Source organism: Hyperoodon ampullatus (genome assembly GCF_949752795.1).
Source record: "Hyperoodon ampullatus genome assembly, chromosome: 17".
NCBI classification, from domain to species: Eukaryota; Metazoa; Chordata; class Mammalia; order Artiodactyla; family Ziphiidae; genus Hyperoodon; species Hyperoodon ampullatus.
The window spans coordinates 75,536,069-75,605,796 of record NC_136930.1 but is presented as its reverse complement, the minus strand read 5'-3'; the positions used below and the strand labels follow the sequence as shown (position 1 = coordinate 75,605,796).

The 69,728-nt window shown below is 55.2% G+C and overlaps 1 protein-coding gene and 1 pseudogene across 2 annotated transcripts; one reads left to right on the top strand and one right to left on the bottom strand.

Moving 5' to 3' along the window:
• Positions 1-23,487: 23,487 nt before the first annotated feature.
• On the bottom strand, positions 23,488-24,332 carry LOC307065510 (small ribosomal subunit protein eS1-like; annotated as a pseudogene). The gene has a single exon. The product of its transcript is annotated as a small ribosomal subunit protein eS1-like (transcript).
• Positions 24,333-37,796: 13,464 nt separating this feature from the next.
• On the top strand, positions 37,797-68,943 carry SLC45A4 (solute carrier family 45 member 4; the record flags this gene model as incomplete). The annotated part of the gene is made up of 7 exons (XM_079722271.1): positions 37,797-38,040; positions 61,519-61,707; positions 63,052-63,231; positions 63,825-64,858; positions 65,606-65,705; positions 66,777-66,988; positions 68,581-68,943. The coding sequence occupies 7 exons, from the start codon at positions 37,797-37,799 to the stop codon at positions 68,941-68,943; spliced, it is 2,322 nt and encodes a 773-aa protein (XP_079578397.1).
• Positions 68,944-69,728: the final 785 nt, after the last annotated feature.

The following is a 69,728-nucleotide window of genomic DNA, read 5'->3' as shown; positions in this document are numbered from 1 at the left end:
AAAAGGGAGCAAACTGTTGTGAACAGTTTTTACATGTGCATCTTCGTTTCTTCCTGAGCTCCTATGTTTGCTCCACTTTCCCTCACGGAATTTACTGAAGGCCACGCACTTTGATACTTGAAAGCCTTTTATCCATCATTGTTCACACTTCTCTGTCACCAGAGTACACATAAACCGCAATTTAAAACATTTCTGTGATCGTGAGGCTGTGTTAATCCAGAAGAATTTTTTGTCACTGTAAATATTGTCAGTGCAACAGTGGTCACAGAAGCAGAAATGTATCGTTGTTCTTGATAATTACTGGATGTACAAAATAAAAACATTGGCAGAGCGTGTCTTAAAGAGCTGGCTGGGTGTGTGGGGGGAGGGTCCCTTTAAGGTGCCTCAGTTAAAGGGATTCCCCACCTGTCCTTGATGCCAGGTACACCCCACCACAGGGGCTGAGGGAGGGGGAGTGTGAAGGTGACCTTGGTGGAGGGGGCGGGGCTGGGACTTCACCACCGGCCATGTCACAGGCAGTTCAGCGCGGAGGAACTGTGAACTCAGACTCTCCAAGTCGCCCACACCTGAGGACCCTGAGGACGCCTTTGCGTTTGCACACTTGCCTTAAGGTGCTGCTCTGTCACCTTCCTGTGCTCGGTGCACGGAGGGGTAGCGTATCTGCCACTACTTCACTAGATGGCGGCGTCCATGCTGGTCCATGTGTACTTGAATATCTGATTGCATGTTTCCTAGATGGACTGTGTTAAGGGGCAGAAGACAATACAGCTCATAAGCGTGCGCATTTTGGTTAGCGGCAATGCATTTTTATTTGGTTGGGTTAAAATTTAAGCCTATGGAATAGTGCTTTGAGTTAAAGAGGTTTTCGTTGGCCCTGCGGGGATCCTGTCAGCTTTCTCTGCCCGGCTCCCTTCTCTGGCTGCAGTGAGTGTGTCTGCAGGGAGGAGAGCGTGCTCTTCGCTGGTCTCCAGGGCGAGCGCCCCTGGGCTGGGGGAGGGCCCCTGGGGGTACGGAGGAGCCCGACAGGTCGGGGTTTGTCGACGTGGGGCCTCTCTCCCTGAGAAGCGGGTGAGGTTGCTGTGAGTTCCCAAACCTTCCTCAGAGCTGCTTGGAAGTCCTGGGCTGGTGTTCTCTTAGCTAAGCTGGAGATGCTCTCAAAGCATGGACACTTACTGTGTTTAGCCTAAAAGCCAATTGAAATTGGATAGGAAAGTAAGTTTAGTAATTAAACAACAACAGATTGCTCTGCCTTCACGCCCTGAAACAGGAAGTGCTTTGGCTCAGGGCTGTAGAAGAGCGGTGTTGGGGGATAGCCTGTGACCTACGAGAGATCCTGAGGAGCCAGGGGTCTCTGCTAATGCACGTGGTGGGGAGGAGGGCGAGGCTGCTCGCCCAGCTCTGTGGACTTTGCTCATGGGGGTCAGCTTGAAGCCCTGCCACCTTTTGTCCTCAGATCCGGCCGTTAGCCGTCCACTTAGGAATGCTTCACGTTGAATGTGGACAACATGGGTCCTCAGACTGTGAAGCAGAGCCTTTGTTTCTAGAGATAAGTGAAGGTGGGGTCACGTTCCAGGGATCCTGGGGTGTATCCAGGTAGTGAGGAGATGGGCCAGGCCGTGCAGCCTCACCCGCCCTGTGGAGGCGGGGGGGCGGGGGGGTGAGAAGCCTCCATTGAGCTCTGCGCACAAATCCCAGTTTACACTTTCTTGGCATTTTGGGCCTTGATGCTAAAATCAAGGATTAAGGCCCTTACAGCAAGGCTTAGAGACAGGCCTGGGCTGCTCACGGGAGATCAGGGTGCCCAAGTGACCCTGCACAGCAGGGTTCCGTATGCATGCGCTGGGGGAACTGGGATACTAGAGTCACCATTAGTGGCTTTTTCGTATCACTTACGTAAAACTGTCGCATTAAAAGCTTGGTGGACAAAAAACCTCCCCATCAGGCCCTCTGCTGGTTGTATGTAGCTGGGCCTTCCGGGGGCCTCCAGCGCTGCTTCTCTGTCATTCCGGGTGCCCACCGAGGGCAGCTGTGATTTGGTGCTGGGAAGGATTGTGGGGTTGAGGCTGCCCTTTTCTTGGATTTGCCAGACGGTGGGCTAGGTTCTCAGCGAGCCTAGTGGGACAGGGCAGCTGAGACAAAGCTCAGGGCTGTCTGAAACATGTCTAGCTAGCTCATCCTTGAATTATTCAGATGTTGAAAGTGTTCTTAATTCTTAAGAGGACCCGGAGGGGCCCTGTGCCTTATTCTGCAGCAGAAATGTCATAGAGCCCGGGGCTGTGCCATCCCTGGCTTGGTGACGTTGGCCCAGAAGCCGCCCACGGCTCGGAGTTAGAACCAGGGGAGCATAATGCATATTTGTTCCTGGCACTTAGCAGGCCCGGAGAAGTAACATGTGGAGGGCGGGGTCCTGTGCAGAGCCCTCGGCTCATTCTCTAACAACCCGGCCAGGTCTGTGCTGCATTTTAGAGAGGAAAAGGAGGCACAGAGAGGTCACGTGACTCGCCTGAAGCCACACAGTAAGCGGCTGAGCCTTGGAGCTCAACCATGGGGGTGCTGGGCCTGAGGTCTTGGGTCTCCTCCGTAGCACCGTGAGCCCTGGGGGTGCGGGACGCCTCCACCCAGATGAATATCCGTGTTTCTGAAGTTTGGGGATCATGGTTTTCTCTTCAGTGCTGTGACTACGTGTGGAAAATATCAGTACATTTCCACAGAATGAAATATTTAACACTCCACAAATGCGAAATAAAATTGGGACCATTTTTTCAACAAGTGAACAAGCCGGTGGCAGTCACACTAACGCAGCAGACGGAAGGCTTGTGCGGCGTCCTGGAGGTGCAGGTAGACGAGGCACCCTGGCCAGGGCTCAGGGACGGGCAGTGTCACCGGCGAGCTATCAGTCCTTGGTTAATTCCTGACCGTTTGAGCAACTTCTGCGGAGAGGCTGTGCGCCGATAAGAAGAGCCCTGTGGCTAAGAGCCCTGTGGAAGGTGGCAGTTTGTGGTTGTGAAGTTCAGATAGACCTTTGATTCAGTCTCGAGGGGCTGGGAGAGCCTGGAAGCCCAGTGAGTGCAGGCCGTGCCGTCTGCCTGGCTACCATATGGTTTGGGGAGAGGTTAACAGTTTTAATATGGACTTCCTCCATACTAAGGAGGCCCCCTCAGAACCTGTCCATCCAGGGATTTATTCCTGTCTGCACAGCTGGGCCTGGGCTTGGAGCCCTGCGGACGTGAGGCCCGCCCCCCACACAGCACCACCTGCCCCACTGCCAGATGGGCTCCCGGGAGGGCTGCAGGAATGTTCCTGCCCCTCTGCCGACCTGTTCGCTTTTGGTGGGGGTCCTGGGTGCACTTGACCCAGGTAGGGGCGGGGGCACCTGTAGCAGTCATACTTTCTAAATCGCCACGTGGATTGTACAGGGAAGAATCCGCATTCTTAGCGAGGCCACCATGTGAGCTGAGCCTGGGGGGCTCTTGTTATTAGCTCTGATGAACGGGTCACCTGGTGGCACTGGTGTGCCGGGGCATCACCCATCCTCTCTGAGTGTTTATGGGGTCCTCATGGCCCCCAGGATCCCCCCAGGCATCTTTGTCAGGCACCTGTGAGTATGGACGGTGGGCCGGGTTCTGTGCGAGGTGCCACCCAGATTCCGAGTTAACTTCTGAATTTGCTGGTCACTCTGCACGGGGGGGCTGGTATCCCCGGTGTATAGATGAGAAAACTGAGGCCCAGAGGCCTTAAGGAGTCCATCTGAAATTCTGTCTCGGGATTGAATGCCTCTGTTAGAAAATCTGCTAGGGACAGTGGGAGATGCAAAAGCAGTTTTAGCCTAAGCAGAGAGGTGACAGCTGAAGAATAATACACAAACGAGTGATGACTGTGCTGGCCGGACACACAAGATAATTATTATCATCCTCAGGTGAGCCTATTCAGGGAGGGCTTCTTGGAAGTGGAGGCTCTTATAGCTGGCTCAGGAAGAAATAAAGCCTGACTGTCGGGGCCTGAGGACGCAGTTGCTGCTTTGGATGGTGGAGATGAGTTGCCCCTTCAATGACATCTATTTTAATAAGTGACGACCCCGCCTGGGTTACCACAGTGATGTGGCCGGGGAAGAGGCACCACCAAGCTTGGATGGTGCTGCCCTCACCGGATCCTGACCGCCTGGACTGCTGGGAGGGGCAAGGCCTCTGCACCAGAGCGAGGGAACGGGGCAAGACGTGCTGCTGGCCGGCATGGAGTCCTTGAACTTCTCAGATCCATTCCTCTGTGCCGCAAGTGGCATCTGTGGGGCCCCGCTGTGCCCTGCCCGCTGCGGTTCGGCTGATGGGAAGGAGCTGCCTTCAGCACGTGCCCATCGAAGCACATGGATTATTCACTTTTTTTTTTTTTAAAGACCTTATTCCTTTTTTTTTTTTTAAATTTATTTATTTTTGCTGTGTTGGGTCTTCGTTTCTGTGGGAGGGCTTTCTCTAGTTGTGGCAAGCGGGGGCTACTCTTCATCGCCGTGCGTGGGCCTCTCACTATCGTGGCCTCTCTTGTTGGGGAGCACAGGCTCCAGACGTGCAGGCTCAGTACTTGTGGCTCACGGGCCTAGTTGCTCCGTGGTATGTGGGATCCTCCCCGACCAGGGCTCAAACCCGTGTCCCCTGCATTAGCAGGCAGATTCTCAACCACTGCGCCACCAGGGAAGCCCGAAGCACATGGATTAGACGTGGCTTAAGTGCGTTTGCTAATGGATTGACCAGGCCCCCTGCCCCGGTCAGTGCGTTTCCTTCCCCACTCACCCAGATGCTCTCCTGGCCTGGTTTCCGGTGTCCCCTCCTCAGGGTCCCCGTGTTCTTGCTACGGCCGGGGCTCCTGGGCAGCTCAGGAGATGAGACTGAAGTTGCATCTGCTTGGTGAAGCCTGCACACCCCCCAGGTCCCCGAGGGAAGGTGGCTGCTCCAGACCAGCTTCTCTGCCACGGAACCCATCGCAGGGGGTAGCAGGTGGGGGGGACGAGAAGGGGCTCCGTCCGACCTGGCATCTGCTGAGTGCTGGGCAGCATTCACGCACAGCTTCAGATAACATTTAAACTTAAAACAGCCCTTGATGAGTTGTTATCCCCATTTCTTTTTATTGACTGATTGATTGATTGCCGTGTTGGGTCTTCGCTGCTCCGCGCGCAGGTTTTCTCTGGTTGTGGTGAGTGGAACCTACTCTTCGTTGCAGTGCGCGGGCTTCTCATTGTGGTGGCTTCTCTCGTTGCGGACCACGGGCTCTAGGTGGACCACGGGCTCTAGGTGCGTGGGCTTCGGTAGTTGTGGCACACGGGCTCAGTAGTTGTGGCTCATGGGCTCTAGAGCGCAGACTCAGTGGTTGTGGCGCACGGGCTTAGTTGCTCCGCGGCATGTGGGATCTTCCTGGACCAGGGCTCGAACCCATGTCCCCTGCATTGGCAGGCGGATTCTCAACCACTGCGCCACCAGGGAAGTGAGATATTCTTATCTTTAATGATGGGATCGAGGGACTGGCCACGGCTCATCTAACTGGAAATTGGTGACTCAGGGAATTCTGGCCGAGCACCAGCCTTGGGTGGTACCTGCCAGTTGATTGCCGTGAGGAGGCTGAGGCCCGAGGCAGTGAGGCACCGGGTCCTGCAGAGACTGGACCCCTCAGCCTCCCTTAGGACTCTGGGACTCGGATGCCCTACTTAACCTCTGTGAGCCTCAGGGCCCCTGCCCAGAAACAGGCATGATCGTCATGGACTAATGGGGCTCAGGATGTCCGTAAGCCCTGGAGCACCCAAGGGCCCTCTGTGGCCAATCCACGCTCCCTGGTTGCTCCCGGGTGCTGCTGTCCAAGTGCTGTCTCCCCGCTCACTTGTGTGGCTCACTCGCACTCCGACCTGTGGCCCCGGCACAACCAGAGGCTTCTCTCCTGGGTGTTGTGTGGTGGCCCAGGCCTGCTTCGCTCCCTGGGATGCCAGCCCCTTTGCCAGCAGAAGACAGACTTCTAGGCTTGGTGGCCCCCCTGAAGCCCATGTGCGAGGCCTCAGCGTGGAGCCTGCGGGCCTGTGCCCTGCTCTGCGGGGTGACCTGGGTCCCTACCCACCCCTTACCCTACTCATGCTCCTCCCCTGTGAACCGGGCTGCCGGGGGCACCCTGGAGGATTAAGCCAGGGAGGCCTGGGTATGGCCCGGCCCCTGGGAGGTGCTCAGCAAACAGCTGGCCAGCCTGGGGGAGTAGCTGGCATCCTGCGGATGCCTGGGTGTCCTTGGAGTCTTTGGAGCAGGTCCACACAGGGCCCTGGAGTGGCCCCTCCTCTCCAGGCTGACCTGTCCGCCTCTCACCCAGGGCCTTGGGGGCAGTCCTGTTCACCTCGCCGTGTGGTGTCTCTTGAGGTCGTGGCTGGTGCTGGCTCACGTTCAGCAAGCTCCCACGTTAGCGCAAGTCCAGGTGCCCTATGCACAGTGAGGCCAAACAGACTGAAACGTCGGAGTCTGGAGCAGAGAAAGGTTTATTGCAGGCCATGCCAGGAGAACAGGTGGCTCACGCCTTAAAAACCCCGAGCTCCCCAATTCAGCAAAGCATTTTTCTTTTTTTAAATTTAATTTTATTTATTTTTTTGTCTGTGTTGCGTCTTCATTGCCGCGCGCAGGCTTTCTCTAGTTGTGGCGAGCGGGGGCTACTCTTTGTTGTGGTGCGCGGGCTTCTCACTGCAGTGGCTTCTCTTGTTGCGGAGCACTAGGTGCGTGGGTGGGCTTCGGTAGTTGTAGCACGTGGGCTCAGTAGTTGCGGCTCGCGGGCTCTAGAGCGCAGGCTCAGTCATTGTGGCATACGGGCTTAGTTGCTCCGTGGCATGTGGGATCTTCCCGGATCAGGACTCGAACCCGTGTCCCCTGCATCGGCAGGCGGACCCTCGGGCTCAGGGTCTTCCTGGTCAGAGTCTGGCCTGGACGGTTCTTATTTTTGCCACAATCTGGTCTTAAGCCCCAAACCAGGATTTCTCAACCTTTTTGCAAACCATTCATTCTCACTTTTTCTTCTGCAGATTTTCACCTCAGGAAGATCCTGTCTAGGTTTACATGTATTTTTTTAAATTGCAAGACTGTTTCATGCCTGCAGCACAGTGTTCATTTCCCAGCATAACTGCCTCCCCACCCCTGGAAGCCAGAGGGAGCATATGTGGCCGTCGGCAGCGGTGCCTTTGTGGTTCCATCCTGTACTTTGCAGAGTGCCGTGCGTTTATTCCACGTTGTGGGTGTGATATAAGTAAATTGCCGTTTTTACAGTGAATTGCTAATTTGCATTAAATAGGGCCTACATGTCCAGTTTATGTGGCGTTGCCTTTAGGTTCTGTTTTCCTCGCCACTGACCCGAGTGGCTGCATGTACGTGTGTGAACCCAGTTCTGATGAGTCACGTGTACCTTGGGCCCTTAGGGCACGCAGGCCTCAGAATCTGCTTGCACTTCCTAGTTACTGTCTTGCAGCTGAGGGTCAGTTTCAAGGCTGATGGGTTTTGTCTTGATTTGATAACAGATTGACCAAGAACTTCAGAATCCCTCCTTCATACTTGCGTGGAGGTCGCGGGATTTGCCGTTGCCAGCTTCCGTGCCCCGGGGTGACCGCATGTGTGTCAGTGTCGTGGAGGGGTACTCTGGCTGTATCGTTCTCATCCTGCTGGTGGCAGGAAGCAGGTGGCCTCCACAGGCAGAGCCAGGAGAGTTAGGACCATACAAAGGGGTGGGCAGGGCTCCGGGACCACAGCAGCCCCTCTGGAAGCCACCCCTGGGCTGAGGGGCACTGGGAGCAGCAGCGACCAGAGCCATGCGAGGGAAGGGGTCTGTAGGAGACAGGGTGGCCTTCCACAGGGGGCCCTGGTCAACCAGTGGTGACCCATCGGGATGGGAGCCTGGGAGCCCAGTGCCCTTGACTTTCCTGCTCTGCCCCGGGCAGAACACGCCTGCATGTGGGACCAGCCTCCTGCCGCCTGGCATGGGAGCTGACAGCTGTGGGTTTTATGGTAAGTTGGGGTCTTAGCAGTGTCGCTGAGAAACCCAGGCCCCCGAGTGGGCTTGCGGGGTTCAGGCCCCTTGTGCACAGGCCACTTTTCTCCTTTCCCGGGGCTGCAGATGGGCTCCGTTGTGTGCAGGGCAGCTTTGGAGCATCTTGAGGGCAGCTTGAGCCCCGTGATGCACATGCGCTGCGGGTACAGTGAGGGGCTGGAAGAGGGAGGAGAGCCTGGGCTGGATCGCGGTCTGAACCCCGTGGTCCCAGCGCCTGGTGGACGGCTGTGGTACCGGGCACCAAGGGAAGAGCAGGACTGTTCCCTGGGTCTGAGGGAGATGGGCAATGCCCAGACCCCACGTTTAAGTGCAGATCAGATTAAGGTACTATCTGGAGTCCGGCTCGTGTTTGGTTATGAAATGTGAGACCAGTGTTTTGCTGACCTGTTTTTTCTCACTTGTGCCTCCCCAGCTCGCCCTGTCCTGAGTTACTTTTCAAAATGAATGAGCTAATACAATATACAGAAGTTTCAAAACAAGCTCATTATCGCCCTGGTGAACCAAGTAAATAACACTTAGCCAGGACTCCAGTCCAGACATCAGGGCCTGCCAGGCTGACTTTAGTTCATTTGACAGAATGACAGTCGTTTTACTTTCAGTGGTTTGTATTTTTGTCTCTTCCTTTAGGATCAATTGTAGAAATTGTGGTTTGATCTTTACCTTCTGATGTCACCGTGTGTGTGTGTGTGTGTGTGTGTGTGTGTGTGCGCGCGCGCTCCAGAAAATTCTCAGCTCTGCAGTAATCTGGGCTGGCCCTTGTCGGTTTTCCTAAATTTAGAATTGATCTTTCTACTTTTCTTTGTTTCTCCCGGCCTTTTTTGTTTGTTTGTTTGAACCTAAATTGCTCAACTAAATTCTAAGGGAGATTACAAAAGGAAGGACTGACTTTAAAAACCCATGAAAAGATGATGTATCAGCCGTATCGCAGCAAGAGTCCCCTGAGCAGCTGAGTGACTCTACTTCCTTCCTCCTTCCCTCCACCTGGTTGGGGTCTTGGATTCCTTTGAGACTCTGCTGAAAGCTGTGGACCTCTTTCTCTCAAAAATGCAAAGAGACACTGTCTTTTGTGTGTGTTAGGGAGGATTCATGGGTCTCCTGACACCCCCGAGTGTGGTCGCCCGGGCCCCGGTGGAGGGCCCTGCATGGTGGGCTGCCTGGTCGGTCACATGGAGCGGCTGGCGCCCCCCGATTGGCAGTGCCAGAGATCAGCCCCGAGGGCGGTGGCTCGAGGTGTTTCCCGGCCGCTGTGACTGGGCTGCGGGGCGACGGCCCACTGCACTCGGGGTCCGTCCGTGGCACTGGAGAGTCTGGAAGCCGTGGTCCGAGCGCCAGCTGGAGCGGCTGTGGGGTGCTGTCACGACGGTGACACTGGGGTGCTCCAGTTCACTTTGGGGAATGTAGCGTAGTTAAAATTAGCAGCAAGAGCCTCCCGAGAGTCAAGGTTGTCCAAGAGAACTGAGCAATGTCACACCGGGTGGCGGGTGGAATTCCCAGCCCGAGCTAAGCCGAGGTGGAAGGGTCAGGCTCACAGCTGCCACTCGCGGGACCTTGGTGTTAGTGCCGAGAAGTCCTCAAGGGGGGCGCTGGGTTAGACCTCTGTCTGCGCTGCCCCTCATGTGGTTAATCCCGGAGGAGGATGTGGCCGTGGCTAGGAGAGCGGGCCGCCCCGCACTTGCGGGTTGCCCGTCCACGGATATGGAGGGCCGACCACACCATGCAGTTTTATAGTGTAAGGGACTCGAGTACCCGTGGGGAGTCCTGGAACCAGTCCCTCATGGGTACCGCGAGACGGCTGTATTCATTTACATAAGGTGTAACATTATAGTACAATATACTCTCATATGTGTGTGTATTATGTTATAGCAAGTTATCTGTTATGACATTATTTAACTGTATAGTATAACGTACTGTACATAATACACATATGTATGTAATGTGTATAGCAGAGTCTAATATCGTAATGTGTATTTTTTTTTAAGTTTTGCTCTTTTTTTTTTTTTTTGGCTGCGTTGGGTCTTCGTTGCTGCGCGTGGGCTTTCTCTAGTTGTGGCGAGCGGGGGCTACTCTTCGTTGTGGTGCGCGGGCTTCTCATTGCGGCGGCTTCTCTTGTTGCGGAGCACGGGCTCTAGGTGCGCAGGCTTCAGTAGTTGTGGTGCGCGGGATCAGTAGTTGTGGCTCGCGGGCTCTAGAGCGCAGGCTCGGTATTTGTGGCACACAGGCTTAGCTGCTCCGCGGCATGTGGTATCTTCCTGGGCCACGGCTCGAACCCATGTCCCCTGCACTGGCAGGCGGATTCTTAACCACTGTGCCACCAGGAATGTGTATTTTATTTCAAGTTCTTTGGGGAGATGTCTAGGATTCCAGTCCCCCACCAGCTCCTTTTCATCGATAACGTGAGGGACAGCGTGTTTCTTAGGTCTGAAGCTGCAGTGCCAGGCTCCCCTTGGTGCCCCTGTGTCCTGGGCCTGCTTTGCCCTGAGTCTGTTTGCCTGGCAGAGCAGGAGGGCCTGGGGTTTCCTCTGGCCTTCAGCACCGGCCTCCTCCGGGCCCCCTCTGCAGAGCCCAGAGCCACCCGGGACCACCCCCCACCCCCGTCTCTGCCACTGGGACACTTAGTTTTTCTCGAGACAGGACGTGTGATCCTTTCCAGCCCACCTCCTCTAAGTGGGGCAGAACCCAGCGTCCCACCCGCTTATCAGATCACCTCTGCATCCTCTTCAGAAAAGGACGCACAGCAGTTCCTGATAATTCTCAGCAATCTCTTAGCCCATCTGCAGCCCTAAAGATTAGAATGATGGGAAGCCACAAGTCAAATCACATCTTTGTGACTTTATGCTTCACTCTAATGGTTGTTATTATGTGTGAAAGGTGAAGTAAAGGTTGTTTTAAACTAAGACTTTTGATCAGGCCAGGTTTTAATTTCTTCCTTGAAAGGAGCAAGCACAGCCCTCGCTTGCTCCCCACCTCTGCGCCGTTTCACGCCGCGTTTCCAAAGTGTGCCGCGGTTCTAGATGCCCGTGTCCAGCTGCCTGCCTGACCTCTTCGTTTGGAGGAGGAGGATTCCCACGAAGAAGCAAGACCAGGATGGGGCTCTCGCCCCTCCCCTCTGACGCCTGCTGTCTCCCCCAGCCCATCAGCAACACTGCTGATTGGCTCATAACAGCACTGGGAGGTGGCGCTGCTGGCAGGGCTGCTGTGCCTGTGTGCCCACCACTTAGCATCCTTATGGACAGGTGACCTCTAGTGCCTCAGTTTTCTCGTCTGTAAATTGGGGCTAAGAATAGTATTCACTGCGTTGAACTGTTGTCCGGATGGAGTTGAGTGCACATATAGAGAACACCTGCAATAGTCATTGGCGCCTAGGAAGTACTTGCAGAGTTTCAGCTGCAGTTTTGCACCCGCACGAAGCAGTTGAAGACCCGGTATCTGGAGAGGCTTGCCGGCTCCCGAGAGGAAGGGATGAGATCGCATGGGAACTTGGGCCTTCCGGGGGCCATCCACTGCTGGGTTGGGTGTTGGAGCACGTGCCTTGGTGCAGGAGCAGAGCCAGCACTCCTGGGCGCAGGGACATCGGGCCGAGCTGGTGCTGGAGGAGGCCGGCAGGGGGACCGGCAGCTGGGCTGCGCAGCATGCTTGGCTCCGCGTCCTGGCAGCGGCCGTGGAATAGGGCGGGCTGTGAACAGAGTGAGGTTCTGGTTCCCTGGGTGGGAGCTGGTTCCCCAGTGCCGGGTCGGACTAGCTTGGGGTCGGGGCGAGGGAGTGGCCGGCCTGTACGCACAAGTTGTGATCCGGTTGGGAGAGTTGGAATTCTGGGAGCTGGGAGGGGCCTGGGCCTGCACGGGGTGGGGCAGCACAAGAGCCCAGGGGCCCATGGCTTGCCCCACCATGGGACCCTTAGGGCACTCGTCTGCTGCTGCCCGGCTGAGCCTCCAGCCCAGCGGCCGATGGCCCAGCTGCGCCTGCTGCAGCCCTTGGAGGGTGGTGTGATGGGAGGTGGCGCAGTGAGCCTTTTACGGCCTGAAGTCTTTTCTTGATAGACTTATCAGATGCCCCAAAGAAAAAACCTCTTTAACCAAATACATAATTTTCCTACTTGTAGTTAACTGCCTGTAATTGGCTGTTCAGCCAGCTCGGCCATCCTGGCCTTGGGAATGTTCCATGTTCCTTGGGAGGAATTTGGAAATCCAGATGTACCATGCAGGGTTAACAAGGGGGCCAGCCCCGGGGTGGTCAGGGGGCTCAGGGGGCTTGGAGGGCCTTGGAGGAGGGAGGCCGGGGAGGGTGTCCCCAGCTCTCCTAACACTGTTTGATGGTGGCTCATTGGTGAAAACACCCATGACACACCCAGGTGACCACACCTGTCTGGCCGTCAGGGCAGCTGAGTCATGATGCTGTAAACTGTATCCCCAAGGGAAGGTTTGTAGCTGTGGTTATATCTTCTCCTTGTTAAAATTAGTCTTGAGGGGAGAGTGAGGTGTGCTGAGTTTGTAGCTTGTCTATTACGGGCTTCCTGCAGGCCTTTCCCCTGTGATGACAGTGCTCTCTCCATGTGTGGTTTTAAGCGGGATCCGAGCTCATGGAAGTGGGAGAGGAGGGACGGTGCTTGCGGCCTGGAGAGGACAGTGGCTTCCTCCTCAGCTCGGGCAGTGGTCTTGGGACCTGGTTTGCAGCTTTGCTGTTCTGGCATTCTTAGTGTAGGGTGATGGATACTGAAGGCGGAGCCCTACAGCATCACGAGGAGCGCCCCGCCCCCTGCAGCTGGCGGGGGAGGTACCTCGGTGGCGCTGGCCGCTCGCAGGTGTGAGCAGTTTGCAAAGGGCAGTGACTTCTGTTTTGCTGGGGGCAGGTGTGCACAAGGTGGAAGACAGCGGTGTGGAGGGGAGGGCTGCTGCTAAGGGACCGCGGGAGCCTCCTGGCTGGCTGCAGACACGGGCAGTTCGCCTGTGGGTTAGCGGTCCAGGGCGGGGGCAGGAGCCCTGTCAGGTGCAGGTTAATGCAGTTTACTACTGTGTTCATTGTGCCTCAATGGGGAAGCGCTTGCTTTTCAGCTGTAACTTATTTGGCTTATATTTGCCTTATTCTGGAGAGGATTTAAGGTGGCTTAGGTAGAGAATGTACTTCAGAGGCGTTTTTCCAGATTCAGCAAAAGGTATGTCTGCAGCCCTGCATGCTCGTACCTTGATCTGCCTTGGTCTGTTTGCAGTGAGCGCACGGGGCTCCCCGCCGGGAAGCTTCCCAGGGGCCCAGAGGGGCATTTGCTGTAAGCCACCGTCGTTCCTCCTTGTCTGGTCCCCGAGTCCCATCTTTCTGCTAGGGAGCTGGAAGCAGAGGGACCGTGAGCTCAGACTCCCGCCTCCCTGGGGGCTGGGAAGGGGGCACAAGTGGAGGTGTTGGGGCCCCAGCCCAGGGGCTGCCAAGGGGCTGGAGCCAAGCCTGTCTCCCTTGTGCCTTTGAGGCAGCTCTCGCTCAGGAGATGCCCAGAAGGGGGGCCCGAAGTGCCCCCCATGGCCCTCCCTCCATGTGACCCCCTCACGCCCTCCCTCCCCACTGCCTCTTCTGGCTGACAGCCTTCATATGTGTCCTGAGAAGCAGTGTCTTGTGGACCCCCTGCTTGTGGACTGACGTCAGAGGGAGAAAAGCCCCCTCACTGGTTCTAGAAGCGTTGCTAAAACTCCTGATGGAGCATCTTCAGGGACTGTTTGGGGAAGACTAAACCCTCTCACGTTTGCACACATCCTGGGCTCCCTCGGGTGGGCCTCAGGAAGTGTGACCGAACCTGTGCGTTCAGTTGCTCCTTCCTCTGCCTCTTGAGCGTTGTGTACCAGCCTCCGTCCTGGGCCTTCAGCGTGCGTCCTGACGCTGCCTCTCCCTCTCCCCCTCGCCTTGCTGGCCTTGCTCCTGGGGGTGTGCAGGTCCTCGGGAAACACCTTCAGTGAACGTGGGCACAGATGTGCACCGCAGGACATGCAGACGCGCAGGAGTTTAAAGACCAGCTGTTCGGGTGGGATTTACACCCTGGGAGTGTGTGTCCAGTCCTCTGTATTGTGTCCCTCTGCGGAAAAATGGGACACGCTGTGGTCTGGGCCGAGCACAGGGCCTGTCAGCCTGGAGGGGGCACTCAGCGATGCTTCAAGTGAAGGTTGAACAGACGTGGGTAACTGCCGGTATTGCAGCCCAGGCAGGGACCGGCCGTGGCGTGAGGCTGTGGCCCTCAGCTCGGAGTGATAAGTGGGGTCGTGACCCAGGAAGGCCTGTTGAGATTTTGGGTGTCGGGTGTGGTCACAGCGGCTGCTGTTGCAGAAGCTCTCGGGCTGAGGACCCGGGGTGAAGGCAGGGACTCGCGCTTCCTTCTCCCTCGCTGGAGATGGTGAGACGCGGGCGGTGGAGGGAGCCGGCCTGGGTGGTGGAAGGAACCCTGCTGGGGAGCCACGCTGACCCTGAGCCCCACTCTCAGCTCCGTTTCTGGTTCTTCTCAGGCCTTTCCAGTCACGCGTTCTCCAGAGTTGGCCTCGCTGGGGGCCGGTGCGTTGGGTGAAGGCCCAGGAGAGACACGGCGAAGTGGGCACTTGCTTTCTCCCGTGTGAGGCCCCGTGGGGTCACAGAGGAGTCCCTGGGCTGGGGAGGGGTCAGCGTCCAGGAGGACCCGCCAGAGGGAGCGAGAAGCTTCCTGCATCTCAGCCTCTTTACAGAACTTAGCCGGACAGGGGCCAATTTGGTACATTGGATTAGGTTTTTATCCCCCAGGAGAGAAACCAAATAAACAGAATAGAGTTACTTTGGGCCACTGGCCAAACGAGAAATATTTTGGATCTGGTGACCTTTTTCTTTGGGTCGCTATTCACTGTAGAAGGTTTTGACCCGTATTCCATTTCAGAATAGGAAGAACGGCTTATTTTTCAGAGCGGCAAATAAGGAAAAGAATGAAAGTATCTCGGAGTCTCTGTTTCCAGAGGCTCCCCCGGGAGGAATATTTTTATAGACACCAGACGTCCTCACCAGCCCCGGCCAACTTTCCATCCCGGGATGATGGGGTATGCCGGGAGCTGGCTGGCGCCTGCCGGGCCCCTCCGCCCGCCTCTAAAGCCAGCACCTGCCCCTTTTGTCGCTGCGGCCAGCCGGCCTCGTTGGGGCCCGCGCTCCGTGCCTCTCACCTCCCCCTGTGACTGCGAGATCTCCTGGGGTCTTCGTAGTTCACACACCTCAGCATTTTCACGATTGAACTGCAGTAGGTCACTGTCATCACTGAATCTCAGGGTACAGCAAGTGCTTATATAGCTGTTGTCAAAAGCCGGGGAAGGCAGTGTGACCTCAGCCCTTGTTAAGGCAAGGCTGTGCTGTGAAGACCACACAGAGACGTCCCACGGCTGACTTTCTCAACCTTGGTAACGGGCACAGGGTCCAAGCAGCACGTGTGTGGCTTGTACAGTGGAGGTTCTGCCTCGCGTAGACACATGGACACGTGCGTGGCTGGCACGGACTGTGGTGCTGGACCACCAGGCACTGTCGCCTTTGTGCCATCCGCCTGCACACTGACTTCATGTTGCTGTCGGGGTTGGAACCACTCTGCATCTCGGGTCTCGACTGGGGGGCAAGTCCGGGTCTGCGTTGCCCTCCCTCTTCTGTGCCTTTTTTTTTTTTTTTTTTTTTTTTTTTTTTGCGGTATGCGGGCCTCTCACTGTTGTGGCCTCTCCCATTGCGGAGCACAGGCTCCGGACGCGCAGGCTCAGCGGCCATGGCTCACGGGCCCAGCCGCTCCGCGGCATGTGGGATCTTCCCGGACCGGGGCACGAACCCGCATCCCCTGCATCGGCAGGCGGACTCTCAACCACTGCGCCACCAGGGAAGCCCTCTTCTGTGCCTTTAAGCGACTGAGCGGTCGTCATGGAAGAATCCCTATAGCTGTGCGCTGAGGGGACTGAAGCCCCTTTGCTGCCCTTTGTCCCGTGGCCCCGGGGTCCCCCTAAAAGTGTAGGAAGAGTTGGGAGCAGTGTTGACCTGGGGCTTCTGGAGAAGCGGAGATCTCGTAGGCTTCCTCGTTTGTGTTCGTTCCGTGCTGCCTGCCTCTCCCGTGTGTCCCTGGGCAGTGGACGGGAAGCGGGGGTGGGGTGGGGGGGAGGTCCAGAACTTGGGGGCGGGGACGGCTCCTGTGACCTTAGACACTGGCCTGCTCGGGGGGACTGCTGCTGGCTCCCCACGGGGAGAAGTGCCAAGTGCCCCCAGCTTTTCTCCGCATAGAGGCTCTTGATGCCCTTGGGGGTCCTAGGCTCGCCCCGTCGCCCCCCCAGAAGGCTCTGCGTGCGGCTCAGGACGTGCAGGGTCGTTTAGTGGTGAGGTGCGGAGTTCGGATGTAGCAAGCTGTAAAGTAGCAGAGCTCGGGTGGTTGGGTGGTTTACCGATGATCCCCTGTACCTGCAGCCTGGCCAGAAATGCCTGCTGGCCGCCCGGTGCTGGTTCCACGCAGAGCCGGACCCGGGCCCCCTGCACCAGGCCCCGCCCCCATCGGAACTTGTGCAGACCCTGTTCTGCCACCTCTCATTCCGGCCTCATCCAGCTTGTGCCACTTCCAGGCGGCCAGACAAAACAGTAACCCTGGAGCCTTAGGAGGGAAGGAGACTAGCGCAGGCCCCAGACCTGTGGCCGCTCGTTCAGGCTCCAAGGCATAGCCACCTCCACAGGGAAGGAGGTCGTCTGTTGCGTGCAGCCTGGGCCTTGGGCGATGAGGGGTGAAGTTGGCTGCTCTGGAGGGCGAGGAGGGCGAGAGCAGAGGGACAGCAGAGGGGAGATGTGAGGGCGGGGTACCAGGAGAGCTGAGCCGAGACGGTGTCCAAGGTGCCCCTCGGTCTGGCTACGCCTTGTGCTGGGGACAGAGGAGCAAGGGGCCTGGAAAGTCAGCGGGGGAGGGGGGCGAGAGTGCTGCCCCCAGTGGGGGCAGGGCAGCCTAGGGAGGGAAGAGGGGCCACAGGCTAAAGGGAACTGTGTCACTGGGCACAGGTTGCATGGGATGTGGCACACCTGTAGATGCTTCTTGTCGAGACAGGTGAGCACGCACATCGGGCTGTTGCGAGTTCACAGAGCCCTCCTCCAGGTCCGTTCAGGACAGACAGCCAGGTTTCAGAACTTTGAGGAAGCCCCGGTAGGGGGGCACCTGGGGGGGCAGGAGGGGCCGGTGTCTCTGTCGCTGTCGCTGGGCGCCCCTGGCCTCCCGGCCCCATTTCTCCTTTGAGGGTGGGGAAAGGGCAGCACCATGTCCGGCTCCTCTGAGCCACCGCCGTCTCTGACCTGGAGCCCAAGGACTGTGGATTCCTGTCCTCCTTCCAGAGGAGCTTCGTGTCCGTCCTCACATGTGCTCCAGGCTCCTTGAAGCCCCATGGCCCACCTGGGTGAATTCCGAGCTCTTGCCCTCCCAGCCCTGCAGGCCCTCGGTCTGCCTTGGGGCTCTGGACAGCACGCCTGACCCCCTCCCAGGCCTGCCCGCTGGGCTGTGCCGTCCACTCGTGGGTGTCCCCACGGAGGGGTAGGGCGGGTCACGGTGGAGGGAGCGAACCCTCCTAATCTGGATGGAAGCCCCGTGCCCCGTGGCTGCTGGGGGGCAGGCAGCGCAGACAGCGGACACAGGATACCGCGCGGTCTAGGCCAGGGCGCCTCCCATCAAGGCACCTGAAAGTGGGAGTGGGAGGGTCAGAGGGAAGCCCTCACCTAGACGTCTCTCCAGCACCCGTTCACACACGTCCTCACGGGTCATCCTAGTGGTGGGGCACGTGCTGTGCAGGAGGCAGGGCTGTGGGTCGGCGGTCGGGACTGTCCTTGACAGAGAGGGGCTGCACTTGGCTCTGATAACTGAGTAGGACCCTTAACCTGAATTGTTTTACTAATAAATATTTATCTTTCTTAGTGACCGTTCTGGGTAAAAATCCTCAGAAAACTGACAGCGTCATCATTATTAGATTAGTTTTTTATTCTTCTGGGCCATTCAAACCAAACTTAACTTCTCAGTTAGCCGGTTCCCGGTTGTTTTGGTGATTTGTGTCCTTTAGGACTAAGTACATGAACAGCGCATCCTCTGCAATGGAGGCGAACAAAGGGTTCCATTCGCCAGGGAGTTTTCAGCACAGTCTTCTCCGAATGTAATCAGGGGTGCCCATCCTGCTTCACAGCCCTGTAGCAGCAGCGTTATTCCACATCATTGCATTATTCTGCACGATGCATCATGGCATTATTATTCCATCCCCCAAACCGTGTGCCGGTGTGGCCGCCACCTCCAGGTGTGGGATCCGCAGGCAGAGTGTCCGAGTCACAGCTGTTACCAGCGGCTTGGCATCCACATCTCTGCACCATTTCCTGCCGTCGAGTTCAGAAGCTCAGCTTGTTTCTGGAGCGTTTTGAGCTAACTCGTGGGATGCTGAGACTCTTGAGCCTGCCCTGCTACTGTCTCGGAAGGAGCATGGCATCTGGGGAGCCAGGATGTGGGGGGTCCAGGTCTCTGGGACCCCGGCTGAGTCTTCCGTCCGACCCCTTTTGCAGCCACTCCCTGAGCCACCTGCTTCCGGGGAGCCTTTTGCGTCCCCTGGTGATCCCTTGTCCCCTGTGCTGCGGCCGCTGTTGTGAGTTTGCATCCAGTTCCTGCCGAGTTTTAAGCTAACAGCCCCCCCGGGGGAAGTCAGAGTGAGGAACATCTGGATCCAGTCGTGGGAATTGGCCGCACAGCTGTGCCGCGCGCCCACCCGACTTGGCCATGGGGGTGCTGACCGACCGGGGCCCCTGGGCGTCGTGGTGGCCCACCCTCCCTTGGCTGCCTGCATTTGGCCACCCAGGTGACCTACCTTCTGTCAAGAAATTAAGTTTAAATCAAACTTAAGCTGTAACGCTCCTTGTTCACTTTCATCCCAACAGTCATCTTAAAATCTCTTCTTTTAATTGACTCCATTTTTCCGGTCCTTTCTGTCTGCCGGGGTGGTTTGCAGACAGAGTACCTGTCAGGGGCCCAGGAAGGGTGGGCAGGGGCCCAGGGGCCCGGGGCAGGGTGGCTTGCTCCCCTCCGGTTGCTGCTGTTCCTTCTTTTTTTCTTTGTAAAACTGCTTCTTTGGCAGCTTTCACTTCTCATGTAGGCAAGTCCCAAGCTAATATTTATCCTGCGAAGTATCTTAAAAATGCTGGAGGGCGAGTTATTTGCTGAGAGCTTTATCAATCTTTGAAAGAGAGTCATTGTTACATTGATAAACTGAGGCACTGCTTACAATGGCCAGATTGTGTTTGAACTTGCAACCTTTAACGCAACAGTTACTTTTTGTTAACAGATGGAATCGTGTTGGCTCTTCTTGTAAAGAGGTCTTTATCCTTGTGTTTTTTGTTTGTTGCTGGCGTGCGCTGGGACAGGGGAGACCTGGCTCGCGGAGCTGGTTTTGTAATACGTTCGGGTGTTACTAATTTTATGATGGGCAGGCTTTTTAGGAATGCGGACGTTTGTACTCGGAGCCCTCACTTTTTATGAATTGTCCCTTTAAAAGTGGAGGTGCCTTCTTCCAGAGGGAAAACTGGCCTCGCCATGCAGTCTTCAAAGACTTAACAGCGTGCAGGAAAGAAAAAGTGATATAAATAACAAGAATGTGCAGTAGGTGGTATTATTTATGAGTGGTCACGAGGTTTCAGGTCTAAAGGAAAGCACACTGAGAGTAAACTTAAATAAAGAGCTTTCCTGAGGGTGTTGTTTGTCAGTAAAAGGAACCACTTCTGGGTCTTCTCCAGAGCCCGTTTCCCCTACCTGGCAGCCCCGCTCGACTTTGGACTGGGTGGATTGGACGTGGGGTGCTTCCTGGGGACAGGACGGTGCCAGGGGGCCCCATGTCCACACCCCCGCCTGGTGGTCCAGGAGCAAGTGTTGGGTGCAGGCACGGGTGGGCAGAGGTGAGTCCGGAAGTGGGTCCTGCAGCTTGGGCACAGGGACAGATGTGGGGACTCGAGCGTGGCTGGTGGGAGGGTGGGTGGACAAAGACTGGAGACAGAGGTCCGGAAGCGAGTTTAAAACGTAGTTACCGGGAGCTGGGAGCCCGGTGAGGGTGCGGGGCCGGGCCGGTGCGGGCAGAGGGGACTCAGGTGGGCTGGCCTGGGGGCTGGAGGTGGGGACATGTGAGGTGGCGCCCGTCACTCATCGCATGGGCCCGAGTGGCCCTGCCCTGCCCGAGGAGGGAGCCCGTGGTGCCCTGCCCTGCGGAGGTCTCAGTCAGCACCGAGCACTTCCTCCTGGGTCAGCCGACTCCGAGGTTCCTCCTTTGTCTCTGTCTCTCTGTCTGCCTCTGTCCCTCCCTCGTGACTCACCCCCTGAGCTGCACACGGAGCTGCCGTGGCCTGAGGGGGGCCGGGAGGCAGTGTGTGTCCTGGGTCTTCCTGCTGCCTCCCCGCGGTCACACAGGGGTTCATCCCTGCCCACGCCCCAGCGTCCCTGTGGGTTCAGCATCCACGTTTAAAACACTGATGGTTGGCCGAATTGTTTGGGGGACGCACGGAGCTTCTACAGGGGAAAATCTGATTTCTTGCTCACATAACTCTCCAGGTCATTTTCTAGGCGTCTCTCAAGCACTCTACATCTCCTGAACAACTTTTTCTCCCCCAGTGGAAACTCTGTACCTCTTAAATCAACCAATCTACTTATCTACCTGTCTATCTATTTATTTATTTATGGAGGGATTCCAGCTTTTCATTTTTCCCCTTTTACACAAAACAAAGTAGAAGAGATAAAGTAGGATTAAAACTGCAAAAGTAGTCAATTGGTAGAACACATATACACAGAAAAAATCCGGATAGGAAGACAAGCTTATTTACAATGAGGAAGCGGTGCCTTTCGTTTATGTTTGATAACATCTGGAGAGTCATCGTGAGCAGTAAGGTCCTGTGGTCAGTGCTGTGCGTTCTTAAATTTAACGCCTGTTTTGAGAGGTTGAAAGAAACACAGGTCCTGGTGTCGGGACGCTGTGCCGGGCTGACCTGAGGGAGGGGTGTGTGTGTGTGGGGGGGTGGGAGTCCAGGGTACAGTGTAACTGATTCGTGGATGGGAAGTGAGTGCTGCGTTGAAAAGCAGTGACGTCTAAGAGCATTATCTTTTGTTTTCAGCAGAGGTAAAATCCAATCTGTTTTGATCCCTCTCATCTTACAGGCACATGCGGTGACTGTAATACACGTTCAGGTCATACTGTCATGTGGAGTTTACATAAACTAGATACAGTATGTTTATGTATTTGAGGATTCCATTGTGCCCAGGGAGGCTTGATTTTAACTATTTCCCCGGGTTTTAAATACTCTTGTGCTTCCCTCTCATGAACTTTTGTCCAGCTTAGTGGAAAGGTATTGCTCTTTGGGCGATATCGGTGGTCATTCTTTGTATTTATGGTCTTACCTGTGGCTTCCTGACCATATTTACATTCCAGTCACCACTGGACTTGCGTCAGCATCAGGCCCCCAGGTGGGGGAGCCTGGTGGAGCTTGCTCGCCCCCCAGAACGGTGGAAGGAGGCACTTGTAGCCACATTTGGCAGCCCCTGTGTGGATGTGCACTGGTGGTATGGGGTATCGTTTTGCAGAAGGCAGCATATGTACTTCTGGCCCTTGTGTTAGGTGTGCTTGGAACCGCCTAGCCCTTCCACCGGTGCTGGCGCTCACCTGGATGGCAGGTGCCTGGGAATTCTGGGCCTCCTTTCGGGCTCAGACTCTATTTCCCGCTGCTGTGTGTGTTTTTTTTTAAAATAAATTTATTTATTCATTTATTTATTCTTGGCTGTGTTGGGTCTTCTTTGCTGCACGCGTGCTCTCTCTAGTTGCGGCGAGCTGGGGCTACTCTTTTTTTTTTTTTTTGCGGTATGCGGGCCTCTCACCGCTGTGGCCTCTCCCATTGCGGAGCACAGGCTCCGGACGCGCAGGCTCAGCGGCCATGGCTCACAGGCCCAGCTGCTCTGTGGCATGTGGGATCTTCCCCGACCGGGGCACGAACCCGTGTCCCCTGCATCGGCAGGCAGACTCTCAACCACTGCGCCACCAGGGAAGCCCTGGGGCTACTCTTTGTTGCGGTGCGCGGGCTTCTCATTGCGGTGGCTTCTCTTGTTGTGGAGCACGGGCTCTAGGCACGCGAGCTCAGTAGTTGTGGCACACAGGCTCAGGAGTTGTGGTGCGAGGGCTCTAGAGTGCAGGCTCAGTCCTGTGGTGCGTGGGCTTAGTTGCTCCGTGGCATGTGGGATCTTCCCAGGCCAGGGCTCGAACCTGTATCCCCTGCATTGGCAGGCGGGTTAGTAACCACGGTGCCACCAGGGAAGCCCCCTCTGCTGTGTGTTGGCTGTGTTCTCAGCTCCGCAGGAGGCAGCCCCCAGACGGAGGGTAGTGCTTAGTCCTGGGGTGTCAGCACCCATGGTTAATGAATGGGAAAGAAAAGGGGCTTGTTGGTGTTTGCAGCCTTGGGCCTGGGGAGTCTGGTGCCCTCTGGGCTGCAGGCAGGGGAAGATGCTTTGTAACCCCTGGACAAGAAATAGAGCTCCTCAATCCAAAGTGGACCTGCTTCAGACCTTGCTGCAGGGCTTTTCTGTCTTGCCAGCCACTCTTGGTCTGGAGAGAAAAGAGTTGACCCTGACTCCTTGCTGGTAGTCGAGGCTGACCATGAGTACCCCTGAGTGCAGTGCATTGTGGGCAAATCTGTGATGAACAAAGTAGGTGGTGGTGCAGCTAGGGGTGGGTGTCTGACGCCAGTCCAGTGGGGAGAAGGCTAAATAAAGCAGAGCTGAATCTGAGCTCCAAGTGGGGCCATAGGTGTTACCGAATGAAAAGCCCCGTGGTTGTGATTGGAAGCTGGAGTAGCCACCGAGTGAAGGGCCTTGCCGGGGACACAGGAGGGAGGAATAGCCTCCATGTACCAGGTTGTTTGGGAGGGATATGCTGTGCTCCTGGGTGCGGTTATAGAACAGTCTTGAGTCACTTTATTGCTGGTGTCAGATTGGGGAAAGCTTCTGAGATGCTTCTTGGTGATGAGTTTCGAGTCCATACCAGCTTTCCGTGGACCTGCCGGCAGCTCAGTGAGTCCACAGGTGGCTTTTCACACCTGCCACCCCTGCCCCTCCTCCCCCCATCCAACCCGCTCAGGCTGCGCGGCGTCGCAAACCTCTCTGCACTGTCTAGGCCGTCTGAGATTCATCTTCGTGTAGAACACTCCTGGATGTCACTCCACATATCAAGATCCTATGTGATGTTTGGATAGGGCAACCAGAAAAATCTGTTACTTTTTTTAAAATTAAAAAATAGTTTGGGGTTCTACAGAAGCAATAAGTCTAGATAGATAGATAGATAGATAGATAAAATGATGAATCACTCAGAATACCTTTTTCTCTGCATCCGTGCCTTTAAAAAAAACACTTAATGGGACCATAATGTGTACTTGATTTATAATCTGCTCCCCGCCCCACCGCCACATTTATTTGTCACCATTAAAAGTCTGATTTTTAAACAAGATTCTTGGACTGGTGGCTCATATCCATTAGCTCGTTCAACTTTAGCACCTGTCTCATCCCCAGTAGCTTTTCCAGAACTACTACCTTCACCATGTAGCCCCATGAGTTTTCCCCAATTCATACTTGGGCTTCTTTAGCATTTTTACTTTTCTAACAGAGACATCATGGAGTGGATAAATAGACTGGCAGGCCTTTTCTGTGTCTTTTCCAATGCGTCTGGAATCAATTTATTGACCACCTCTTTCAAGTCATTTGTCTGCACCTCTCAGGTCACGATTTCCATCATCCTCTTGCGCATCTGGCGGACCTGCTGGTGCCGGGCATAAGAGGTCTTCCGAATCTGATTGTTGCGTTTTTTAGTAAAACCCACACAGAATAGACGAAGCAAATAACCATCTGTAGTCTTGACATCAACATGAGCTTCAATCATGGTCTGCCATTTTTTTTTTTTACCGTGGAGCACATTTTGTCACGGGTAAGATCGTAAGATCGTAAGATCCATGCCATGGAAATTAGTCAGGGAGTTTTTACCCCGAACATCTTCAGTAATAAGCTTGAATTTTCTAAATGCAACTTCATCATTCTGCAGATCAGCAAGGCTCACTTCAAACACACGACCCTTGAGGTCAACAGATGCGGTTTTGGTTCCTTGAGTTCTCGTGACTCGTGTTTCCCCAATATTTCTTATATTGAACACAGCTGGTGCTTTCACATCATACTAATCTTTCTTAGAAAATGGGCCAACCACTTTCTTCTTCGCTCCCTTTTTACCGCCTTTCGTAAGGCGCTTGTTCTTTCCACCCGCCATGGTGCTGCTCAGAGAGCCAAAAGGGCTATAATCTGCTTTGTTGTACCTAATTTTAGGCATGTTTCCATGTCAACAGGTAATCCCACAATGTGGACTTTGTGTCAGGATCTGCCTTACTTTATGTGACCAGATCTTTTTTGGACACTTGCAGGTTTCTCAGTGGTGTAATCAGCATCCCCGTACAGGGCTTTGCTTTCCAAAGAGTTCCAAAGAGCAGAATTGCAAGATCAAAGGGTATTTATGTCCTAAGGCTTTTTATACATGCTGAAAGCACTGCAGTTTTTAAGAAGTCATTTTTGATGGAGCCGGGACTGTCATGGTTAATTGCACAGGTGATAGTACGGCTTACTTTGGGCACTTCAGCTTCCGGGATCCCAGGAAAGCGCTGGTTCTGAATAGCTGACCTTTCCAGGCGGCAGGGGGATTCAGGTACCAAACTGGGTTTCTTCCTCACAGAACATCGGGGGCCCTGCAGGTGAAGGGGTTACTCCTCTCTGTGGGCGGGGGGAAAGATTCTGTGAGCTTGCAGTCTGATTGACGCCATTCGGGAAGCTCCCTCCTGCCCCCTGCCCCTTTGTGGGAGCTGTCCTGTGCACTCCAGCCGGTTCCCTGAGTTGGGCTGAGGAAGCCACTGCCTTGCCTTCCCCTGTCCCCTGCCTGCAGTGGGCCTGAGGCCCAGTGCAGGGGCTCCCCGATGGGGACTGTCCTTGGACCGCACCTCCCTCCGGGTAAAACCGACTGTAGGTGACCATGAGTTGGTGGGAGGGTTTTTGAAGGGTGCAGAGACTTCACAAGGTCTGCAGTGTGGCTTTAGACCATGTTCTTGGTAGCTCAGAAGGTTCCAGGCTCTCCTGTAAATGGTGCAGGCATGACTCATCCCCCCTGTGTGGAGCCCTGACCTTCAGCCACGTTCAGGTGTGCAAGGGTCGGGGCGGTGACTGCAGAATGCTGGGTGGTGGTGGTGGTGGTGGTGGTGGTGGTGTTTTAATTTATTTTATTTTTATTTATCTTTGGCTGCATTGGGTCTTTGTTGCTGCACGCGGGCTTTCTCTAATTGCGACGAGGTGGGGCTATTCTTGATTGCGGTGTGCGGGCTTCTGATTGCGGTGGCTTCTCGTTACAGAGCACGGGCTCTAGGCGCATGGGCTTCAGTAATTGTGGCACACGGGCTCAGTAGTTGTGGCTCGCAGGCTCTAGAGCGCAGGCTCGGTAGTTGTGGCGCATGGGCTTAGTTGCTCCGTGGCATGTGGGATCTTCCCGGACCAGGGCTCGAACCCGTGTCCCCTGCATTGGCAGGCGGATTCTTAACCACTGCACCACCAGGGAAGCCCCTGTTGTTTGTTTTTATGGTCTCAGAGAGTAAGAATGAATTTAACCCCAGACTAAAGCTGTGTATGTTCCCTTCATTCACCAAAATGTTACCTTTAAAAAAAAAAAACTAGTTTTGATTTTAACAGTCCTCAAATATATTTCATACTTCCTGTCTTTAAAAACATTGACATTTTGTGTTTACCTGACACATGGATCGTAATTCACATAATCCCATATTGTTAGACAGTTGAGTTGTCTCCAGTTCTCCTTTTGTAGCACTGCATCCTTTTTTGCCTTAGGGCACACGGAGAGTCTGGAAACTGCTTTGATTTGATATCCCATGTAAGTACCATCAGAAGGGTTCATTACATCTCAGCAGTCTTTAGTGGTATCCCTTAATTATACCCCTGTCTTTGAGGTCTATTCTTTTTCCTTTTTGTTTTGGCCGTGCCTTGAGGCTTGCGGGATCTTAGTTCCCCGAGCAGGGATTGAACCCGGGCCCACAGCCGTGAAAGTGCTGAGGCCTAACCACTGGACCGCCAGGGAATTCCTCGTTCTTGATTATATGTATGTAAAGTGAGGAATCTTTCTTTTCATTTTTTAAAAGTACCATTTGGTCGTTACAAGCCTCCTCAGGCAGCTTGCCTGTCTCTTCCATATCGTGGATGACAGAGCCTGCCTTTATTGGTACCTGGCCCTGCGCCTTAGATGAAGTAATGAGAGGTTTGGAGAGATACTAGTCTCTCCTAGAACTGTTGGAAGTGGCTGCCCACTTGGCATTTTAGGTGGATCCTGAAGCTCAGTTTTCCTAGGCTAGCTGGGGTTCCAGGAGCCGCCCAGTTTAAAAGCTTGCTGCTGTTTCCATGGTAGCCAAAGCTTCATTCTGACCTGAGCGGCTTAAACTAGCAAATTGATGCTAGAAGCATTCAGAGGAAGGGGAAGAAAAAAAACCTGGCAGCTTTTTAATTAGAAAACAAAAAACCTCCTACTCACCTGATTGTGCAAATGAAGGAAAACCATGTAAAGGTCAGAGGTGAAAAGTTAGGTGAGCAGGTCTTTCTGTATTTTTCAAAGAAGGTAACTGTTGCAGAGAATGTTTTCTTTGGGGACAAAGCAGTTTGTCCTTGTTTCAGTGTAATTTCCTCCTAGATGAGCTTTCTGAGTGTTGGATGCTAGGCGTTGCTTTCCTTCATGTGTCGGTAACAGTTTGCTTTAGTAGAAGGTGAAGACGGATATTCTGTTTGGGAGCGTGCTTGATTTCCATCCTAATGCCGTGCCCTCTCAGTTTTAGGAAGTAGGGTAGATAGTACGTGCTTTGATAGGATCCAATATTAAACGCGTTTTCTGTCATGTAAGCTGTCACTAGAGTTTGCCTTTCTGCTTATTTTAACCCGACACTGTGCTTTTAGATGGTCCGGAGCGGCAGCGGCCCTGCCCCCGGGGCAGAAGGAGTCCTGTATGGTGCTCTCTGTGCGGTGGGGGGGCGGGGCAGGGGGTTCCCACGCACCTGGCCTCAGAGCTGAGCGGGGCTCCCCCGAGGTTGTCTGGTGGAAGAGAGCCGAGCCTTCCTTGCTCCTTCTGTACTGGAGTCAGGAAGGGGGGCGCTGGCTCCCTGGTGCTGGTCATGAGCTCCACGCCACTCACCCCCTCATCCTGCTGTAGGTTCCTTTCCTAAGAGATGATGCAGTCCTCCGTGTCTGCGCAGGGCTGCGACCATGAGGGACCTGCAGCCGTGCCCTGTCCCTAGAGGTCCTAGGAATTCTTGGTAGGAGTTCGTGGCTCTGTTGGCAATTCTGATGTTCCCTTTTTGGATGAAAAAGGGGCTTCTGGAGTTGGGTGTGCTGTCAGAGAAAACCCAAGGCCCTGGGAGTGGAGAGAGTCAAGCTGCCTGGCATCCTTTCCATCAGCGCCCCGCCCTTGGCCGGTTGCTTCACAACTGGAGGGTCATTGTTCTCGGGAGCCTCTTGGTACCCTTCCAGGAGGGCTCTGCCCCTAACGCGCTTCACCGCTGTGGGTGCGCAGATGGCCCAGGTTCACCCAGCGTGCTGGGCGTACACGGATGGGCTCGAGCGTGCCTGCCAGACCCTCTGCAGGGAGCACCGTGGGCCGAGGCTCTTCCCCTCTGGTTTAGATGTGACCTCACTTGTTCTTTAGGTCCATCTGAGCCCCTGCATCCCATCCTGCTCTCTGCCCGCCCTCGGGGTCACAGATGTTGGCCGGGTCGGGGAATCAGAGGTGGTCCTCCTGCCGTCCTGGGGACCAGGAAGCCCAGGGCTGGCGGAAGCCCTTTTGATGCCTACAAATTACCTCTGAGGAGGCAGGGCCAGCGCAGGCCTCCCAGCTGCTCGGGCACAAGTCTGCTTAGACGTGTTAGATGTGTTGGCTCTACACAGGGCCCCGGGACCCCCGACAGGCAGGACGGCGATGGTTTGGGGTGCGCCACATGTAAACCCCAACTGCGAGCCACTGCTCTTGTGTCCTGTCTCATTAAAGACGGTGATTCCTGAAGAATCCCACATAGGCATGACGTTGTGAGATGCTGTGATCTATCTGGGGGTGGGGTGGGGGGTGACTGTTAACAAATAGTTCTGAAGTAGAGTGTGTATTTTGAAAGTTTACTTAAATTGCAGTATGCCAGTTTAAAGGAGCATAAAAAATGATCTCTACTATTCATTGGCATTTACACGCTGGTTTCTGCTTCCTATTCAGAAGAGAAGTGGATTTTCCTTGAGCTCTGTGATTATCCTGCTCTTCTCTCTAAAGGGGGAGGGATGTCTAAAAATTGGTTTTCTTTTTTGAACGGAGTAATCATGCTTAGCCTGGTCCTCTGCCTTCCGTGCTTACCAATTCATTATTATAAAGCCATCCGGGTACCTGTGCCCACCCAGTGTGACCTGAGCTGCTCCTCGGTTGGCCCCTGTTGTCAGCGAGTGGATGGGCGGCCCAGGCCCACTTACCTCCTGCAGGGAGCGCCTTCTCCCTTCCCCGGGGTGCCTGGGTGGGAGAAAGGTTGGGATGCTGGTGTTGGGTGCCCCCCGGGTCTGACGGCACCTGAAGGAAAAGCAAGGGCCCAGGCCACGTCCAAGGATGCCACGCTGCCAGGACCTTGACAACCGGGACTGTCTGTCCTGCAGACACACAAGAGGGGCTGAGTCCCCCACTCTGAGAGCTCACAGTGGGTGTGGTGTGTGCCGAGAGCCGTCACCTGCCTTGCAGGGTGCCCTCTGGTTGAAGAGACCGGGCACTGTCCGGGGAGGGACCAGGGTGCAGGGCTGGGCTGTGTAGTCAACAGAAGAGAGGCCCAGGAGAAGCGCGCTTGATGCCTGCGGTGCCCGGGTCTGGGCTGCCCCTGCTCATGCTGGGCTACTCATCCCTTGGGAGGCACTTTAATTGGACCGACTTGTTAACAGTGTAGCAGTAGTTCCATCCCCTCGCTCCCTGGGGCCCCTTTCCAGATTTCCTTCCGTTCAGTCTCTTAATACTCCGAATATTTGACAGACACACATACACACGCACAAGAACACACACAGTCACATCCCTCCTTGTCCCCCCCTCCCCCAACTTCACAGCAGACTGATCGAAAGGAGCACAAATCAAAAGGGGCGTCAGGTCTGACGTGGGTCATGTTCGGTTTCTGAAGTGTCTTTGACTACTAGGTCTTGTGACACAGAACGCTCAAAGGCTGGGTTATGAAGAGTTAAGTCATAGATCAGCTTTTGGTCATTTCTATCTAGAGGGGCAGTGCTCTGTCCAGCCGGGACCCTTGAGAGTGAAGGGGGCACGGCCGGCGATGTGCCTGCAGCCAGTGGCCTACAGGTTCTTGGGCCCTTCCCCAGAGTTCTGTTTCGGTGGGCCGAGGTGGAACCCAGGAATCTACTTGTTCCAGACAGATTCAGTGTCTCAGTCCATTTGGCTACCATAACAGAATACATAGACGGGGGAAGTCTGTCTTAGGGGGCCTGCTTCCTGGTTCATAGATGTCTCTGGGGTCTCCTAAGAGCACTGATCTCATTCACAGGGCTCCTCCCTCATAACCTGGTCACCTCCTGGAGGCCCCGCCTCCTAATCCATCACCTTGGAGGTTAGGCTTTCAATGTGTGTATCTGAGGGGGACACAGACGTTGAGACCAGAGCACACACTAATCCACATGGATGTTGAGCTGTGTGTTAAACATGTCTAGTTTAAGTCTATGTTAATTTTATAATTCTTTAGCCCAAATACGCTAGACTAGAGGCACATTTGAGTGAGTGATCACAGGAAACCAACCTGGGTTTCTGCACGCGACACACATAATACCTGAGGCAGGTCAATTCGCAACTGGATAATTTAAGGTGTGAGAAAGGGTCCCCAAGTCATGGCATGACCACCTCTTAATGCCTTTCTGGTCAGATGTTTTTGACTGTGTCTTCTGTTTTTCTAATGTAAGGACACAACATTTAAAAAAAATAAACTTTATTTTTTAGAACAGTTTTAGGTTCACAGCAAAATTTAGCGTAAAGCACAGAGTTCCTCCTGTAAACCCCCATCCTCAGACACACACAGCCTCCCCCATTATCAGCTTCCCCCCGCCAGCGTGGTGTGTTCGGTAAATGGTTGATCCTACATTGACACGTCCTAATCCTCAAGAGACCAGAGTTGACCTTAAGGTCGCTCTTGGTGGTGTACATTCTTGGGTTTGGGCACATGTGTAATGCCGTGTATCTACCATTAGATAGTGGTAGTTTCACTGCCCTAAAAATCTGTGCTCTGCTTATGCATTCTTTCCACCCTCACGCCACACACACTGGGGGTGGCAACCACTGATCCATTTACTGTTTCCGTAGTTTTGCCTTTTCCAGAATGTCATGTAGTCGGAATCCTATAGCATGTAGCTTTCTCAGATTGGCTTCTTTCACTTAGTAATGTGCATTTAAGGCTTCTCCATGGCTTTTCATGGTTTGATGGCTCATTTCTTTTTAGTGCTGGATACTATTTCATTGATGTACTTATTGATTCACCTACTGCAGGACATCTTGGTTGTTTCCAAGTTTGGGACATTATGAATAAAGCTGCTATAAACATCCATGTGCAGGTTTTTGTGTGGACCTAAGTTTTCAGCTCCTTTGGGCAAATACCAAGGAGCACGATGGCTGGATCGCATGGTAAGAGTGTGTTTAGTTTTGGAAGAAGCCACCAAACTATCTTCCAAAGTGGCTGCACCGTTCTGCATTCCCACCAGCAATGAACGAGAGTTCCTGTTGCTCCACATCCTCACCTGCATTTGCTGGTGTCAGTGTTCTGGACTTCGGCCATTCTAATAGGTGTAAAGTGGTATCTTATTGTTTTAATTTGCATTTCCCTGATATCAGATGATATGCAGCATCTTTCAGGTGCTTATCTGCCATCTCCGTGTCCTCTTTGGTGAGGTGTCTGTTCAGGTCTTTGGCCCATCTTTCTTTTTTTTTTTTAATATAAATTTATTTATTTGTTTGTTTGTTTTTGGCTGCGTTGGGTCTTTGTTGCTGCTTGCGGGCTTTCTCTAGTTGCGGCGAGCGGGGGCTTCTCATCATGGTGGCTTCTCGTTGCGGAGCACAGGCTCTAGGCACGCAGGTTTCAGTAGTTGTAGCACATGGGTTCAGTAGTTGTGGCTCGTGGGCTCTGGAGCACAGGCTCAGTAGTTGTGGTGCACAGGCTTAGTTGCCCCGCGGCATGTGGGATCTTAGTTCACTGACCAGGGATCGAACCGGCGTCTCCTGCCTTGGTAGGCAGATTCTTTTTTTTTTTTTTTTTTTTTTTTTGCATTACGTGGGCTTCTCACTGCTGTGGCCTCTCCCGTTGCGGAGCACAGGCTCTGGACGCGCAGGCCCAGCAGCCATGGCTCACGGGCCTAGCCGCTCCGCGGCATGTGGGATCTTCCCAGACCGGGGCACGAACCCGTGTCCCCTGCAGCGGCAGGCGGACTCTCAACCACTGCGCCACCAGGGAAGCCCGGTAGGCAGATTCTTAACCACTGGACCACCAGGGAAGTCCCAAGAGGAAATAACTTTATAAACAAATTTACCAGAATGTTTTTTCATTCTTATCAAGGATACTTTGACCTTGCTTGATTTGATTTTATACCTTTTTAACTCTTGGTCCAAAAGCTGGTCTTCTGTGTGATATGCAGCTGTTTGTCTGGTTTCCCCGGCTTCTGTGTCATCCTAGGTTAGTGTTGTGTGCTGCGGAAAGTTAGGAAAGTTAGATGGGCTCAGCTGAGGCTAATAGTTGGCGTTGTCTTATGAAGATACTAGCAGTTGTAGTGGATTTTTCGAGGGTAGAGATGCCTGTATTAAATGGTGCGTGCACAAAACCACCAGGCACTGCGCAGCACGCGCCGCCCGTCTCGCGCGCCCGGAACGCTGCACGCACGCCTGCACGTGGGGGCCCGTGAAGGGAACAAACGTACGTTAACCCCTCTCCGTCCATTTTCCAGCACATGTGGGTCACTGCCCTTCGTTACCGCATTCACATGGCGTATTGTGATTGTCATGTAGCCTCTTCACTGTAACTGAAGCTGGGGTTGCCTGTCAAAAATTATTCTGCAGTTAACTTTCTGATGACGTGACACAGCCAGCATTTCCACACAGCAAATTGTAGGAAGTCACGTGTTTTGGCATCAGTTACCCTTAAATTAGAAACAGGACAGTAGGGGAAGTTGTTGATTGGAACAGTTGTAGTTTCACTTGTCTCAGTGCACCTGCGAATCATAACCAAATTGTTGTCAGTGACAGCCCGGCAGGCCCTGCAGCAGGCTCCAGAGCGAAACCCGTCTCAGAGGTTGTCTGGGTTCTTTGAAGAGCAGACACCAGAATAGGTCACAAGGTAAACTTCTCCACACTTTTCAACAGCTCAAGAGGAGGCCCTTAGGAATACACAGCTGCCAGTGCTTTCGGGAAGGAGCAGGCTAATCCGCCTTAAATTGCTTCAGTGTGTTGTCCTTTAGCTTGGGCATTTTTTTACATTAGGTGCTTCAGAAGAGAGCATTTTCATGGCTTTAGATATTATATAGTTAACAACACCAGCCTTTGTATGAAATAGCTTCCTTAAAGAAAACAGTTTGCCTGCTGTAAGATTGCTTCACGGCACCATGTCACGAGCAGCAAATCTGGTTTTGTGGTATCCGATCGGTCCCCTGGGCGTGGTGACACCCTGAGCGCAGGCGTCCTTACCCCACTCACGCCTTCCTTTTCTTCTCAGAGCTGCCCTCCTTCCCTTTTCGGGCAGAGCAGAGCGCTGGTGGGGAGGGGCCCTCAAGACAGAGTAAGGGTGGGAGGCTATAAAGGGAAGGCCTTCAGAGCCCGGGAAAGGTGCACGCGTGCCCCCGGGTCCCTGTCCCACGCCCCGAGCAGGTGCTGTGCTTAGTTCAGACTGGGCGGGGGGTGGGCTGGGGGCGAGTCCAGTTCTCCAGATAAGCGGGGGACTAGATGCATCTTGGTAATGGTTAGATTTGCTGTTATTTGGTTATAGTCTCCCTTTCCCCCATTTTCACTCAGTTAAAGAACTAGGTTATCAAATTAAAGTATAAAAATCGCTAGCATTCACTAGATGGGAAAGGACTCACATGGACTTTCCAGGGCATTGGAAATGTTCTGTGTCTCCAGATAAATTAGTCAAAACTGATTGAATGGTACCTTTTCACCGTGTGTAAATTATACCTGAGGAAATGAACAAGCACTCCTCCCCGTCACATATGCAAACCAACCAGTTGGAAAATACAAAGGAAGAGAGAATCCCATCTACAGTGGCCACAAAAAAGATAAAATAATTAGGAAGAAACTTAACAAGAAATGTGCAAAACTGTAGAAGGAAGATTTTGACATCCTCCCGAAAGGCACTGGGGTGGACTTGGATACATGCATGGAGAGACTGCCCTAAGGATGGCAGTTCTCCCTCGGCTAATTTATAAAATCAGTGGAATCTCGCTGAAAATACCAATATCCCCCCCACCCCACCCCAGAGCTAGTCAAGCTCTTAAAGGTCACACACTCATAAAGCTCTTGCAAATAAAAAGGCAGGAGTGAAAAGGAGAGCTCTGGGAAGAGAAGCTACGAGAGGGAAGTGGCTCCCCAGACCTCAGGACCTACTGGCGGCTCTGTCCTTGCATAGTGCCTTGCTGGGTGCGGGCAGACGGGCTTGCGGGACGGAGAGAACAGGGAACGAACCGAGACATATAGACCCAGTGCAGACGGAGTCAGTGTGAGATGATACGGGAGAAATCTCCAAGTGCTGGGAGTGGACTTGTAAATAAATCATGTCGAGACAACTGCACGGCCATTGGGAAAACGGGGCACAGCGAGGGTGGAGGGCCCTCCTGCCCTGAAGGCTGAGTTCTTCCCTCTGCCCCCCGCCGCCAGAAACAGCGTCAGGGCAGGATCTGGATGCTGGACGAGCCCCCCAACAGGTCACAGCCCCGCCCCAGCCAGGCTCCCCATTTGAGAACACGGTGCTTGTGGCCGGGGTTAAAGTGGGACCCGTGGGTACGTCTGGAAGTGCACAGTCCCTGGGCCACCAGACTGGCCAGCAGGATGCCGAGTGTGAAGCAGACAGGTTAGGCAGCTGTGCCCACCCCTGGCTGTGAGGGAGACGGTCACCCTACCCTGGAGAAGTCCTGCGAGTGGAGGCGTCCACCCAGGGGCTCCCTCCCTCTCCCTCACGTTCTTTCCAGAGGCCACTGTTGGACCATTCTTAGAAATTTGGTGGGAACCCCAAACATGAGGGACTCGGGTGTGGTGACTTGGGACTCGGGTGTAGTGACTTGCTTTGCCTTGTAGAGGGGACACACTTGCACTGACCTGGTGGTCTGTTGGCGTGTGGCTTTCCTAAGGACGCAGGGCCCTTTGCTCCCCAAGGGTTCAGTCTCTACCTCCTTGGCTTTCCCAGTAAAATCAAGACTTCTTGCTTAGCCATCTTTAGCCGATTCTGCAGGCCCTTCAGCAAGTGCAGCCTTAGGCCTGGGGTTGGAACCCAGAGCCTGAGCATGATGGAGGCCAGGCGGCCGTCTGGGCTTCCTTTGTGGCCCCTCGCCGGCTCTTACCCACCTTCTCTTTGCAAATAAATACCAGGAAATGCCATCACCTGTGGCCTAGGTGATCGACTGGGAGGGAACAGGTTGCACCTCTTCCTGCTTATAAACCTGACACTAGACGCCACCCCTCCTCGGGGAGCCAGTGCCTTGGACTCACCTGCGCTTCCTGTTCTGCTTTGAGCAGAGGCTGGTTTAGGAAAACAAAGGGAAGTGAGTTCACTTCAACTCAAAGTGAAGTTGAGTTTGCAGCTTCTGGGCTAGCTGATTGATTCAGAGTGTGAGAAGGGTTTCAGCATTTTTAGGAGAACCTTTTTCCTGTCTAATAATAACCTTAGGGAACAATCATGCTCTGCTGGGGAGGCACCCTGGCCGCTGCAGGGCGCTGAGCGCATCCCTGACCTCCACCCGTGAGCCTCAGCAGCAACCCTTACCCCAGTCGTGACGACCAAAAACATCTCCAGGCATCACCCAGGGTAGGGTCCCCAAGGGTGCAGGTTGGCCCCGGGTGAGACCCATGGCCTTAAAATAATTTGAGTGCACTATTACAGAGCTCTATTGCCTAATTTTTAGCCGTTGCTGAAACGACTCTTAGGAGAGTTTGCTGTATTTGGGGCCTGAGTCTCAGGATAGATACACAGTGGTACGAGGGGTGATGGGACAGAACTGAAGGGTTTGATGATTATAGTTAAGTCCTTAGGGTTTCTGAGAAAACTAGTCACAGTCGTTCGGCTGGTCAGTCAATAGAGGTTTTAAAGACACATCTGGATACTCTGTCTTCACATAGAAACGACCCATCTTATCTCGTGGAAAAAGGCATTTAAAACCATTGACCCTGTTTTGGTGTAAGAGTGACAGGTTGACTCAAGGAAAGGTCCTGAGATTTTTGTCTCAGGACGGGGATCACTGGAAGGGCAGGGTTGGAATGAGGACCGTACGGTGCTGGCGGGTGTTCGCGCCGGGTGTTCTGTTTTAATACCGCTTTGTTTACATTGTATATGCGAGAGAGTTTCATGATAATGTTTGTGAAAAGATTGTAGCAGGGTGCCAGTTTGGAAACACTTTTTTTCCCCTCAAATAAATTCATTCATTCATTTATTTTTGGCTGCGTTGGGTCTTTGTTGCTGCGCGCGGGCTTTCTCTAGTTGCGGCGAGTGGGAGCTACTCTTCATTGCGGTGCGCGGGCTTCTCATTGCTGTGGCTTCTCTTGTTGCAGAGCACGGGCTCTAGGCGCGCGGGCTTTAGTAGTTGTGGCACATAGGCTCAGTAGTTGTGCCTCACGGGTTCTAGAGCACAGGCTCAGTAGTTGTGGTGCACGGGTTTAGTTGCTCTGCGGCGTGTGGGATCTTCCCGGACCAGGGCTCGAACCCGTGTCCCCTGCATCGGGAGGTGGATTCTTAACCACTGCGCCACCGGGGAAGCCTGGAAACACTGGTTTTAATCCAGATACTGATTATACAGTAGAGGACATTTTTAAACGTGATAGAAATCTCAGGTGAAGGCTGCAGTTTGGAATTGTCATTAAACTTGGGGCCTAAGAAGCAAATATGTAGGTAGGATCACTTGGACCTGTGATTCCCTGGGAAGTTTGGGCTGAAGGAAAGAGAGCATGAGGAGACCCCAGCGTGGTGGGTTAGTGAGGCTGGGGTTCCGGACCCCCAGGGTAGCAGCTCAGCGGTGCCAGCAGTCAGGCCGGGGACCCGCCATCACTTCCAGGGCTCTCTGAGGAAGGCACTCGGCGAAGGCCACCCCTTGATTTCTGGTCCTTTCTGGGGAGGAGAGGAGAAGGAGTTAAGATCATCTTGGGGTAAGTGAATATTAACCAGAAATATTTTTATTTAAAACAGTTGTTGAAAATTTTCGGTAAGACCTCAGCTACCGATCTACCTTAATGTAAAATCACATTTTGTGTGATATCACCTCAGGTTGAACGGAAGCCGCGTCGGAAGGCCATGTGCAGAAGAGCAAGGGTGTTACTGCATGCTTGCTCTGGCCTTGCACAGGGCAGATGGTTGCTTTCCTAAAACCTTTCTAAGGGGACATTTCTAGTTAGGTTCTCGGCAATCGACACTTGGTAGTGGTGTGTTCATCCAGGTAGAGACAGCGTCACAAAGCTGGGTCATAGGTACCGGGATGGTGGAAACATAGGATTGAGGGACGGGTTCCAGGGCCCCATGGAATGTCCTGTGCGGGTGGGGGTCTTCAAGCCCCTCAACGTGGTACTCAGTGTTTGGCACACGTTGCACATATGTTTTTTTCCCGGAGAGGCACTCTTTCATTTCATTAGCAAAAAGCTTCATAACAAACAGGTCAAGGACTGTAGACAGCCCACAACAGGCATCCAGCGCCTCAGGGTGGACTCTGAGCCTCCCACCTGCCCCTTCCCTGGGCGGGGTCCCCGCACCCAGCGGGCTGTCACTGCCCAGGAGCATAAGCGCTGAGCTCTCATTCCGTCTCCCTTTCTCCCTTTGTTGTCCCGTCTCTATCCTGCCCCCACAATTGATTCCATGCAGGAAAATGTTGTTCTTCTAAAAATTGGGTTTTGTTTTCTCCGCAGATGACCTAGGGTAAGCACCAGGGAGCGGAATCCCATGGTCTCCGAGAGGCGGAGGACCAGCCCCACGTGCGGGGCACCCAGATCCCGGGGTGGGAGGCCCGGGGCCCCGTCTGACCGGGCAGGGCTTTTCCTCTCTTGCAGATCAACCAGCCCCTCGATGGGGAGCGACGGCGGCCTTCCTCTGTGTGTCACCTGCCCGCCTCTCTGTAGCAAGGAAAGGAGTTTCAGCACTTCTTCAGTAATGATGATGAAACTGGTATTAACTGAATGGCATTTATGGATTTTTAACTCTAATTCACAGTAAACCAGCAAGCCATATGTTTAACCCAACCAAAAATCGTTCTGTTCTGCTGCGTGTCTCATCTGACTGTGAGAAGTTTCGAGATACCTGTTTGTACAAAGAGGAATATAAGTATTATTACTTGCTGGAGGAACACACTGAAGCAGAAAGAGAAGACGTCTTAATTTATCCTTAAAGATATATGACAGAATTATTTATATAGATAGAGTAAATATATATATATATATATATATATATATATATTTTTGGTGGTAATGAAAATGGCTCCGCAGAATGCCGACTCAGAATCTCTGCAAGTTCAGGAGTTGCCGGTGCCCCTGCCGGACCTGCAGAAGCCGGGGAGTGCGGAGGCGGAGACGCACGACGAGACCGTCAGCGAGGGGTCCATAGACCGCATCCCCGTGCGCCTGTGGGTGATGCACGGGGCCGTCATGTTTGGCAGGGAGTTCTGTTACGCCATGGAGACGGCGCTGGTCACGCCGATCCTGCTGCAGATCGGTAAGTGCCGCCTGGGCTTCCACGGGGTCCTGGCCCCGGGCCTCACGCCGGTGAGTGTCGGCCCGCGGAGCACCGTATGCTGGCTGACGGCTGTCCCGGCCTCCTCTCCCTTCAGCCTCCTCCGATGGGCTTTCCCGTGTCCCCTGGTGGGGGTGGGGGTGGGGGAGGAGGTCCTCGGATGCTCTCGTGGAGTCAGGGGCCCCGGCCAGCTGGTGGTTGGGCGTTCGGGCGTGTGTGGCGTCCCCAAGCTCCGGCCCAGCGTGTGCTCACCTCCCCCGAGGTGCCTCCAGACGTGGCCACCAGCCGGGCGAGCCCTTGAACCCCGCTGCCCCTTGCTCCTTCTTCGTGAAGCAAAGTCAGTCGCAGACCAGCCCGGGTTGTTGGGCAGGAGACACGCACGCGCTCAGAACAGGGCCTGGCTGTAGAAAACACCAAAGAATGCTGTGTGTGTTTGTTTTGTTTTACTATCATCATATTGTTGTTATTATCGACTTAAATCTGAGTTTACTGTGGACTTTAGGTGGCTGAATGATGGGTATTTCCAGAAATACTCGGATTCTCAGAGGTTACACTCAGGTTAGCATTACTAAGCCTGGTATATGAAAACGCTGGCATCCCTTCCAGATTACCACCGGGGGTGCCTTAGGCCCTAAAAATGTGACCAGGGTATTTAATTTTCCCCGTTGTCTAAGGAAGTTTTAAAATCTGTAATTTTCCAACTGGATAAGGGGCCAAACTATTTAGAAGCATGTTTCATTCTAGAATTCCACATGTGCCTAGTAAAATATTTTAAAAATCTATTTATTTTGGCTGTTACAGGAAAGTTTCTCTGAACATGGTAAAATGTTTCTTGCTCAGAGAGCACAGGCTAAAAGGCCCAGCGTGCTGCAGATCAGTTAGAGAAGCCTGCGGCTCCTTCAGTTATGAATGGGCCCCCGCGCTGGCGTCAGGGCACTCTGCAGGCAGATGTACTCGGGCATTTCACAGCACAGCAGGTGCCGTACCTGTCTTGTCAGGCACCTTAATAAAGGAGCAGGCTCGTCCCTCTCAGTGTTTAGGTTGCTGTGTTTCAACATGTTTTCCCTTTGGCATCCCGGGTGTTTTATTTTTCATGTTTAAAAATATGAGGCCTGAGAAGGCTGCCCGTGGCCCGGATGAGTTAAGAACCTTTTCTGGAGAGTTGGGGGTGGTGGAGCGTGCACCGCGTGGGCCACTCTTTGTTCTTTCATCCGTGTGTTGATCACCTCTCCTTTACCCTGCTCACCTTCCTCGGGTGCCCACATGTGCCAGGCCACTGGGGGCAGACAGGGCGCCATGTCTGTCCCCGTGCGGCTCAGTCCTCGTGCTGGAGGTGGGGGAGTGACCCACCTTTGCTGAGAGGAGAAGAGCTGGGGTGAGATGCCGGCCCCCAGAGGCTGGGGCACCTCCTCCCGGGCGGGCTGGGGAGGCCTCTCAGGGTGGGCGGCTCCAGGGCGGCAGTGTGGCGAGAGGCTTGGAGACCACCTTTGTGGCCAGACTTCAGGATGGGGTACATCCGGTGGCACTTAATCTTACCAAGCATTTATTTTGTCCCTTTGATGCGCAGGGCTGTGGGTTTGTGGGCTGAGGCCTTAATGAAAGCCGTGTGGCTGATAGGCTCAGGGGGTCAGAGGCAGGCACCACTATTTAACTTTTAGATCATCTCACCATGGTTATGGTGACATATAGAATTCAGAACCTCTGATTACTGAGAAATAAGTTGATACAATAGGCAGAGATTTGGGAGCTCTTATCTCCACATTTCCTTGGTGATAAGTTATGTGTATTATGGCTCAAAACCCTGGCACCAACACAGCTCCTTGGAACGTTCACACTTTACAGGTTGTGAGTCTCAATTGCCACACAACTCACACTTCATTGTTTGGTTTTGAGTATTTCGTGTATTACATGAGACTTGTATCTATTTTAGATATTCCAGGGTAATACGCATTATATATTTCATTATATGATACGTAGGCTAGACATTAAATGTAGCTTTTGAAAGTCGCAGGTACGTCTGTTCCATATAAACATCCAGAAATGATGATGGAAAGAGGGAGGATTGTCATCACAGGCGGCCGTGACCCAAAGGGCATGAAGGTGACCCTTGTCATTGACCCTAAACACTGCACAGGTCATGGTCATGGGCAGAGCAGGACTGTGGACAGAGGCTGTTTGCATAGGTTAAAGGAATGATGCTTAATGAGAGTTGTTCCTAGATGGGCTTGGATTGCGAGCAGACAACAGATGGCCAGTGTGTTTCGCAGGGTTGTACTTTCATTATACTCTTAGGGGCAACACAGTAATCAGAATTTTCTGATCTGAGTCAGAGCTTCTTAAAGTTGTCTGTCACGCCCAGAGGTGTGGTGTTTATTATTGGATTTTGTATATTAATAATTATTAAAGCTGAAACAGTATTCTCCCACTCAGCATGGACAGTTTGATCCCCTTGATAGACAGATGTCATGTCTGTAGTTGGAACCAACACCACAGTTAAGACCAGGAATATTTTCGTTGTCCCAGGAGGCTCCCTAGTGGCCCCTCACGTCAGTCCACCTTGACACCCCCCGTCACCACCCGCCTGCCTCTGTCATAGTTTTGCCCTTTCTGAAATTCGTATAAACAGCATCACACAGTCCATGGGCTGGTTTCTGCAGTGCTTTTGTGGTTGAGCCAGCCATCCTGCTGCACTGACTACTAGTCCACTGAGTGGGCCCACCCCCCTTTCTCTATTCATTCACCAGCTGATGGACATTTGGATTGTTTCCATTTGGGGGCTGTTTTAAATAAAGCTGCTCTGAGCATCACCTGCAAGGCTCTGTGTGGACCTGTGTTTCATCTCTCATGAGTAGAGACCTCGGAGTGGGCGGCTGGCTGTACGGTAAGTGCCAGGGTTCCTTTATAGGAGGAGACCGTTCCCTCCAGCCTCCACATCCTTGACAGCATTTGTGTTTCCCTAATGAATATTGATGCTCAGCAGCTTTCCATGTGCTTAGTGGGTATTCGTGTATCTTAGATGAAGTGTGTGTTCACGTTTTTTGCCGATACTTCAGTCAGGTTGTCTTCTTAATGAGTTGCAAGAGTTCTTTATTAAAAAGTCCTTTATCAGATATGACGCCCTTGGGCGTCTAGTTCTGTCCGAGGGATGATCCTGTCTTGCTCGACGCTTCTGCGGTGAGTGGCGGTTTAGATGTGATGACGCGCAGCCCGTCCCCGGGCCAGGCTCTTGTGGTCAGCGTGTGCGTGTCCTCCACCCCCGGGGAGGCTCCGAGCAGCGCCCGCAGCGCCGTCGTCCTGTCACTGTTCCTGCAGGTCCCCACCCTGCCCTGCCCCCTTTCAGGGCAGGTTCAGACGGGCTCACCTAGTGGCCCGTGCCCAGGGGAAGCTCACTGTGTGTGTGTGGAAGGAAGGAAGGGACGAGTGACACGCCTTAGATGCCAGACATGTCCACGTGGCCTCGTCAAAGCCCGGACTCCTGGTTTCCTCGGTCCCGGACGGCCTGCCCCGACCCGGGCACACGAGGCCTCTGGACCTGCTGGCGTGTAGGACACAGAAAGCCTGTGGGGAACTAGGGAACTAGTCAGTGCCCACCCCAAACGGACCTGATATGCATGGCCTCTCGTTCCAGTTGCGTGTGTTTGCCCTTTAAGCGGATGTGGCCAGTCTCCGTTAGAGATGCCCAGCCACTCAGATGAGCACACACATAAGTACTATGGAGACAGCATTAGTCACCATCCCACGTGAGGAAGCAGAGGCTGGGAGGGCTGGTCCACCTGCCTTGGGGGAGCCCACCGGGGGGAAGTTGGGTGTGTCTAAACCTTGAAGTGTCTGGCCTGTGTTTCAGCTTCAGCATCCTGGCAGTGGAAGCTGTAGGTTTCACTGTTTGTTACAGACCTTTCTGGTTTGTGGTCTTAAGGCCATCCGCGAATAGAGCCCGTTTCTCTGCTTGCTGTGGCAGGTGGGCTGCGCGGTGAGCAGAGCTGAGGGAGGTCAGTGGTTTCAGCTTAAATCCCCAGCCCTCGGCCTGGCCCCTCCCTCCATCTGCATTTCAAGTCCGCTGCGTTGAGGACCAGGGGGGTCACAGGCTGGGAGATGGGGTGCCCTCCACCCCACAGCCACCCGGTGGGAGGATAGATGGGGGCAGGGGGTGGTCGCTGCAAGGTGGTGCTCGGGGGATACACGGAGTGTGCAGGCCCCGGGAATCATGACCGGTTCCCACGTGCTCCTGTTGTCCCCAGCAGGCACCGAGGTGGGGAGCTCGTCCCCTCCCTGCTGGCTCCACTTCACGGGGGAGACACTGAATTCTGAGTCCTCCTCCGGGAGGTGAAGCACACACTCTAATCGGGAGGGAACGGAGCCCCACGTGGTCTTGGTTCTGAGACCATGGAGATCCTGACAGCTTTGGGTGCTGGGCCCCATCAGGGGGGCGTCAGGGTGTACCTCACCCGCCAGCAGGTTCCCTTCCCCTGCTTCTGGGAAGGTCCTGCCACATCCCCCCTGCGTGGTTCTCCCCAGTGGCGGGCGTCCCAGCCCGTGGCCGCTCATCTCAAGTCGTCTGGGATTCACTTGGTAATTTTGTGGCATACTGAAGGGTAGTGGCTTTGTTAGAATCTGTATTTTCTATTTGGTTGGAATAATTCTTTTCATAATTGAGGGTGTCGCTGGAATCGAAACGGCTCCTTCCGAAGGTCGGAGCCCTTGCCGGACGGGTGTGGGTACTTCAGGAGCCCGTCTCCTGGCGGCCGCTTTGAAACCCCACCATCTCTTCCCAGGTTCCTATCGCCTGGCGGTGAGGATGACAGCTGGGATCCGTATTTAGGTTAGAGTTAACTTCCGTGGTCCGTCTGTGAGCTCAGGCCGCGGTGGTGGGGTAGGTACCGGGGAGCCAGCCTCAGCCACACGCCTGGGCTCTGCACACGCCCTTGGAGGAGGCCGGATCATTCATTCCTCTTTCCAGCGGTTCCGGGGGTCCCAGGGCAGGAGCAACCCTGCTGATGACAGGTCAGAAAACCTAAACTGGTCTGAGCAGCTCATTACCTGGGGCACCCACCAGCCAGGGAGCTCTGCAGGTGACAAACCAGGTAACTTCATTCTCATGAGATGGTTCTTTTGCCAAACCAATATCTATTCCTGGTTCCTGACACGGTGCAGTGTGGTGGCTTCTCTTGTTGCGGAGCACGGGCTCTAGGCGTGCAGGCTTCAGTAGTTGCGGTGTGTGGGCCCAGTAGTTGTGGCCCGCAGGCTCAGTGGTTGTGGCTCACGGGCTTAGTTGCTCCGTGGCATGTGGGAGCTTCCCGGACCAGGGCTCGAACCCGTGTCCCCTGCATTGGCAGGCGGATTCTAACCACTGCGCCACCAGGGAGGCCTGTAAGTGCAGTTTAAATTGGAACACTGTAAACCGTTTGTGTTTGCTGGCCCCTGGCGTGAAGTGTGTGCCCCGCCACCAAGGACACCGCAGCACTCTTGGGCCTCGTCCACAGGAAGGCTTTTGTCCGGCCAGTTTGGGACCTGAATTGAGGGCCCCTGATTCCAACGAGCACCTCTTGTGCCGGAGCCTCTGGACCGGCAGCAGTGCCATCCCTCAGTGCTAGAAGGTGATGCCACGTTGCTGGGCTGTGGAGGACGGAAGGCCCATGTGACAGCAGAGGAGGAGGTGGGTGTGACGCCAGGACAGCCCTCCCTCTCTGGTCCTATTGGCCGAGACCTCTGGTCGGCCTCAGAGGGGACAGAAGACCGCATGGGAGGAACGCCCGCCTCTCGTGGGAGACACTGCAGGCCAGCGGCCCCACGACTGCCACCCGGGAGCTCGGGAAGAACACGGAACAGGCCCAGTGCAGCCGCCGTGGTTCCACATCCTCCCTCGCAGGGGAGGGTGCCTTTAAAAACTTCAGTTCTGGGCTTCCCTGGTGGCGCAGTGGTTGGGAGTCCGCCTGCCGATGCAGGGGACACGGGTTCGTGCCCCGGTCCGGGAAGATCCCACATGCCGCGGAGCGGCTGGGCCCGTGAGCCATGGCCGCTGAGTCTGCGCGTCCGGAGCCTGTGCTCCGCAACGGGAGAGGCCACAACAGTGAGAGGCCCGCGGACCGCAAAAACAAAACAAAACAAAACAAAAACTTCAGTTCTGCTTTCTTGAATATACAGCATTTTCACCAAGTTCAGTGGTCACGGTAGTGAGACTGCCACCCCTCCTGCCCTGCAGCACCTGGTGCTGCCCCTGCAGGCAGCCGGTTTCGTGCGCCTTCGTCAGGAGGTTCCCACACGTGTGACACACGCGATAAGCCTCCAGCAGCAGCAGAGCATCCAGGGTAGGTAGAGAACCCAGGTCCAGGTCAGAGCAGAAAGCCTGTGGCTTTCTCTCCAGGCCGAAGCTGTGTCCTCCCCACCAGCCCCGGGGTGGGGGCGCGCCTTGGCTCCGCCCTCACAGGAGGCTTCCCGCTGACCTCGGGGCTGGCCACAGGTGCCTTCAGCATCACCGTCATCTCTCCCGCTTCCTGACAGTCCACGTCTGTTACACACTGGATTCCCACCGTTCGTCAAACATTGCAGCTTTTGGACGGGCCTGTAAAACTATGTTCTTAGGCTTCAGGCTCAAAGCGTCAGGTAAAGGAGGTCAGAGGGGCATCTATAAAAACTGCTGTTTTGTTAGTGTCTAGGGGGTTCTGGTAAGACCCACAAACTTGAGGTGAAGAAGAGGGTGAAGGTGTGACATGCTGGGGGCTGGGGGCCCAGAGGCCCCAGCAGGCATAGCAGCATCCGTGCCTGCTTCCTGCAGGGCCGGTGGTCTGAGGGCAAGGGAGGGGCTGCCCAGGAGCTTCTGCAGACCAACTCCTGCTGCATGCCTGGCACTGGAGGTAGGTGCCCGTCATTTGCACGCCGTGTGTGTGCGCGTGTGTATAATATGTGCATGTGTGTGCGTGTGTGCATGGGTATAACGTGTGCATGTGTGTGTGCACATGCACGTGTATAATGTGTGCATGTGTATAGTGTATGCATGTGTACATATTAATGTGTGTGTGCCCTCAGGTGCAGCTGATGAATCTGGCCTCAGAGTTGGGATCAAGTGGGAGCGTGGGGTCCCTTCTGAGAGTCTGGGAACAGCCTGCCCAGAGCCCTGAGCAGACCTCCCTGAGGGGCAGGCGCCCTCCTGGGCTGACCCAGTCTGTTCCCAGACAGCCTTTTCCCTTGGGAAGCAGACCCCCGCCCGCTGTTTCCTTCTTGGTTCAGGAAGTGTCCTGGAGGGAAAAGGAGGGTCATAGAGGAATGTCCTGTGGTCTCTCAGTTGACAGTGAGACGCGGATTTCTCAAAATCTGCTTGATGATACTCGGGGATGCCGTGATGGCCTGGGAATGACCAAGTGGTTTGTAGGGTTATTTATGCGGAAGGTTAGGTTTAGTCTTGTCTGTCTCCTTCAGGAGGGGTGAAACTTTGTTCATTTTGTATATGTCTGTTTTTCTTCTTAAAACACTTTGCCACTTTCTGTCCTAGCTTACTGTGAATCAGGATTCCTAGGATATGATTTGTCCCAACTTGAACCTCACCTTTTCTTCCTGTGGGAAAAACCTACCCTTTAAAAGCGTGCCTTAAAGAAAACATTTGAAGTTGAAGTGCCTTAAGTGCTAGTCATTTTCCTCCACTCCCGGGATTGCTGAGGGAAACTGACCGAGGCCAGCGCTGCTGCAGCAGCAGAGTGGGAATGTGACCCGGGGGCAGCCCCACCCGCCGCATCAACACCCTCCCGTAAGCCAAGCCCCGCCCCCTCACCCCACCCTGAGTTAGAGGTCACAGCCCGGCCCGCCCAGTGGCTTCTTGGGCTGTTGACTCAGGCTAGCGTTCAAAATCCACAGGGCAGCGCCCGGGAACACAAGTCTTTGGTGAGAATTGAGCAATGCAGGTTCATGCTGTATCCCAAGTGAAAACGCATGTCCCCCGTGGCCTCCTTGAGTGAGCACGATGCTGCCCACAGGTGACCTGTTGCGAGTTACCTTTTGCGTAACGCATCTAACATGGACCTTCCAACAGGTGTGCTTTATACTCTGCAGCACTTCTGCAGCTCAGATGTGCCCACCGCCTTCCTAGGAATCCCCTTTGTGTCTCATGACGCCCCGGGGGCCTTCTGCAGGTGGCACTCTTGGTTGGTCTTTCTGTTTTGTAAAAGCAGATCTAGCCCCTCACTGCCCTCAAACAGTTCCCTTTGTGCCACAAGAATTCCTAAGGCATACCTTTTTGGTTCACCTGGCACTCCTGTTTTTTTTTTTTTTTTTAACATCTTTATTGGAGTATAATTGCTTTACAGTGGTGTGTTAGTTTCTGCTTTATAGCCAAGTGAATCAGCTATATATATATATATATATATATATATATACACACACACACCTGGCACTCCTTGATTTCACGAAGCTGCGTCACTTACGGGCTATTTTCAGAGAATCAGGCCACCATGTCGCCTGAAAGAGGGACAGCTCAAGGAGTCTGGAGGCCACATACCAGAAGGCCCGGGAAATGGGCAAGTGGTCGAGGCGCGAGTGGTGGCTCTGGGGACCAGAGCCCAGGGGAAGGACACAGCGCCCAGCTTGTAACTGTGTTTGCTTTCGTTGCCCAAGCCGAGGCGATGCCCACAGGCCTTGCAGTCCCCGGGGCCCAAGGCTTTCAGGCTGCCGGCCCATGCCTGGGATGTGACATGTGGGGACCCTCGCTGTCACAGCGGGCGGGGGGTCCTGAGGCGTATGGTTCTGAGCCCGTCCTCCGTGCCCCCGCTGTTCAGTGCGTGGGAACCTCCCCTGTGTGGGGATTCGGTCGCTGGGCTGAGAACAGCTCAGAGTATTTGAGTTTGAATTCTGCATTGATGCTTCCATTTTTCATTTTCAGTGAAAACTGGACCAGGCTTGGCCGTCCTCCTCCTCCAGGTGGTGGGGGGTTTCTCTGTTGTGCTTCTCATCCAGCAGTTCCTTTCGCATTGCTGGAAGCTGATGCTGTACAGTCCTGGAGGACGTTATCAGAAGGCCCTCCCTCTGGGGACGGGTTTCCCCTGGACCTGCCCGCCCTGCGTGGCACTTGGCTCAGCCTGAGGCTTATATTGGGTTGCCTGTCTGCAGGCCTGAGGGTAGGGGCAGGTCCCCTGGTGTTGGGGGAGGGTGCTCAGGCTACTCCCGTTGGGACTTGGGGGACGATTCTCCAGCAGTCGGTCCTTCCCTGTGTAGAGAGCGCAGGACTCTGTCCTCGTTGTCCCCCTGCCCCCGGAGTGCCATCGAGCGAGGGGGCAGGTGCCGCCCACAGGGCTGGAGGATGGGCCTTGAAAGACTTTCAGTCTAAGTGAAGCAATACAGATGAAAAAGGGCAAAGACTGTGTGATTCCCCTTCCATGAGGGCCCCGGGGGAGGGGCACGGGGAGTGAGTGAATGGGGACAGAGTTTCAGTCCTGGGGGGACAGTGGGGGTGGCTGAACAGCAGTGGGAATGTCCCTGATGTCACTGAACCCAGCACCTACAAGTGGCGAGAGTGGTGACTTTTACATGATGTATATTTTACCCCCATTTTTCAAATGTGAAAAAACCCTGGATGGGCCTTACAGAATATCTGACTGAAAACTGGATTTCCTGCTGACGAGAGACTAAGGAAGCCTGAAGGGTGACACATGGCCCAGGCTGGGAGGTGGCAGACTGCCCGCTCTCTCCAGTGGACGAGAGTTCCAGACACACGTGTGTGTCGGTGCCTGGGAGCCCTGACGTGACCGCCCACCCAGGCCGGGGGACCCTCGCAGTGCCCCCCAAAGCACAGGCAGCATGCCGGGAGGACCCATACATAGGCAGGAGTTTGTCAAAGTCTCCTGAATTTTGACTGAGATAATTGAAAAACTGTTGTGCAGGGCTGTTTTGTTTGCATTGGGAAGTCTGGATTTCCTTGTGTTTCAGATCATTGTATTTTAGAAACAATGAAATGTCAGCTGCAGTCGTTTTTCCCAAGGAGCCCTGTGCCTGTTGTTCTTCCATCAAACGCTTATTGAGCACCTACCTGCCGGGTGCCGGGCGTGGTGCCAGGTGCAGGGGGGGCGGGAGCAGCCTGAGGCTTCTGCTTCAGGTGGAGCCGCGTGCAGTTGGGGGTCGGTGTGGGGATGCCGGCGCCCTCATGCCAGCGATCGAAGGGCCCCAGGTCAGGGAAGACCTGGAGGGAGGTCATCTAGCACGCTGGCGCCGAGGCCGTGCCCGGTGCTCACGGGGCCTGGGGTCAAGGCTGTGATTCATGGTCTGGAGAGGAAGAGTAGGAAGGGCATCAGAATACAGGCCGCTGCCTGCCCTGTCCAAGGGGAGCGTGCGGACAACAGGAGCAGGACAGGAGGCGACCCCCGGGCACAGACAGGGGGCGGGGGATGGGGAAGCTGTGTGGAGGACGTGGCCCTGGGCCCCCTGGTTGCAAAGAGTAAGTAGGAGTCAGTGAGCGAAGGTGAGTCGGCACATTCCAGGAGCGGCATGGCAGGGAGAGGCGTAGAGGGAAGTGTGGTGTGTTAGGGAAGCTGGGACTAAGTCTGCGTGGCACGAGCTTGGTGCAGAGTCCGTTTGAGGGAGCTCTGGCCCCTGGTGGGCCAGATCCTAGGAGGCCTTCTATGCCACTCCAAGGAGGTGATTTACAGAGAAACCTGAGCGATTCTGCCCTTTGTGAATACTGCACACACGAGCAGTGGTAAAGCAAGAATGGTTTTTAGAAGTGTTCTTTTAAAAAAATTTTATTTATTTATTTTTTGGCTGCATTGGGTCATTGTTGCTGCGCGTAGGCTTTCTTTAGTTGTGGCGAGCGGGGGCTACTCTTCGTTGCAGTGCGCGGGCTTCTCATCGAGGTGGCTTCTCTTGTTGTGGAGCACGGGCTCTAGGCGCACGGGGTTCAGTAGTTGTGGCTCGTGGGCTCTAGAGCGCAGGCTCAGTAGTTGTGGTGTACAGGCTCAGTTGCTCCGCGGCAGGTGGGATCTTCCCGGACCAGGGCTTGAACCCGTGTCCCCTGGGCTGGCAGGCGGATTCTTAACCACTGCGCCACCAGGGAGGTCCTACTCTTTGCTCTTAAAAGCAATCCGTATAGGATGTGTCCACCAGCAAAATATTTCCCAGATGATGGTAATTTTGTCATTAAAAAACTAGCTATTTAAATCTTACACGAAACGCATACACATATATCAATAAATTATGTAAATCGTATGTGGATGGGGTTTGTCTTGAGGTGAGTATAGGTTGTTTGCCCCCAGTTTAAGTGGAGAGAGGATGTGGGGTGTATCTTACAGCTTGTAAACTGATGGAAACATCACAGAAAGAAACCTGAAGGACTGCCACCCATCATGTTGAATTGGGAGTGATTGTTAGAAGTACTTTATCTGCAAGTCGAAATGGAGGTGTATGTAGCACACAATGCAAAATGCGCAGAAACTGAAAGCGTTTAAGCCTCAGTTTGAGCCGGTCAGGGCCGGACACCTGCGTGCTGGGCTGTTGACCGCGGCTGGAAGAGCCCTGCCCCTGGGCCCGCAGAAGGTCAGCACAGCCAAGGGTCGGGCCACACAGGCTCCGCTCAGGAGGGGCGGGGGCACCGAGCCTAGCGAGAGGGTGTGAGGCTTCATCAGTTTCAACCAAATTATTTATGTCCTTAAAGTCCCTCTAGACTTACGCACCCTCGCATTTTGCTGTCATTTCGCAGCACGGTTAGGGGGAGTCGCTGCCTGCTTTGATGGCAGGGTTCTGGGCCCAGCAGCTGCTCCGCAGGCCCACTCGCTCTTCCTCTTCCTCAGCCGGGAGCCCAACTCTGCCCCCTCTCGCTGCCGCCCTGCATTGCAGGCCTGGCCGGAGGCCTTTGGTCCCCGGGTCCTCCCCACGGTCTCCGGACTTCGAATATGTCCTCACTTTCTTCACCGTTCTCCGGGCTAGACTGTGACAGCAAAGCAGGGTTTAACCACAGCCAGACCGGAAATGCAGTCTGTGTAGACGCAGCCACCACCTGGGTTTGAAGCGCTTTTCCAGGCACCAGCCGGGCCCCCTGTAATCTGACACTCATGACTTATAAATGGGGCCTGACGTGCCTCTCATGAATTTTAGTCATCCCACCTAATTGAAGAGCAGGGTAGGTGTGTCGTGCTGTTGGTTTCACGTGGGGTGGGGTGGTCGTCAGTGGTGTGGCCTGGGGCAGGGTGGGCCAGGCCCAGCCGTTGCAGGTCGTCTGCGTCTCTGGGCCTACGCGTTCCACCTTCCCTGGCGGTGAGGCTACACGTGTGGGGGCACTGCAGCCCCTGTCCTCGGGGAGGGCAGGCCAGCTTTAAGGGGAGGACACCCACTTTCACAGCGGGTTCCGAGGGTGCCACGCAGGACAGCACCGCAGGCCAGGGCACGGAAGCCCCAAGAGCCCGGCTGCCGGGAGGAAGGCTCAGAGCCGAGCCTGGACGGGGAGCCGGACGGCGACCGCGGGCTGTCCCCATGTCACCAGCTCTGGGGCCCTGCTGCGCTGCAGCGTGGCGAGGCCGTGGCCGTGCAGAGGAGGAAGTTCTGGAGGCAAGCTGTCTAGGACCAGGGGAAGAAGGGTGGAGCTGGCACACTCCCTGACCACCCCTGGAACCCTTTTCTGGTGGGTGGGGTGGAGGGCTGCTGGCAGTGCTAGCAGAAGGGCAGTGTCGAAACGGGCTCGTGAATGAGGCTCCCACGCTGGCCCAGGGATGTGGCCTGTCACCTGTCGGTCCTCCCCAGGGCCCTGGACAAGGCCGTCGGTGCCGAGGGAGCTGGGGCTCAGGAAGGGAGGTGGCTTGCCCAGGGGTCCATGGCCAGAAAGTGTAGAATCAGAATTCAAGCCTCTCCTCTTGTTGAGGGCAGGCCAGGCCTGAGTCTGCAGCAAACTAGGAGAGGAGAGCGGGGCTAACGGTGTCGGTTCCCGCTTCCCGCTCTTAGAAGTGAGGTGTGCGGACCCCGTGGTGACGATGCCAGCAGCAGCTGTTCCAGGGACCTACTCCCTATACAGATCTGCAGACGACATTATCTTGCAGATTTTTGCAGGTGAGGAAGGAGGGGCCCACAGAGTCAGGTCAGTGGTGGAGCTGGGATTTGAACTGGTCTCTCAGCGCCCCTGCCCCTCAGGAGCTGCGCCTGCTGCGCTTGGTCGAGATGTGATAAAGGGAGATGGGGTTAGAGGTTTTTTAAAAATACACGAGATCTTTATTGATAAAGGTAATAGCAACGTTTAGTAAGAATTTAATTTTTTACGTTTCCAAGCACTTGTTAGTTTTCATGTAATAGTGTTTTCAGGAGGTAGGATATAATGACCAGACCCTGAAGGCCCCGCTGCTTGCAGCCCAGGGGCGTGCTGGAGCCAGCTCCTAAATTCCCAGGAATCCTCTGGGTCTGTCCTTGGCTGAGCACATCCATTATTTAAACGTTAATTACGCGCTTACAGATGAATTGCGTCGACAAGGAAGGTAACACACTCACCTGCCTAACTACCTATCTGTCTACACTTCACTGTCCCCGGCCCTTGGAGGTGACCTCTGTGTGTCTTGTCTGCGTGTGGAGATGTTGTGCAAAGTCTCTCTGAAACCCTGGTTCACTGACCTCGCTTAGGTATCGTGAGGTCGGCCGGAGGGAGCAGTGACTCACACCAGGGAAGTTGGCCGGCATCTGCAGGACGGGTCCCCCCACCCTAGCGCGTGCTCCACAACCTCGCACCACCGGAGCTTTGGGGGTGTTGCTGCCCACTTGTTATTAAAACCAGAGCTGTGAATCGCAGCAGATAGGGTGGTGGCTGGGTTCTTTCCCACCGACCCTAATTCAGGTCGCAGACTCTCAGAGTTGGGAGAGACCTTGGCTGCCACTGCGTCCAGGCCTTGCACAGGGGCCAGCCTGGGCCGGGGTGCTGAGTGGCCGTCGCGGGGCTCGGGGCGGGCTCATTCCCCCCACCCGTGCTTTGGGCACGCTTGCTTAGTGCAGCATCTGTTTTGAAGAGTGTGGGATGGGTGGGTGGCGGGGAGGGGCCGGTGCTCCAGTCTGCAGTGGGCTGTGCTCCTGGGGGCTGGGGGAAGAAAGACCCCCGCAGCCAGGCCCCATCAGAGCAGGAGGGGCGCCCACGGGTTTTCCAGAGCCTCGGTGCCTGCGTGCATCTGGCCGAGGGCATCCTGCTGGGCCCTGGAGGCTCCTCCTCGTTTCAGCATAGGACCAGGGCTCCCACCGAGGTGCTGGGCAGCCCCCGAGTGGGGCTGGCGGTTTACTCCCTGGAAACTAAGCCCAGCCTCAGGGCCAACATGAGGGGCCGGAGCATGTTTATTTTACCGGAAGAAAGGCCATTCGGAACCTTCCGGAATTTGACTAATGGTGCCTTTGGTAAGTGCTATTTCCAGACTACTGCCTCTCCATCCGAAATAGCTCATTCGGCACCAAAGTCCACCTGCAGGGAGCACCTAATGCATAAACCGAACGAACTCTGCGTCACACGGCTCTCCCCGTGGCACTGATGACGTCACCGGGACTGGTCCCCGCGGTGCCCAGGTTCCGGGTCTCTGCACCGTCAGTCACCCATCCCTGCTCTTTCATGCTGTGATGAGGGACATCTGTGTTCAGTTCTGGGCTCCCAGGTCCAGCCCGGGGCGAGTGCCTGGACTCTGGGAAGGGGCTTGGGCTGCACAGGAGCCCCCGCGGGCACCCACAGGGCCCGGCCCGTCGCCCTCAGAACACCAGGGGTTGCTGTTCCAAGGGGGAGGCCCAGGAACAGGCACCTGAGCTTCTTTCTCTTAATCCTTCTTCCGACCTTCCTGGGGCTCTGGAAGGCTCCTCCAGCTCTGTGGCCCTCAAGGGGGCTGCGTAGTGCCACGTTCCCCGCTGGGTTGGCTACGTTCATCCGGGGTTACTGCAGGCTGCCAAGCGTTCCCACAGAGAGCAGGTTCTCATGGCTTTAATGTTATCATGAAGGTTTTGTCTGAGAATACAAGCATATCTTGATGGGGAGGGCTTTGTCTATTGAGAGAAAGAATGTAGTTCCTATTCCCATTTCAGATCTTTTGTTAAAGATTTATAGGCAGCTTTCCCAGTCCCGTGGCCCCCTCCCCCAAGAAGGACCAGTTTATCAAAAAAGCCGCTGGCTGTGCTGAATGGGAGGCCGCGCGCGTGACCAAGCGTGGCCGCTGTCGCCCGTGACCTCACACAGCCCTCGGCGAGCGGTGACACCCTCGGCATTTCCTGTGAACGGGGAGCCTTTCTGGTCCCACCATTGTTGTTCATTTTTGCCGGGAAGAAAACAAAAATTATTTACTACGCACCGGTGCTGCGTGTGTTTAGAGCCTTGCTGGGAAATGCCGTGTCCGGGGCGTCCCAGCGGCAGCCACGCCAGGGACGGACGGGGTCGGGGCTGTGTTCTCAGGGCTCGCTCGCTCCTCCGGGGCTGCTTTGGGGACGTGATGGGAAGTGTCTGTCTTCCTTGCCCAGCGCGGGGTGACCCCGGCTGTCCCCGCACCCCAAGCACTCAGCTCCTGGTGGGCTCGCACTCCCTCTGCAGCCCAGGGTGACTTTTAGGAGAGCTGGGGACAAGGCAAAGGAGAACAGAGGCCACTGTCGGTCCAGTCGGGCCTCCTGGGCGCTCCTGCCTCCTCGGCCTGACCAGCTGCTCCTGGCCCTGCAGCCTCTGCCCGGTTCCCCCTCCACGGAGGCCTTCCCTGGGTCTGGGGGGGTCCCGTGCCGAGCAGGGAGGAGGACGGGGTGCGAGTGGAAGGGCCCGGCAGCATCTTCACGCAGCAAGCACGTGGTTCTGGCGCCCATGCTCGCCGGGCTCTGTGCCAGGAGCTGGCACTTGTGCCAACGCCCTCTGCCCTCCTGGGGCCTTCGGCCAAGTCTAATAAACAAGGGCCAGCTGGGTTGGCAGGTAGGTGGCCTGGTGACCTCCAAGGGCAGTTTCGGGGTGGGGGTGGGCGCTCTGGGAAACCAGGCTGCAGTAGGTGGAGGAGACGAGGAAGGAGTCCTTTGAACAGGGTTGTGTGGGGGGCGACCATGGCACCGTAACCAGAGGAAGGCACAGCCCGGCCGCCTCGGCAGCTGTCGGAAGGACAGGCTGGAGCTGGTGGGGGCGGAGGGCAGAGCTGAAGGGGCAGGTGGGCTGAGGGTGTGATGCCCTGTCAGCCCCGAGCCGTGTCCCTTGGTCTCTCAGGGTCGGTGCGCTGGTGAAGGCGGCCCAGGCTCCGGGGAGCCTCCGACGCAGGTAATCCGTACGTACCTGCAGCCCCTCCAGCTCCCTCCTGAGGCGGCCAGCGCTCTGGGTGGTGCAAAGCCTGGTGATGGTGGTGTTTCTGGGCGAGCAGGACACGGGTTTGGGGTGAACTGCTAACCAGCACCCAGCTTGACCACTTTCCTGATGAGTTCCTAAGAGTCACTTTAAATTGCGGGCCCGTTTTAATTTCAGTTACACGTGTGTTTTCAGAGAAGGTTGACAGAAATTGCCAGTTCACATCTGTGAAGCTCGTACCTCACCCTTGTACTGTCACGCAGGCCAGAGGTCGCCTCTGCGTCTAAGGGGATGTGCCCACAGAGCACAGGCTCCCCCAACAGCCCTGCTCCGAAAGGCCACCTTCAGCAAACTTAGCACGGGGCACAGGTCGGTGCAAAGGAGCCTTTTGGGGGGGCGGGTGGGCACTCCAGCCCGAGCAGAGGCATATGGAATGGAGTCTGACTCTGGTGATGATGCCCACTTGAACCTTAGAAACTCTGCGTGCGGGGTGAGCCGCGCTCTTAACCCGGGCAGGGCAGTGTCCTCAGCGCAGCAGCTCCTTGGGCAAAGTACACACACGACGGCCAGCAGGCACAGGGGCCCTAGGAATGTAAATGCCGCTGCCCGAGGGGAACTGGCACTGGGCAGCCTGTCGGGTGCTGAAGCGTGAGCTGCCACATGAGGGCTCCTTTGGGCTCCTGTCGGGTGTGGAGCGGTCCCGGGGCAGTGCAGACTGCTCACGCTGTGCTTCCTCCCAGGGAGGGGCGAGAAGCCCGGGTTTCCAGGGGGCGCCTTTGGTGAAGATGGCCTTCTCTGTCACCTTGCATGGCCAGCCTCTCTACGCGTGTCCATGTCTTGGCATGTACTTGGGAAGAGCACAGGCTTTCCATCGACCAGACCCTGTGTGTCTCACATTTGCTGGCCCGGTCAGTCGGGGGTGGGCGGTGGGCACTTAGCAGCCGAGGGCGAGCCGGGGCCTGGGCATGTCTCCCAGGCACTCCCTGTGTCCTCTGTGGTCAGTCTTCAGTTAACTCCCGTCTGACGCAGAGCCTTGCAGCTCACAGATGTTCACAGAATGTTTGTGTAGGCCAGAGAGAGAGAGTGTGGACAAGCAGTTCTCTTGTGACCAGGCCCTGTAGCCCCTCTCAGCACATGGTCACCACTGTGGTAATGAACCCATGGCCAGAAGCAAGCGCTTGGCCACTGTCTGTGCCCCTCCAGCTAAGAGGCCGAATCCTCAAGGAACAGTTTTATCCGTGCAGTTTCCCCTCTAATGCCTGTCAGCACTAGAGAGCATCCAAAATAGGAGAAGGGCCGGCCGGGCACCCGGTGAGCTTCCCATTGTGCTTTATGGCTTTTTCCCTGAAGATTGGCCTCACATGATGCCGCCCAGAGGGGCTAAAACACAGCTGGGTATCCGAACCCAAGGGCAGAGTTAGAGCTGGGGAACCCCTAATCCCATTTGTCATCTCTGCTCGTATCTCTTGGCAATTCCTGAAATGGGACAGATTTCAGCTAAAGCTAAAAAAACAGGGGAGACAGTTTTGAGTTCGAGTCCAGCCAAGTTAATTGTTTGTTAAAACAGAAGTATCAACGCTGGTAAAACCCGGGAGGGACTGGGTGGGATGAGAGCGTCTCCTAAAGTTGGCTGCTTTGCTTCTTGTCACCTGTTAATGTTGATCTCATTTAAAACAGACACTTATGTGTTGGATTTGTGAACAGTACGAATGTATCTCATCCCACCAATGTCAGGACAAAATTACTTTTTTATACTCATTTCTTTTTCAAAAAAGAGATCCTGAATAGAAGAATAACAGTCCAGCATTTTGTCAAGTGTTTTTCAAAATTGACTATTTTAAGATCATGTTATTCCTAAGTAATGTTCAAAGAGTGACGGGTAATCTGGATAGATACTTTCTTCTTGTATTTTCTCCTAAGAAAACTTTTAAAAGGCAAAAGCTTAACCAATGAGAGTTGGTTAAGTTTCCAGTGTTAGGACAATAAACGCATGTGCCTCAAGTTAAACTGTGCAAAAATTTGTTATTAATTTCTTGGGTTTTTAAGCTCTGAAATACATATCAAGTTAAACTTAGTCATGGCTGTTCTAAGATGTACTTAAGGAGAGAAGGAATCTTTATGTGCATTTTTTATATGTGTTTTATACCTGCATATCTGTGCAGAAACGCTTTTACCAGAATTATTCATCAAAGTCCAGTTATTGACCTTTGGGGGGGAAATATATCATTGTTCATCAAAGGAATGTAACAGAATATAGTCTCTGCCACACATCGTTTTACAATGTCTACACTACAACTCAATACTATGAGACATTTGGGGAGAAAAGAAAATGAGAAAACATGACCTTCACTCCAGAGAAAAGGCCACAAGCCACCTGACCCCAAGATGATGACTTGAGTTGGAATCATCAGACACGTTCTGACTCTGCTCGGGGACATAAAGGAAAACAGACTCTAGGTGGAGAGTAGAAAATCTCAACAGAGAAATAGAAGCTGTTTAAAAAACCAAATGGAAATTCTGGAATTGAAAAATGCAGTATCTGAAATAAAAATTAACCTTAGGGACGAGAGAAGATTCAGTGCACTAAGAAATTGGTCTGTAGAAATGACTTAATATGAAGAACAGAGAGAGCAAAGGTTGAGAAAAGAAAGGAGTAGAGCTTCAGGAAGCAGTGGGACAGTGTCTAATATACGTGTAATTGGAGTCCCGGAAGAGAGGAGAGAGAATGGGCCATCAAAATGTGAAGTAAGAAATAACTGAAAACCTCCTAAGTTTGGTGGAAGCTTAAATCTACAGCTTTGTGAAGCAGGATGAATGTAAAGAGAGCCTCGCCTTAGGCTCACCGTAGTCAAACTGCTGAAAAGCAGCAACAGAGGGGAAATGTCGAAGGCACCAGAGGAAGAAAAGACATGTATGTAGTCATGTGGGCTGTCACAGCCTTCTCAGAAGACAGTGGAATTGTGTCTTCAAGTTCTGGCAGGGAGAGGAGTTGACCCAGAGTTCTGTATCCAGCAAAAATATCCGTTAGGAACAAAAAGTGAAATAAAGAGAATTCAGGTAAATTCTAAGAGCATTTGTCATCAGCAGACCTCTGTAAGAAATGCTGAAGAAGCTAAAAACAGTTCTTCAGGCTGAAGAGAAGTGATACCACACAAACACTGGGATCTCGAGGAAGAAGGAAGGAAGGGTATGGAAATGGTAAGATGGGTGGGTAAAAATAAAAGACCAGCTTCCTATTAATTCTTTTAAAATGAATGACTGTTTAAGGTAAAACTCACAGCACAGCGTGGGGTTTATCGTGTCTGCAGATGAAACGTGTGTTCCAGCTTCAACATAAAGGGGCTTAGGGTAAACGGGCACAGACAGTCACTAATTTCTTATGTGATGTGAACGATATCCACTAACAGACTGAAAGTTGACATGTAATGCAGTGTCTAGAGCAGCCACTACAAAATAATGCTAAAAAGCCAATGTGTAAATTAAAATGGAATGTGGAGAAATACTCAGTTAACCAAAAGAAGGCAGGAACAAGAGGAACAGAGACCCCAGGAGGGGGCAGACAGGAAGCAAGTAGTAAAACGGCAGCCCTGACGTCACCCACGTGAGCAGTTACTCTAAATGTAAGTGACGAAACAGCCCAGCGAGGGGGGACACCAGAGTGGATGGAACAGCAAGACCCGCCCATCTTCTTGTAAAACACCGTGACTGACGCAGAGGGGTTAAGGTGAAAAGGTGGGAACAGGCAGCCTGAGTCGGCTGGGGGAAGTATTAACCCCAGATAAAGACGAAGCACTGCCGGGGGTACAGAGGGCAGCTCACAGGACGGAAGGGGGGCTCAGGAGTGAGGTGCGTGTGCTCCTGAGCAGCAGAGCCTAAGACAACGGGTGAGGCAGGACGGGCAGGATCCAGCAGTCATTCGCAGTCATTGTTGGGAAATTTCACACCCCTCTCTCCGCAGTCATAGGGCCGACTGAGCACAACTCAGGAGACAGACAAACCCTGGACAACACACGACCGCGCTGCATCTAGAGCAGGGGTTGGCGGGCGGTTCCTGTTGGGGCCGGAGTGAATGTTCCTGGCGCTCTGGCCGCGTGTCTGTAGCAGCTCCAAGCTCTGCCATGGAGCTCAAAGCAGCCGTTCATCAGTGGACAAGTGTGGCCTCATTCCAATAAAACTTTATTTACAGACACTTTTTAACATGTCAGGAAATGTTCTTACTTTGATCTTTTTCGACCATTAAAAAACGTAGCAACCTTCTTAACAAAAAGGGGCCACAGAGTTGCTCAGTCGTGTTCCAGAGCATTGACCTTGAGAAGAAGAGGGGTTGGAACGAACACCTTTCCTCTGAGCAGCGACGGGATGACAGTGGGGCCCTGCTGGCCGCCCTGCCCAGCAGCCTCCCTCCGGCCACGCCGAGCTGAGGTGCCAGGAGGGATCCAGTGCTGACTCCTCCCGTGTCCCCGACATCCAGGCAGGTGCGTGGGACGATGCTGCAGGTCCCACACCTCCCGTCCCTTGTCCCCTGTGAGAGGCCCGGCCGGGGTCGCAGGGCCTTCTCTGTGAAGAGCTCCACCTGCCATGGCCAGAGAAACACCCATCCCCTCTGCCCCCGCTGCCCGGCACCCCATCCACTTCTCTCCCTCAGACTCAAGGGTGCTGCCCTCCCGACCTGCTCAGTCCCTGAAGCGCCACGGGTCACCCTGAGATGCTTGTCGCCTGGTGAGTTTGCTAATGCCTGTCTCCCTGGGACTGGAAGCTGGCAAGGCCAGGAACCACCGCTCCCCCACGGCATAGCAAGCACAGCCAGTCCCAGGAGTGTCGTGTGCCCAGTCCCCCTGCTCCTGGACCAGTGCTGAGTGCGTTCAAGACCGGGAGCCAAGATGACTGATGGCAGGAGGCATGTGTGTGGTGGGCTGGCTGGGGATGGGGAAGGTGGCCTGGGGCAGATGGTAGGCCTGGCGCGTGAGGGCACCGGCGGGTGGCGTGGCCAACCACAGCTGAAGATCAGACCCGGGTTGGGGGCCGGCCAGCAGCATTGCGCAGGGTCAGAGGTCGTTGGTTGGGGTCTTCAGGCTGACCCCGCTGCAGGTGCACCTCGGGTTTGGTTCAGTTTAGCAGTCGTTGGTACCTCTGTGGGTCTCCGCCCTCAGGGATGCCCATCTCTTGGGAACGCATACAGGTGGTTCAGCAGGTGTGGAATTACAGCAGTGGTGGTGAGCCCCCGTGAGTGGGAGCCTCCTGGGTGGGGGACCCCCTCAGAGTTCTAAGAGGCACCAGGTAGGGAGGTGAGAGTCAGCAGGTGCAGAAGTCCAGAACACTTCCTTGTGCCTGAAGCAGGAGGGCCAGGCGCCCAGGGGAGACGGCAGGCACGGCAGGGAGTCGACATGTGTGTGCACACATGCCTGCGTGTGTGCAGGTGCATGCGTGCTGCAGCTCTGCACGGAGCCCCGTCACCAAGCTCGTCACCGTTCATTAGTAAAGTTGTGACATTGCCCAGCAATAGCTAAGAGGCTGTCCATTGGGGTAAGAATGCTTTCCTTTCTCTGAAACCGACTACACCGCACCCGCTAAATGGTTTTGTGAGGGAGCCGTTGTTGAGAAGCCTGATGCTTCGACACTGTGCGTTCTTGAGCGTAGGAAGTGTCGGCGTGGCCAGTGTGGCCGGTACCGCTGTCGTTTCCCCGGTGCCTGACTTTGACAGTGAACGCCGAGGACCCGGGCCTACCATGTAAACCACCGCTTGTCAGCGGAGCACACTCGGCAGGCTTCTCATTTCCTGAAACACCAGTACGTTCTGCTGACTTGAATCAGGAACAGAATTCGCCCTTCCTAAGGCTCTGTGTGGTGTAAAGGTCGAGGCTGACACCTTGAATTCTAGGCTGAATGCGTAAATATTTTAACGGGCACGTTAGCAACGATTTTGAAAGGTGCTTCCCTCCTCCTTTGAAAACGATTTCCTCCTCCTACACAGTTTATTTTTCTTAGTAGTTCAGCACAATATTCTGTTTCTCAGCGGCTTTGGTGGTGTAAAACATTAGCTAACAATCGCTGGGGTGACAAGGCACGCTTTTATTTTTTTTATGTAAACTCTTCATTGAAGTATGACATACAGAGAGGTGCAGGATCCAAGTCTCCAGCTGGGTGAGTTGTCTCCAGGGACCCCCATCCAGATCAAGATCAGAACATACCAGCCCGAAGCCCCTGCCCCTCCCACGGGCGACCAACACCCTGGCTTCTGCCAGCAGACACTCCTGTAGCCCCGTTGGACATCATGTACGTGGAACCCACAGCGTGGGCCCTGTGCACCCAGCGTGTGCGGGATTCCGCCGTGTCGTCCTGCGTATGAACGAGCCAGACTCGTCTCTCGTTGTTCCAGTGGTGACGGGCATTGGGTTTGTGTTATAGGGAGGAAGCATGTAGAGTGGGGCGGGGGGTACACAGATTTTGAAATCAGGCAGCCCTGGGTTTAAGTCCTAGGCTCCTACTTTTTCGCTCTGTGACCCAGGGCAGATTGCCCACCTAAACCTCTCGGAGCTTCCGATTTCCCGTCTGTGAAATGGATACAGTAATCCCTGCCTCCCTGGGCAGTTAGGAGGATTAAGCACCAGACACAACCCCCCTGGTTCCAGCTGGACACACACTGTAGCCTCCCCTCTTGCCGCCCCTCAGTAGCCACTCAGAAGCCCACGGCTGGGGTCATTTAGTGCGTCAGTGGCTGCGAGGCCCCTCTGCAGGACCCTTGTGATAGATTTCAGCTGTGAGGCCCAGGATCCCGGGAGCCGAGCGTCAGTCCCCCACCTGCCTTGTTCTGGGCTGACGGGCTCAGTGCCTGGTCCCCGAGGGTGGCGTTGAGCAGCCCCTGAGACCCCAGGCCCTGGTCAGTGCCAGAGGAATGAGAGGGTCTTGCCCTCGTGCCACCGCCCCTGCAGGTGCCTCTCCATGTGTGCACGGCGGCCGGGGCCCGCTGGGTCCTGTGTCCTGCGCCGTACGCTTTGTGCCCACCTGCCGAGTGCGCCCTAGGCAGGTCCCAGGACACGGGCTCTTCGGCCCAGGTCTGGCCTCGGGCCACCTGATGCTTCCCCGTCGGGCTTTGGCTGATTTCAGACACCGGGCCTGGCAGGTGGGGACGTCTGCCTGGGGGCTCTCTAGCTGGCAGGGGTGTGTGCACGTGACCCGAGCTGCCTGGGGCAGGTGGTCTGCAGCGCGCCCGCCCACGTGTGTAACGGCCCGCGTGTCTGTTGCAGGCCTTCCGGAGCAGTACTACAGCCTCACCTGGTTCCTGAGCCCCATCCTTGGCCTCATCTTCACCCCCCTCATCGGCTCCGCGAGTGACCGGTGCACCCTGAGCTGGGGCCGCCGGCGGCCGTTCATCCTCGCGCTCTGCGTGGGCGTGCTCCTCGGAGTGGCCCTGTTCCTTAACGGCTCTGCCATCGGTGAGTGTCCTGCACAGCCCTGACCGGGACTCCATAAGACGTGCAGGTGTAAAGAATTTAGACCGGCTGGTCCCGGACTGGGCAGCTGTGCAGAGCCCTGGGCGCCCGGGCTGTGGCCAGGCCACGGGCCCCACGTGGGAACGCCGTGGGAACCTGTTCTCAGGCAGCGTTTCCTGTTGTGATCCGTTTGTTTTTAATGCGTATCTGACACCACGTCCTGTTTCCAGCATTATTTCAGAAATTATCTTTTCTTTTTTTTTTTCTCCTTTTCTCAGGCTTGGTATTGAAAATGTCCAGACCTAGTGTGATACTTTTTTGTTTGTTTCTTTCGTGTACTCGTGGTTTGTTTTGCTTCTTTTTGTTGTTGTTTTGTTTTCAATTAAAACAACTACATGTGGGAGAATAGCTTTTGCTTGAGAGCAACCGTCAGCACTGGTGAAAAACAAAACCCTGTTTTCTGGCAACGACTTTGTAAGTCGAAGGCTTAATCTGTGTTCTGACATAGGCGAGCCTTCCCCAAGTCTGCATCAGTTCAGGCGGGGGTCACTGATGCTAGGAGGCTCGGGAATTGGGGAGGGCGGCTCAGAAAGAAAACATTGCTGTGCAGTCAGGGCCTCGCTCAGCTGCGTGAGGCCGCCTGGGACGAGCTTAGTGCCAGCTTGGTGGGGGGCGGCCGAGGAAGGCCTCCCTGAGCGGAGCGCCCACCCACCTCCCCTCCATCCAGATGCCCCCGGATCAGGAGTCCGGGGGGGGGTGCCCTCCTGGCACCTGTGGGCACAGTTTAGAGGGCATGTTGCGGCTTTCTCAAGGACCTGTGTGTGCAGGTGGGCCCGCTCCACTGTGGCCCAAATGCAGCGGCTCGGAGCTCCGGCCCGGTACCCTCTGTCTTGCTGCGCCTGTGTTGCTCCCGTGCATTGCAGGGTCCAGGTAGCCAGCAGGTTCCCTTCCCCCAAGCAGGGTGGGTGTGTCTGAGACCTGCCTCATCTGCAGAGCTCAGAGGCTAGTCCTGGGTTCCAGACCATGAGCCCAGTGCCCCCTCATCACTTTTGGGCACAGAGTGCCCCTCGGTCCCACGGCGGTGAATCCAGTAAAACCAGCTTTAGCTTAGCTGTCAGGGGAGCAGGTTGGTCTCTGGGTTCAGGGCCAGACTCACCTGAGGCAGGTGCGTGATTACGGCTCACAGCCTCCTTCCCAGAGCCAGGAAAGACAAAACTCTCCTTCCTTCCGTAAGGAGAGGCTGTGCCGAGGAGCACGTGCCCTTTGTGGGGCGGGAGGCCGCTGTCTCCCCGGGAGGTCACCGCCTGCCACTGGGCTGAGATCGGCTGCTCCTTTGTGCCCTGTCAGGTCTGTCCCTCGGCGATGTCCCCAACCGGCAGCCCATTGGCATCGTCCTCACGGTGCTGGGGGTGGTGGTCCTGGATTTCAGCGCTGATGCCACCGAGGGGCCCATCCGCGCCTACCTGCTGGACGTGGTGGACAGTGACGAGCAGGACATGGCCCTCAACATCCATGCCTTCTCTGCCGGTGAGAGCGCGCCCTGCCCCCGGCCCTGTCCCCAGGCCCCGGCCCCGCGTTTGCCCTCCCCTAGTCCTTACCCGTCTTGTCTGAGGTCGGCAGGGCTGGCGGATGCTGCTCCCACGGCCTCTGCTTAAGGCTGTCTCAGACGCTGGTGGGTGAGGCAGTGAGCTGGGATCCTGGCAGGGCCAAGTGACTGTGGTCTGGGGCGGGGGACATGCTAGCCAGGTGGCCCCAGTCCAGGGCCCTGTGCTGGCCACCCCCTGTAGTCGGGCAGCTTTCCCATCCGACGGGAATGTGGGACTGTGAGCTCAGGGGATGGCGGTGAGCACGGAGAGCATTCCCCGGGCGGGCAGCCGCCTGTTTCTGTCCTAATTCATGAAGCAGGAACCTGTCAGGTCAGGATTCCGAACCCGGGCTCAGGTGTCGTTCCTCATTTCCTTGTTCCCCCCGTTTTCTCTGAGTGGCGGCCCTGGACCCCAGTGTGTGTGGTGGTGGTGGGGGGTTGAACTCCCGTCCGGGTTCCCCCCGGCTCGGCTCCCTCCTTGAGGGCCGAGGCGCCTGCGCCGCTCACTGCTGCTCCGCCCCGCCCCGTCCCTCAGGCCTCGGCGGGGCCGTCGGCTACGTGCTGGGGGGGCTGGACTGGACCCAGACCTTCTTGGGCGCCTGGTTCCGGACGCAGAACGAGGTGCTTTTCTTCTTCGCGGCCATCGTGTTCTCGGTGTCGGTGGCCCTGCACCTGTTCAGCATCGACGAGGAGCGGTACAGCCCCCAGCAGGAGCGCAGCGTGGACGCGGCCGAGGCCCCGGCCCCCGGCCCCCGCACCGGCGCCCTGGACGGCGGCGCCCTGTTCCCGGACGAGGTGCAGTCGGCGCACGAGCTGGCCCTGGACTACCTGGACGCGGGCATCGTGCGCAGCAAGAGCGACTCGGTGCTGCACGTGCCGGATGCCACGCTGGGCCTGGAGCCCGAGCTGCTGTTCCTGCACGACATCGAGCCCTCCATCTTCCACGACGCCTCCTACCCTGGCACCCCCTGCAGCACCAGCCAGGAGCTCGCCCGGGCCCGGCCACCCCGCCTGCCCCCGCTGCTCTGCGAGCCCGCCGGGGAGGACGAGACCCTGCTGGAGAACCACCTGAGCACGGCCGGGCTCCCCAACGGAGGCGGCTCCCCGCCCCGCGGCGGCCTCAGCGGCTGCAGCCGGGTGGACATGAAGCCCTCGTCCACGGTGGGCTCCGGGCGGCGGCGCCGGCACATGTTCCGCCGGCAGGCCTCCAGCACCTTCTCCTACTACGGCAAGACCGGGTCCCACCGCTACCGCTACCGGCGCGCCAACGCCGTGGTCCTGATCAAGCCCTCGCGCAGCATGAGCGACCTGTACGACCTGCAGAAGCGACAGCGGCAGCGCTGCCGCCGCCGCAACCAGAGCGGGGCCACCACGTCCAGCGGGGACACAGAGAGCGAGGAGGGCGAGGGCGAGACCACTGTCCGGCTGCTCTGGCTGTCCATGCTGAAGATGCCCCAGGAGCTGGTGCGGCTCTGCCTCTGCCATCTGCTCACCTGGTTCTCCGTCATCGCCGAGGCCGTGTTCTACACCGACTTCATGGGCCAGGTCATCTTTGAGGGGGACCCCAAGGTGAGCGCCCGGGCACTTGGGTGGGGGGGGTGGGCAGAGCCTGGCTGTGGTGACAGCCTGGTGCCCCGGCGCCCAGCAGGCCGCCCCCAAAGCTGCAGGGGTGCGTGGTGGGCAGCCAGCCAGAGTGCGCCCCTGTTAACACGGTCGGGAGTCGTCAAGTGTGCCCGAGAGGGCACTCACACTGGGGTCCGCGGCGAGCAAACGGCAGGCTTCGGCAAGTGCCAGAGCGCCGAGGAGCCAGAGGCAGGAAGGCCCGCTCCCGCCGCGTACGGACGCCGCTTACGGACGCCGCGTACGGACGGTTAAAGCAGCGATGTTGTTGGCTCGTGGCCGGGCCAGCGGGGCGTGGCTCCTAGTCCCCGTGGCATCAGCTGACTCGTACCTGTGCTCGTGTCGCCCAGAGTCGGGCCAGGAGGTCCGAGACGGTCCCAGCGCAGGCTCAGGCCTTCCCGCCCCACGTGGTCCTCACCATTCTGGACTGTCTGAGCTGCTTCATGCGGCCTCTGGGCTCCAAGAGGGCAGAGACAGGAGCTGCAAGTCGCATCCGCCAGGCGTGGGGCAGCAGCGAGGCTGGGGGGTTGTGAACGATCCGCCCCAGGTTCCGGCCAGGGCCGTGGCTGCTCCTTCCTCCGTACTACACGGCTTGCTTGCTGTCGAGATGTAAATTTCCCCGTAAATGACCTCCTTTGTCCGGAGGTATAGCACGCTGTCCCCACCCCCTGAACCCCAGTCTCGTTTCTGGAACAGGCTCCATCCAACTCGACTGCATGGCAGGCCTACAACGCGGGCGTGAAGATGGGTTGCTGGGGTCTGGTCATCTACGCGGCCACCGGTGCGACTTGCTCAGGTAAGCGTCCCCCGGTCAGGTGAGCCGTTTGTCTGGACGTGCTCCATGACTGGAAAGACCGTGGGCCCTGACCAGACAGGTCCACCCCTCAGGGACAGCAGCATAGAAGTCCACTCACCTTCATCTTGAGAATAAGCCATCTTCGTCTGATACCGGGAACCGGTGCGCTGAGACCCGCCGCAGGCTGTCCCCTGGGCAAGCACCTGCCCAGGCTCCTCGGGGAGGGGTCTGACCACGGCTCGGGGTGGCGGCACTGCAGGAGCTGTGCCCTCAGCCAGGAGGCCGGGGGAGGTGAGGCAGGCATCCTGGGTCCTGCCTGAGCGCATACGGTGTGTTTGGGCCCTGCTGGAGGTCAGGGTGGCTGGAGGAGACAAGCAGCCTTTCCCTGGAGTCATCTGTGTCCTGGAGGATAGGGGGTGAGAGTGACAGGCTTCAGTCCCAGGAGCGACATGCTGGCACAGCTTCTGGAAACGGGGCAGAGCCACAGTTAGGGGTGTCTCTGGGCTGAGCCTGGGCCGGGTCCCCTGCCTGTGCTCTTACCTGAGGATGACCAAGATAACGGCCAGGGGCAGCGGGCAGCCTTCGTGACGGTCACGGTGCTGTCGATGCTTTAATGGAGGACTTCTCGGGAGGGCTGGGTCACGAAGGTTGAGCAGGAGTCTGTCCTTCCAGACCCAGAGTGGGTGGGTGCTCGTGAGGAAAACCAGCAACAACTCGGTGCTCGAGGCAGGACCAGGCACAGGGCCCAAGAGGGTGCCGAGTGGGCCTGGACTGGTGGAAGGATCAGTAAGGCCTGAGCTTGCAGGGTAGGGAGGCCCCAGGGAGCTGCAGGACAGCACCAGGTCATGGGGTCTGGGACCAAGAGCGCCGCCTTCCTTCTGCGGTGCGGAGCCCCGGCAGCCGAGTGGGGCACAGTGAGCTGTGGCCTGTTCGGGAGCACCACGTGGTGGCCTGGCAGGCAAAGAGGGAGGGGCGGCCACCTGTTCCTGGGCCAGGCTGAGCGCAGCGGTAGAGGGAGGGGAGCGAGTGGGCGGTGTCTGTCAGTCACCGTGGTGGCCTCTCTCTCTGCAGCCCTGCTACAGAAGTACTTGGACAACTATGACCTGAGCATCAGGGTCATCTATGTGCTGGGGACGCTGGGCTTTTCCGTCGGCACCGCCGTGATGGCCATGTTTGCCAACGTCTACGTGGCCATGATCATGATCAGCACCATGGGCATCGTGTCCATGAGCATCTCCTACTGCCCGTATGCCCTGCTCGGGCAGTACCACGACATCAAGGAGGTGTGTGGCCAGTGGGGGCGTGAGGGGCTGGTGGGTGAGCTCCTGGGGCGGGGTCACCAGCTGTGGGCGGCTCTGGGGTTCTCCCAGCCCTGCTGCATGGGACATTCCTGCTCGCGTCTTCCCTCGCACTCGCACCCTCGGCCTGTGGCCTGCCTGGGGTAGGCTTCGTGTGTGTGGTCTAAGGTAGATCAGAACTTTATGGCTTCCTTACAAAGGATGGGGATGGCCACGTGACCCAGCGTCCCCACCCGCACTGCCGTGCCATGATCGTCACAAGTCAGGTTTCTGTCTGGGGGGATCTCTGTATTCTCTTCCATGGGTCTGTCTGTCTTTAGACAGATGATGCTACACTGTCTTAAGTAGTTTTATAATAGGACCTGAAACTTGGTAGTATAAGTTCTTCAGCTTGGTTCTTTAAGATTGTCTTGGGTATTCTTGACCATTTAAATGTTAGAGTCAGCTTCTGGGATTTTTTTTATTGGAAACACATTGATTACATATATCAATTTAGAGAGAGTTCAAAGTTTATAGTATTGAGCATTTACGATATTCCCTAAATATGGTGTATTCTATTAATTGTTATAGTATATTTTTTTTTTTTTTTTTTTTTGCGTTACACGGGCTTCTCACTGCTGTGGCCTCTCCCATTGCGGAGCACAGGCTCCTGGATGCGCAGGCTCAGCGGCCATGGCGCACGGACCCAGCCGCTCCGCGGCATGTGGGATCTTCCCAGACCGGGGCACGAACCCGCATCCCCTGCATCGGCAGGCGGACTCTCAACCACTGCGCCACCAGGGAAGCCCTGTTATAGTATATTTATAGATCCTTCTGGGCTTTCTGCATACACAGTCACATCATCCATGGATAATGAGCTTTATTTCTTGCTTTCCAATTCTTTTTAAAGACAATACTTCTGTTTCTCATTTGTATTTTTTTTAATGAATTTATTTATTTTGGGCTGCGTTGGGTCTTCATTGCTGCACACAGGCTTTTTCTAGCTGCGGCAAGAGGGGGTTACTCTTTGTTGCAGTCCTCGGGCTTCTCATTGCTGTGGCTTCTCATCGCGGAGCACGGGCTTCAGTAGTTGCGGCATGCAGGCTCAGTAGTTGCGGCTTGTGGGCTCTAGAGCGCAGGCTCAGTAGTTGTGGCGCACGGGCTTAGTTGCTCCACGGCATGTGGGATCTTCCCGGACCAGGGCTCGAACCCGTGTCCTCTGCATTGGCAGGTGGATTCTCAACCACTGCGCCACCAGGGAAGCCCCTCCAGTTCTTTTTTTTTTAAACATCTTTGTTGGAGTATAATTGCTTTACAATGGTGTGTTAGTTTCTGCTGTATAACAAAGTGACGTATACTCCAGTATGTAACGTATACTGCAGTTCTTAATAGGTTTAATTTATTTTCCTTACCTTATCGTAATGGCCAGAACCTCCAATACTATATGTTCGATAGACGTTGGGTGAGGACGGGGACAAGCAGGCTGAGGGGAAGGCAGGTTTTGTGTCCAGGCTTCTGAGCTTAATGTTCAAACCCTGGGAAGGATGATCGACAGCTTGACCCCCCGGCCCTCACGCCTGTGTCCTCCTCTCTTGCAGTACGTTCACCACAGCCCGGGGAACTCCAAGCGTGGCTTTGGCATAGACTGTGCCATCCTCTCCTGCCAGGTCTATATCTCCCAGATCCTGGTGGCCTCCGCCCTGGGCAGCGTGGTCGATGCGGTCGGGACTGTGCGCGTCATCCCTATGGTGGCCTCTGTGGGCTCTTTCCTGGGCTTCCTGACGGCCACCTTCCTGGTCATCTATCCAGAGGGGTCTGAAGAGGCCAAGGAAGAGCAGAAGGGCCTGTCTTCCCAGGCTCTGGGCGAAGGCGGGAGCAGCAGCATCGAGAAGCCCACAGTCCTGAAGCTGTCCCGGAAGGAGGGCCCGCAGGGGCTCAGGGAGACCGAGTCGATGGTCTGAGCCACGCCCCGTGCACACACATTCCAGGGTGGGCAGGGAGGCGGGGAGGGGCGGGGGACACCGCCCCTGCAGGCTGGCTGCTGTGGCCTTAGCGGCAGTGCAAACCAGACTGGAGGCTCGGTAGTTGTAGGGTAGCTTTGCGCCACTAGGCAAAAATACCACGTTAATTACTTTTCCCACAATTAAAAAGAATCATTTGAAATCTTTTTTTTTTAATCGAAAAGATCTTTTAATTTCAACTTTGTCTTTTACTCTGCAGGTATATTACTCTGCATGGTTTAAAAGTATAAACCAGATTTACAACATAGACCATAAGTGATTTAGAAAAAAATAAGAATTTTGCTATTTCTAAAGTTATAATTGAAAACAAAAAATATCTCATGTATTTTGCTATATCTTATCTGAATTCTTCAGATAGCAGCCATGTAGTCAGTGACTAAAACATTTTTATCAAATTTTTTTCCCTGTGGATGCCTACAGGTATTCGGACGTTCTGTCAGAGCTCATCACATTTTGTTGGTGCTGCAGCTATTGGAGAGTATTTTTCTCTATGATTACTTTAGAAAAAAAAATTTTTTTTTTCTTCTTCTTCTTTTTTTTTTTTTCTGAAACTGTGGTTTTCTTGGAAGAACAGCATCTATCTCCTGTTTTCCTGAGAGTCTGCCGCATTGTGCCCGGGCAGCCCCGTTCGTGGGCAGCGGGCAGCAGTAGTAGTGACACCAAAGCCAGGAGGAGGCAAGGCCCCTGGGTTCTCGTGGGGTGACCAGGGCAATTCACAAGGGCCA